Genomic DNA, 72,089 nt, shown 5'->3' with positions numbered 1-72,089 from the left:
ATCGCATGTTGTTTACTTGATGTGCTTTTGCGCCGATAGCTAAGTTAACAACACAGAGATATTTGAAGCAGTTTTACTCACCGCCTGCGGTTCCAACACACGATCGTCACCCTTTTTCGTTGGGACTGCATTATCCTTAAGCAATAAACTATGTGCAAATCCGGCGTCAAACTGGGCCTTGTTTGTACAACAAGCATCTTCGAAATGCAGGGAACAAACAAAAACACTTGCACAACTCCGTTGATGCTCTGTAAAAATAAACTACATCCACTGGTCCCTTAATGCTGTTTTTTTTTTTTTTTTTGGTAATCTGTGCAGGGTTGTCAAGCCCTGGCAACCAAAAACACACTTCTTTTGTGACATTTCGTGACGCTCTCGCTCTGATCAGTGAATGTCTGTGCTCTCAGTGCTCTGCTATACAGGAGCGCACGCTCTTCCGGCAGAAGTGTCCTTAGGACCCATATAAGGAAATTCCGCTCCATCTAATGTCACACAGAGCCATACTCGAAAAAAAAAAAAAAAAACTTTCCGAAACTTGTGACAAACCCATGCTAAACATGGACAAAGTTTCAAAAATTAAGTTGTACATTTGAAGGAGTATTTTAGCATGGGAATCCAACTCTTTAACAGTGGAAAAAACTCGGTATGCATGAAATAGCATTTCACCCCCCCTTTAAAGAATTCGCCAAAACACAAGTTTTGAGTAGTGTAGAGTAGCGTTGTAGTGTTGTTTCTCCGATAACAAATGCAGACATGGTTTTATGTTTATGATGCACAATGCAACTCAATGCATAAAAAGACAGTTTAAGTCATTATAATCTGTAATTATGTCTGGATGCCTCAAATGCCTAATTTCTAATGAGATTTAATGTTTTTGTCTTGTCGCGTCTGTTAACACACTGGATAGCTGGCCAATCAGAGCATACCTCGCTTTTCAGAATGTTAAGCTTTGTAAAACTCGACATGTTTCAGAAAGGCGGGGCATAGAGGATAAGCAAAAATGCACATTATGTAGAAAATATTTATTTATTTATTTATTTTTTAAACTGCATTAAACACATTTCATAACACAAAGTACAAAAAATAATGTTATTTTTAGCAACATCATATTACCCCTTTAAAAGCTGTGTATTATGTGTAGTTGAGTATTTTGAGAGAGACTGACGCCTGTTTCACATATAATCTGTCTGCAGTGCGTATGCAGTCCGAGTGTGTTACGTATGTGGTGCTGAAGCTGCACAGACTCATTGTGCTTTCACACAGGATGCGTTTGCAGTCCGCTAATGATCTGCGGCTGTTTAATCCACAAAACACAGCATTGTGATACTCTTTCATCACAGTACAGTAACAATCTTTCATAGACATATTTAAATTTAAATATAAACAACGTATTACTCATGCATTTGACTGCTAGGTTTTTATAATAAGTTGCTGAAACAAGCTGCAACACATTTGACACAACATCAGCCTACTTTTTAAGGTTATCACAAACATTTAAAATTTAAACTCACCACTGACAGAAACAGTAGACTCTTGTGCCTTTTACATTTAAATCTTTATTACACGGAATCAAACGGGTCTTAAATAACTTTGTTTTTCTGCCTCTATAAAAGTGCATATATAATGTTGCCTTGTTTCTCTAAAGTTGCTCTTTTTCTTGTTTTAAATCTAGCCAAAACCCATGTGTTGCGTGTGAAACACAGTAGGCTTTAATTCGTATACATTTATTGTGAAATGACTGCATTTCCGTGTCAATCCATGTTAATTTTTACCGCGAACAATACGCTGTCACTTTAATTCAGCGCATGCAGCACATGAAAAATAGACTCAGTGCGTAAACAATCGCTGCACTGCTGCAGACGCACCGCTCCTGGAATGCTCTGACGGACCGCAACCACGTGCAGTGTGAACGCTGGAATCCGTTAACATGGGTGCATAAAAAAATACGCAACGCATACACACTGCTGACGGAATGTGTGTGAAAACGGGCATGATTGAGCGAGTGTCACTTTTATTTATTTGTATAGCGCTTTAAACAAACAAACAAAACAAAAAAAAGTTTGTGTCAAAGCAACTGAACAACATTAATTAGGAAAACTGTGTGTCAATAACGCAATAATGACAGTTAAATGGCAGTTCCTCATTGAATTCAGTGATGTCATCATCTCAGTTCAGTTTAAAAAGTATCTGTGCAATCATTCAAAATCATGTCAAGTGTGAGTGTGATTACCTGCATCAAATTACAGTTACATCTGAAAAGTATTTTTTTAGATTACCGAAGTAATTACTAGGAATTTTAATGTCAGTTATTTCATTTAAACATTAATGTAAAATGCATTGGGCAATTAATGTATACAGAAATTGGAGATTCTTTGAGTCTGATTCTGCAAAAACATCCTCACAAGCTGCATACCCCTAGCAGAATATGTAAAATTATAATAATTTTAACAAAATAAGATATATATTTTTAGTACTGTCCTCAATAAGTTATTTAATATAAATATATGTTTACATTCACTCCACGAGACAAAATAACTGACTTTATGAAAATGGCATCTTATGCTTATCTGACACCTTTCCAACAATGACTTTATGATTTTGATATCCATCTTTTCACACTAAGCTTCTGAAGTGCAGTACAAACAAACAAATAATTATCTTTAAACAAAATAAGAAAACATTTACAAATCATCTTGTTCACAAATTGCACCCCATGTTTTTAATCCATTGCATTTTGTCCAATCAATTAATATAAAACTGATGGTAATAAAATGCAGAGGAAAAGAAAGTCCTATGTTTGGTGGACACCATTTTTCTCTTGAAGACCCTTTGTGTTACATACCTCAGTAGCATTCTAAAGTATTTAGATTAAGTTACAAAACTGTAATATAACAAATTACAGTATCATTTTTATTTTGTAATCTTTGAAACAGATTTTAAAAGTAACCTTTTCAGCCCTGTAGTGTTTGTTAACACTAAATCAGTAGCAGTATATTAGAAAGATGTCTAAAGGGTCATAAGACACTTAAGACTGGTGTAATCACTGCTGAAAATCCAGCTTTGCCATTATAGGAATAAATAACATTTTAAAATATAAATGAATACTGAATGCAAGTTTCAGTTGATTGCTGTAATAGTACTGTATTTAGGATCAAATCAATAATTTAGTTTTTAAACAAGCTGTACAATTTCTGTTCTAATTTTCAAAGAAATGTGAGTTTTATTTACCATAGAAATAAGTGATGATTACAGTATCTCAAGTCTTGTGTACCCTTTTTTTATTTTCCAAATGCATTTACCTGTATTGCCAGTAGATGTCATACATGATCTTTCATGTGTTTTGTATTCTAGTAGAGAAATATCCTTGAAATGATTTTATACAAAATGTTCTCTAATGACAACTAGATATCCCTCAAGGTTTGATATATTAAGATGTTTCTCATATACAGCCTAAGGTTGGACAGAGTTACAGTTTTTCAACACAATATCATCTTTGTACCCTGACATAAATTCCTGTAACCATTTTTTTATTCTGGCTTCTTACCTGTTCTAAATTCCTGCTCTAAACTCATTTTCTAATGCCCTCTGAAATATCGCTTATCGTTTTTTCAACCATTATCATTAAAATGTCAAACAAACTAATCGAACACTGTCATTAGCCAAGTACTTTACAGTAGGTCTTTGTCAGCTATTCACTCTGTCAGCTAAAACACTGTGTATTTTATGTTTGGTGTTCAGACACAAACTCTCTTTTTAAATCTAGATTTAGGCCAAATCCCAATTCTATTTTCCCTTCCCCTACCCCTCCGCCTACCCCTTCCCCTTGTCCCTTGAAACAGAGTGTCATGGGGTAGGGGAGAAAATATTCCCTTAAGGATTGGGACACCACTACTATGCCGTCACATGTCATCATTCGTTGTCTAGCTCTTACAATACACACATATACTGGTGTGCATTAGAGCCGTTAATTATCGTTCTGTATTAATGAGCTGCTTACTGGCACACACTCATATCGGAAATCGCTCAGCTCACACATCCGGGAGAAAATAAACTTGTCAACGCTGCCCCATGGCTTTTATTAAAAACAGTTTTAATACTGAATCGCTATATTATATTTTCCAGCAACTAGAGGATACAATGGCTGTTTTTAAGTAAACTCACTCTAAAAAGATAAACGCACAGACGCAAATACATGCAACTTCCATTTCTCTCTCTCTCTCTTTCTCTCTCTTTCTCTCTCTTTCTCTCTCTCGAAAAGGCAATATTTGAGAAAATGGTTTAGTGATTTCTAATTATTGGGGGGATTAGCCCCCATCAATGTGTATGGCAGTTGTCGCCCTGATCAGACATATGCTGTGGCACTATCATGCAGTCTGTAATGATATGACGTTAGCAAATATTAGTGATTTTTTGCAAACATTTCTTTGATTAACATGACCGTTAATATGAACTCACAATTGAATGGAACATAAAACAAATTATTACTTTTCATTGAAATCTTTATTTATGCCAAAAAAGCTTACATTATGTGTCTTTTTCTTCGCTGTAGCAGCCATGTTCCCATGATAATTCATACCCCTTCGTTTGAAGTGTGGTCCCAAAAAATCTTCGTTTGAAGGGCTATCTGGCCCTTCCCCTTACCCCTACCCCTCCAACAAAAAGAGAATCGATACAAGGGGAATGGCTAAGGGGTAGAATTGGGATTGGGCCTTAAGACATATCTCTTTGGCCAAGCATCTTGTATACTGCTGTTATATCTGATCAAATGCACATTACTATTCTTAAGCTTGGGTTAAACCATTTTTGCTTGGTTGGAACAGCTGCTACGCTAATTATGTCTCTATTTGTTTCTCTGTTCTGCCTGTTTCTGTAACTAGTACTTACACAAGCTTCAGTCTGGATCCAGAACACCTGAGAAGAGATGATGCCAACCCCTCAAAGTACCTCAGATGAAGCCAACCCCGAAACATCATACAAAACTACATAATTTTGCAATAAGTTTAATTGCAACATAATAATTGCTGTTAGTGTTCATGGTCTGTTTGATTACATCTTTTATTGTCTTTTCCGTACCTTACTGCCATATGTACATTTAGTGACATAGTCACCACTGGTAAGCTACTACTAAATATATTGTAGGAACATACATTGTACAGTTGCTTTGCAACGATTTGTATTGTGAAAAGCACTATACAAATGAACTTGAATTGAATTTTATGCTTTATTTGCATATATATTTAACACTTTACACATGAGTATTTTAAAGCAATCAAATCAAATGTCAAATTCAAACAAACTGTAGGCTAGTGTTATTACTTCTGCAACTCATAGGTGTTCAGTAATAATTGAAACAACAGCTGTCTTCCTAAAAGAACTGTCTTCCTAAAAGGGTCCTTATCATGCTGACAAAAATTACTGTCTTTCGTTAAAATGAGGTCCTGACTCTCTGTGGTCATTAAAAATCTCAAGGTCTACTAGTGGTGGTTGAGGACGTTCCCGTTCTATGTAAAGCACTTTGAGTGCCCAGAAAAGTGCTATATAAATCTGATGAATAATTATTATTATATTATTATGCCTCTGCTTCATAAACTCTTTACATTAGTATATCTAAAACTAATCTCTTAGTAATCAAATGGGCATTACAGAAAATAATGTTTCGCAGATTACACATTACTGGTAATTTACTCCTTTTATTAATCAGAAATACGGTACAGTATGGAGAGATTGCAGCTGGTGTGCTTGACCGAAGTGCTGTGGTTCATGACCCATTACAATATGGCTGAGAGCGGACTCCCAGTGCTATTTATCAACTTTCTTCATGCTACTCATGAGCTTTTAAATGAGCTATTAAGTCACAAAGATGGGTAAATGCACTGTCTGCTGAAGAGTGCTTATGTCTGAACTGTGTATTATACACATGAGTGTGTTGAATGATATTTATTATACAAGTGTTATGCATATACCGTATGTTTATATTTTCACGTCTAGTGTGGAGTTTGAGTGAACAGGGAACTCCGGTCCAAATATAGGTACAAAAAAGCCTATTAAAAATAAATAAATAAAATATTACAGAGTGAATTCCACATGGGGCTTTTCACCATTGAAAAACACGTAAAAAATATTTTGGGCACTGGTAATGTTTTTGGCACTAGTAGAGATAAAAAAGTTATTAGAATAAAATATAAGTCAAATATAGTTTGTAAATTCTACCTAGCCATCTAGCTAGCAAGCTGCAATACTGGAGTGATGTACATAAGGTGTCTACAGTGCCTAAGTTGTGTAGTTTTTTAAATAACAAGGCTGGTTGACTGACTTTTTCATTTCCCCTTTAAATAGTGAAATGCATAGTATATAAAGCAATTTTCAAACTTCATAAAAAATATATTTATTTGTAATAAAATTATATTTTAACAGCAATATTATGACATTTCCATTGTCGCTGCGCTCATTGTCATGGAAGCATTTTGGAAGCATCATGGAAGTAGGAAATTATACTATCTTTGCCAGCGTTATTTTGCTTCTGAGTCAGCTAAATTATGGTTAATTAATCATGGTTAATTATTTTATCTTATCAATCTAACTTAACTGGTTCGTTTGTTTTGCAGTTTATTTAGTGTATTATTTGGCAGAAAAACAGCAGCCACCATGATGAGGAACAGCTTTGTGTGTTATTATCGTAACCCTCTGGGGTTTAAGGGGGTTTGGGGGCTTGTAATATTAATAGCTCGCTCAGCACGTAGGCATGTTTGCATTAGATATAATTAAGGGAGATGTGAAAGACTGAACATTGCGTTGTTTTCATATGGATTACTTCATCACAGAATATTTGTTTTCATAGATGTCAAGCTTTCTATAGACTTATCTCTCATGTCTCTTTGTTGAGTATTTGTTGAGTTACAGTTAATTTTAATGACACGTTTCTGATTGAAGATCACACAGACCAAGGCGGCAGACAGTGCACCCTGTTTATTCTCTTCATTTTGTAAATGGAGAAAGTTTGTGTTTATTATTTGTATGTACAAATACAAGTAGACCCTTTACAGATTTTATTGATGTATGACTCTTTTCTGTACGATCAAAACTGAAAGTGTAATTTAAGTTATTTTCGTGGTTAACAGGAAAAGATGCCACAAAATGCGTATTGGCGTTGGTCAACTCCAGAGCGTTAAAATGTATATGTATGGATTTTGATGGAGTTGGGTCTTAAATTATGATATTCATCATAATTTTGCAGTGTATTTTCTTGCAGCTTATGACCCAAGGTGTGTTATAGTAGCTATAGAAGTATAAATAAGATGGATAAGAACTGTACTTAATTTAGAGTTATTGGTGGGTTAATTTAGAGTTATCTTGATGATGGTTCATTGCCCATTTGGTGCAATGAAGCACCTGACTTAACCATTTGATATATAGTACAGCACCTATTCTATATCCCTTGGACCTCCCTGAAATATAATGAGGTCGCTGACCTCCTGTTAGACTATGACTTACAGGTCTTAATGTGGCACATGAGATTCTATGAGTAATAAGGTTGCAGTGGTTCACTGCTTTATATATCACCAAGCTGGATCATATATGAGGCGAGGTGATGTGGGAGAAGTGAGCAATGCATGCTATGAAATCACGTTCGGTGTTGCCTTGTGGTGTTTTACACCGGAGTGGAAGGGGAGGTTTGTTATCGCTTCTTCTCAGTAATTAAAGTGTAATAGAGGAACGGGAATATCACACTGAGAAAGAGATACACGTCACTGAGTTTAATCTTTAATTTTGTTTCTTTGTTTAACACAAGTTTTCTCTCTTGCCACTTGCTCCCTTGCACACACATGACTTACTCCAGAAACTTGAGGTGCTACAGTCTTTTGTTCAAGAGTTTGCAAACTGTATCACACAATTTATATTCTCAATTAGTATTCATTATAAGCAAGCATGGTATAAAACCTCAATCACTGAGAATGCAAATGCACTTAGTGTCATTTTCTTTTGCCCCAGAACAAAACATTATTTAGAACTGGAAGGAAATGGGCACATGTACTCAAGCACTCAGATGTGACAGCAATGATCAATCATGAGAACACATTCAGGGCTTTTCACAATTATAACGGATAACCCTCAGTCATTCTAAACCATGGGTAAACTGAATATTGTATTATCTTGCCTCACACAATTTACTGTTGGCTAACAATTAATCCTGGGTATTTATAATCTGACATTTCCTAAATTGTTAAAAGTTAATATTCTTATTTGCATAAATTCATGTGCCAGTTTCATTAACTAGACAAAAGCTAAATGCAACCTGTTTACATTATGGCGCTAACATTGTGAATCCACATATTGCAGACTGAACTATCAAGGTTATTTTTATTTATTTATTTTAAAAGCTGACATTTCATTCTTCACTTCTTCACTCCAATTCACATGCTCTCTGATACCATTAGATATTTACAACTTAAACACTAAAATGACAACACAACACATGCTTAAGTTTTGTAGTTTCCAAGCATCTATTTGTAACATTCTAACACTGCATTGCTTCACACAAGTTTTATATTTCAATACGCATTATATTGAACACATAATTCATTATAGAAAAAACGTATAATATGTTGCATCATCTCATGAATATTCATAAGCACAGTTTTAATATATTATAATATTTACTTATTTATCGTTATAACTTTAAGGAGTATGATTTTTTTATATGACACAAACATGTTGCATCCACTTTTTACAATGGAATATATACATATATATATATATATATATATATATATATATATATATATATATATATGTATGTATTAAAAAACTCAAAACCAGTGTTAATTTTGACACAAAATTTTAATTTAGTTTTAGTTTTAGTCTTTTGACTATAATTCTTTTTAGTTTTAGTCGAGTTTTAGTCATCTGATTTGTTTTAATTTTAGTCTTATTTTAGTCGACTAAAATTGCTTGGTATTTTAGTCGACTAAAATTGCTTGGTATTTTAGTCGACTAAAATAAGACTAAAATCAATAACATAATTTTTTACAGCTGGTATAGGAAACAAACTTAACCAAAATATATAAAACACAAATTCAACTTTATTTCAACACAACTGTGTCTTTATTTCGATTCAAAAGCTTTTATGCAGCAACAAACACTGTCATGATAATGTAAACAATAACTAGCTGCCAATTGACCATCAATAAAAGAAAAATAACGTTAGGTCCAGGACCTTAAAGCTTACAGCTGAGCTGAACAATAAGTGCATACATTTAAAGTAAATATTTAATAAGTTGGCAGCTAGGTGGATAAAAAAAAGTAACAAGATTTTATAAGGTATTCATTTGTCTAGCAATATTGTATGTTTTAAATACTACAATATTGCTAGATTTGTATGTATAATGATAGGATGTGAACATTCACGTTTCACATGACTAATATAGAAATATTTGTGATATTTTCAACAAGTAGAACATTATAAAATATACTAAACATTAGTATTAATCAAATGTATGTATCATAATATTACGTATTAGAATTGTGCTCTCCTCTAACTTGAAGAAGGGGCTATTTTACAGTACTTTTCAGTTCGTAATATTTAATGCTACAACATCTACGCACTGCACTATTCCAATTTTGCTTAGCTCAATAAACAAAAGAACATCGTTGTGAAATAACATTTGAGAAAATGTCCGGGTGGATCGTCTGTAAATGTCTTTTCAAATTGGTTGTGTTCTTGCCACGAATGAGCGCTCCGCGTGCTTTACAGTTTTTGTTTTGTTCGTCGTCAAACGTGAAGTGAGCTGTGAACATTTTAGCGCTCTTTTAGACATCACCTCTTCGAATGCCGTCTTCCCGGGAGCTCATTTAAAAACTGAAAACCTTCGCTTCACGTCTCAATATGTCAGGTTCTGATTGGTTCTCTTCTCTCATGCAGTCTTGCCTGTTATGTTTTGCCGGTTCTTTTGCTCATTCCTCGCATCTCTCCCGTCTGCTGATTTGATTTTCGTCACAGTCTATTTTCGTCTCGTCCTTTATTCGTTGACGATAATGTCAATCAATTTAGTCATAGTTTTAGTCTCCATCAGTGCCTTCTATTTTAGTTTTCGTTTCATTTTCGTCCGCAAAAATATATTCGTGACGAAAATAATGACGAAAATATTTAGTCAACGAAATTAACACTGCTCAAAACATATTTCTGATGCTACTTTATTTAAAGCAGTCAAATAACACTTATAAGTAGTCATAATAATAATAATAATAATAATAATAATAATAATAATAATAATAATAATAATAATAATAAACTTCTCTCAGACAACCATAAGATCAGATATCAGATCAGAATAAACAATGTCAAGATATGATACAGTCTATTTTATTGTAAATTAAGTAGATTTAATATGGAGTTCATTGTGTGTTATACATAATCACACTCTTAAACTTATAACCACAAATACGTAAGTATTTTGATGTATTATAATTGATGTTATGATTATTTATGAGTTGATACAACATATTATAAGGTTTTTTATAAGGCATTATGCATTCATTATAATGCCTTAAGAAAACCCTTATAATGTATTATAAATACGGGCTTCATAGAAAGTGTTACCGAGCATTACTTTGCAACAAAAATAATGATCTGTTGATACTGGCATTGATGATGAAATAGCCAAGCTGATATTAATGTGTATAATTTAACACAGCTAGAATGTTGTATTGAATTTCTTAAAATCATAAAAAAAAAATGAAACTTTCACATAATAATAGGTTACTGAATGACTTCATGATGTTTCATATTATTAAGAGAAACTAAGTCATTATTACAAAAAAGTTTCTCATTATAATAATAAAAGTCATTATTATAAGAAAGCTTATCATTCTTATGAAAAGTCCAGCCATTATTACAAGAACGTTCTTCATTATAAGATGTAAAGTCAGCATTATGAAAAAGTTCTTCATTATTATATGTGACCCATAGACCTCAAAACCAGTCTTAAGTGTAAATTTTTCAAAATTGAGATTAACACAACTTCTGAAAGCTGAATTAAAAAGTTTTTGATTGATGTGTGGTTTGTTAGGATCAGACAATATTTGGCCAATATACAACTATTTGAATATCTGGAATTTGAGTGAGAGAAAATGCCCTTTGAAGTTGTCCAAATGAACTTTGTAGCCATGCATATTACTAATCAAAAATTACATTTTAATATATTTACGGTAGGAATTTTACTAAATATCTTAATGGAACATGGTCTTTAATTATTTAATTTTATTTCTTTCATAAAATGATATATATATAAAGACTGTTGGAAGACCATTTCAAATGACTACGTACCTCTTGAAGCTCATCAAGAGAATGCCAAGAGTGTGCAAAGCAGTAATCAAAGCAAAAGGTGGCTACTTTGAAGAACCTAGAATATGACATTTTCAGTTGTTTCACACTTTTTTGTTATGTATATAATTCCATGTATAATTCCACATGTTTTAATTCATAGTTTTGATGCCTTCAGTGTGAATCTACAATTTTCATAGTCATGAAAATAAAGAAAACTATTTGAATGAGAAGGTGTGTCCAAACTTTTGGTCTGTACTGTATATATATATTTTTCAGGTGTTAATAGACGGTTATGGTTACACTCATGCTAATTTGTTATCTTATTTTTCGCGGTTAAACTGAATGTACGTTAGTCCCCTAAATGAAAAGACATTGTGTAGTAAAGACTAGCATAATTATTTTAATAAGTGGTAATCGTTAAAAGTATATTTTGCATGTAATATTTCAGACTTGTCGAGCTTGTGTCTTCACTGTGTCTACACTGAGAGTTAAAGGCACAGAAGCTGTTTGTCTGAGGAGGAAGAGGTGTTCTTAGCTTCTTCTGAAGAGAGGGACATAAGGTTTAAACGTCAGAATTCCATTAAGTTATATTTATTTTTACTAAGACTAAAATAATGTTTTTTTTTTTTTTTTTTTCAAAATAATGGTTTTGTTTTTGTTTGTTTTTGTTTTTAGAAAATTATTTCTGTTGTGTCCTGCCTGTTTAATTCACATTTTGATGCAACAACAGTGTGATTATATGTTCATATTTTATGAAACCATTGATGTCCCTCTTTGCAGAACTCAAACAAACTGGAGTTAAGGGGACAGAAGTCTGCTTGTGTGAGGAGGAGGTTTTCTCAGCTTCTTTGGAAAAGAGGGAAATATAGTTTAAGGCAAGTAAACGTCATAATTTCATGTTATCAGTTATCAGTTGTAGTTGTTGTTTTATTTTATTTTTTTACTAAGAGTAAAATAATGTTTGTTTCTTTGTTTTGTAGATGTATAAAGCCAGAGACATGGGAGATTATCATTCTTTTGAGATTTTATGTAAGTTATTTTTAGCAAATAAATGTTTCTGTTGTCTCCTGCATTTTGATGCAACAACATTGTGATTACGTGCTCATTTCATTAAAACAATTGATGTCTGTGTTTTTCATTGCAGAACTCAAACCAACTTTGGAGTTGTCTGATTTGGAGAGTCATGATTCTTTTTCTTTCCTCTTAAAGGTAAAGTTCACACAAAAAATAATTTAATTGCCCTCATGTCATTCCAAACCTATAAGACTTTTGTCTGTCTTTACAACACAAATTAATATATTTTTCATGATTTTGTTAATCCATTTATAGTCTAAATAATCAGTATTTTCCACCCTCATAAATACAGAGTTATTGTAGAAGTAATTCATTCTGTTATTTATATATTAATAAATCTTAAATTATATGATAGCAAAAGTGTATGTTCAAAATAAAATACTGGTCTCCCAGAATAGCAATGGAGGGCACAAATTAAGAGAATATTAAATATATTTATTTGTTTTCCAAAAATGAGCAGAGTTTGTGTGGGTCTGTCACAACAAGCGGAGAGTAAATTGTGACAATTTTTATTATTTGGTGAATTAACCCTTAGAAGAGCAGCCCTCCACGTACATGAACATTTGTGAGGTATGTGAATGTCATGTCTATTTTAATGTTTCAGTAAAGTAGCTATCTGAAAGCAATATATTTATTCAAACAATATTACATGCCCTCACACTAGTGCTGCCATTATAGCCTTCTAGAGCGCTGTGATGGACAGAGACATTAAACAACCTCACAAAGTGTTGAAACTTTAACACAGATTATTTACCTATCCTTACAGATGTGAATACACCTCTACCAGGAAATGGATAGTTTAATTAAATGTTTTATTTTTTCAAATGTGTTTCTCTTTTTAGGACACTGATAGAGAACAGGCGGTGACTGGATGAATGCTGGTCAAAGAAGGGAATGTCCTTTCTTCTAAACTGATGCGGCAGTGATTTTAAAGGAGGACGCTGCACTGGATGATGTAGAAGATGTCACATGTGCAGATTGGGCTTCTTCATGACTATATCAATTTTGGTGAAGAGATCATGAAAGTTGAGAGTGATGCATGATCTGTGTTCATGGACTATGAAACAAACTGTAAGTGCATCACTTGTAAAAACATGTTAAATGCTTGTTCTGTGTTGTTTAGTAGAAGAGTTTACACTCTGTCATTCGTACACATGCTCACATTCTTTCACACACATGTCTGTTAAATGTTATAATATCAATGTTAATGTTGTGGTTTATTTGTCTACTGTCATGCTGTGTACTATACAGTGTACTATACTGTACATGCATATTGTACATTTATTGTATAATAGTGATTTTGTATATTTTTATAAAATATATAAAATTGAACAAAGTCCAATTTGATCTTAAGTTATATTCAACAAATGTTCAATGCTTTATGAACTCTGTAGCTGTTAATGACATACTTTTCTGCATTTCTTCTTACATGTTACTTTTTTACTTTTCTCTTGTTTTTAATAAATATTTTCCTTTTGATAATAATTATTTGTGTGTAAAAGTGATATTTAAAATGAACAAGATAGGTTTAATGCCTAGCTCAATTTGGGTTCATTTTAGAGTAGTAGTGTAGTGTTTCACACAACCTTAAACTCAATTGGTGGCGGCACTTCGCGAGTTCTTTTTCTGCCAGCAGCAGTCGCTTAGAGCGGGAGAGGTAAGGGTTTTTCCGGTAACGGCTGCAGAGCGATGTTGAGCTCACAAACGCTGCCTTTTCAAGCACATGTGGAATGAAATCGAACATTTTCTAAATACAGTAGTTTTCCTTCCGAAATACAGTGATAAAAAACACCCACTCTGGTTTTTGACACCCTGCAATATAGTAATTTTAAACCATAAAAAGCAACCTTTTAGAGTGTGTGTATAATATATATATATATATATATATATATTATAATTTATTTTAGAATTTTTTGCTATTGCTAAGAATATACCCATTTGACTAAAGACTGGTTATGTGGTCCAGGCTCACATATGTTAAGTCTTTTGGGTTACACTTTATTTTAAGGTCCTTGTTACCATGTAATTACAAATTTAAGTACTGACTAAAAATAATGAGTAATATTACTATATGGTTATGGTTAGGGTTTGGCTTAGGGTTGCTTGCATGTAATTATGTACTGTATTATTTATTGTTATCATAATATTAAGAACATGTAATGTGTAACAAGGACACCCTAAAATAAAGTGTAATCATATTGTTTTTAATAATATAACACATTGAAACACCTTACAACATCGATTAAATTTTGTTAATGCATTAACCAATATTATCTTACAAGAAACAATAGATTTGTTCCCTTTCAGTCGGTCACTCTCGATGCCACGTCGGTGACCGACGAAAGGGGGATATCGCATCGATAGACCAGATCACTTCAAGTGTCAAGTCAAGTCAAGTCACCTTTATTTATATAGCGCTTTAAACAAATACATTGCGTCAAAGCAACTGAACAATTAATTAGGAAAACAGTGTGTCAATAATGCAAAATGATAGTTAAAGGCAGTTCATCATTGAATTCAGTGATGTCATCTCGGTTCAGTTAAATAGTGTCTGTGCATTTAATTGCAATCAAGTCAACGATATCGCTGTAGATGAAGTGACCCCAACTAAGCAAGCCAGAGGCGACAGCAGCAAAGAACTGAAACTCCATTGGTGACAGAATGGAGAAAAAAACCTTGGGAGAAACCAGGCTCAGTTGGGGGGCCAGTTCTCCTCTGACCAGACGAAACCAGTAGTTCAATTCCAGGCTGCAGCAAAGTCAGATTGTGCAGAAGAATCATCTATTTCCTGTGGTCTTGTCCTGGTGGGATCTGTATCTGGGGCTCTAGTTGCCCTGGTCTCGGCTGTCTTTCAGGGCAGTAGAGGTCCTTTCTAGGTACTGATCCACCATCTGGTCTGGATACGTACTGTATCCTGGTGAATGCAGTGACCCTCTGATCTGGATATAGACTGGATCTGGTGGCTACGGTGACCTTGGAAAAAGAGAGAAACAGACACATATTAGCGTAGATGCCATTCTTCTAATGATGTAGCAAGTACATAGGGTGTTATGGGAAGTGTTTCCGGTTCCGGTTTACCTAATTAATGCAGCCTTAAAATCCTTTAACAGATTTGGATATTAAAGGCATATTAGTATGTTATGTGTAAACTAAATGAGCCAATGCACATTGGCATGTTATTATTGCATCCAGCTGCCGCTGATCACAGCCTGAGTATAAGAAGGCAGCAGTGTATACCAGCTTTTTGCTTCGGAGCCGAGCGTTAGTACCGTTCTGCTCAACCATGTCTGCTGTGAACTACGAGTTCAGCATGCTCTCGGAAGCTTCGTGTGTTGGCCAGACGACGCTTCAGCGGTGGTCAAGCAGCCAATTCCAGTTTGTACCTCAGCACTAAAATACTTATAAGGATGCTGTTTCACCCTTGCATTTCTGGTTGCAGTCATTACCTGGCAACATGTGCCCCTAGAGCAGATATCCAGGCTTGCTGTGGTTTACACTGATGCCTCCACCACCAGCTGGGGGCCACGTGCAAAGGGCATGCAGTCTCAGGGGTTTGGACGGGCCTGCAGCTGCAGTGGCACATCACCTAGAGTTGTTAGTAGTGCACCTTGCCTTGAACTTTCTCAAAGGTCACTTACGAGGCAAGCATGTGCTGGTCCGAACGGACAACACAGCGACCGTTGCATACATCAACCGACAAGGTGGTCTGCTCTCCCGTCTTGCCCGCCACCTCCTCCTTTGGAGTCGGAAAGGTTCTGAGGTCACTTCGTGCCATTCACATTCCGGGCCTGCTCAACCATACAGTTCAAAAGTCCAGGAGGACGAGGAGCAAGTCTTGCTAGTGGCACCGTATTGGCCCACTCGGACCTGGCTCCCCGAACTAGTGCTCCTCGCGACAGCCCATCCTTAGCCGAATCCTCTGAGGAAGGATCTACAGATGGGGTACTGTTTGACACCTGTGTCCAGACCTTTGGAAACTCCATGTCTGGTCCCTGGACAGGACCCAGAGATTCTAGGTGACCTTCCCCAGGAGGCAGTGAACACCATCAATTTGGCAAGAGCACAGTCTACGAGACACGATTATGCCTCGAAGTGGAACCTGTTCGTTGATTGGTGTTATTCTCGCTGAGAAGACCCCCAAAGATGCCCAATTGTAGTCATGCTTTCCTTTCTGCAGCAAGGGCTGGAGTGAAGGCTGTCTCCTTCCACCCTCAAAGTCCAGGTTGCCGCTATTGCTGTGTACCATGACCACTTGGATGGGAAGTCTTTGGGTAAGCATGACCTCCTCATCAGGTTCCTTAGAGCGACCAGGTGGTTAAACCCTTCCCAGCACCCCTCTATACCCTCTTGGGACCTGACACTAGTGCTTAAATCACTACAGCAGGGCCCATTCAAGCCTTTGCATTCAGATGAGCTAAAGTTTTTTTCATTGAAAACTCCTGCTTGCACTGGCCTCCATCAAGAGGGTAGGGGAATCTGCATGCATTTTTGGTCAACGATTCATGCCTAGAGTTTGGGCCGGCTGACTCACAGGTAATCCTGAGGCCCCGTCCCGGCTGCGTGCCCATGGTTCCCACTACACTCTTCAAAGACCAAGTGGTGAAACTGCAAGCGCTGCCCCTGGAGAAGGCATACCCATCCCTGGCTTTGCTCTGTCCTGTCTGAACATTGAAAGCTACGTAGACTAAACACAAAGCTTCTGGACCTCAGACCAGCTCTTTGTCGGTTGCAGAGGCTGGCAGAATGGGAATGATGTCTCTAAGCAGAAGATGGCCCACTGGATTGTGGATGCCATTACCCTAGCTTACCAGGCAGAGGGTGTGCCCTGCCCATTCAGGTTGCGAGCTCACTCATCTAGAAGTGTTGCATTCTCGTGGGTGCTGGCTAGTGGCACCTTGCTGACAGATATATACCCCTAACACGTTCACTAGGTTCTATAGCCTTCGTATAGAGCCAGAATCCTCCTGTGTTCTCACCTCAAATGGAAAGTGGCACAGAGAGGCCCCTTTTAGTGTCGGCTTGCTAAAAACTGCTCCAGAGTGTACATACTGTAGACCCTATTGAGATCCTTCATCAGCCTCGGCAGCTGGACATTTCCCTGGCAGACTTCTGCCTTCCCAAGATGGTTTTGATCACCTCAAATTTCAATTCAATTCAAATTACTTCATGTTATCTCAGGTCTATTAAATAATATTAACAGATACAACTTTTGATTTTAACAATGTAGTAGCAAATACTGAAATTCATTTAAATTAATTTATTATTATGAGAATATATATATATATATATATATATATATATATATATATATATATATATAAATATAAATATTTTGGTAACACTTTATAATAACTGTATGCTATTAATCAGTAGTTAAGCATTAGGAAACAGTTAATTCATCATTTATAAAGCATTAAGAGATATTTATAAGGAGTTTATAAATACAGATATAAATGCTTTATACCTGATTTAAAAGCATATCTATAATGTATTTAATAATTGTATTTTCATACTTTATTAATGATCAATTTATCATTTCTAAATTAAGTATAGCATTATTTACACACCAGTTATTAAGGAGTTGTCAGTGGTTCATAAGATCACTTAGAAATTTTAAGTAAATGATTAATAAACTATTTAAATGTGCATTCATACATCTTTTTATTCAGACATAAAGTAATAGTTACTTATAGTGTTAATAAATGGTTTATTAACATGTATTTCTACTGTAATTCAGGGTTAATTCAGGTAGTTATAAAACATATGTAGTTGTTAGTTAACTATTTTTGTGAGCTCATCTAAAGTGAGGACTATTTATGCATTTTAAAGCTTTTACAAATGAGATTTAAAGGCTGTTAATATGTCTATGTTCTGTATCACTGTGTTGTGTTTGTTTCTGTTTTTTTTTTTTTTTGTTTAGAAGATAACTGAGCCTTTAAATATCCTTTATAAATGCTTTACAAGTCATAACTAGTCCTCACTTTAGATGGGCTCACATACATAGTTAACTGACCACTACTAAATGCTTTATAACTACCTGAATTTACTACATTTCTTGTGATCTTATGAATCACTGGCAACTCCTAAATAACTGGTTTGTAAATAATGCTATACTTCATTGAGAAATGATAAATTGATCATGAATAAAGTATGAAATTACACATTATAGATATGAAATTCTGATTAGATGGTGGAGCCAGTATTTCAGTTTACAGTACTTAATCTTAAGGTAATCTTAAGGTCGATTGTCTCTTTTTTCCTTTATTATTAATCTTTATTAATTATAAAATGTATTTAGTTCTCTGAAGGCTTGCCATATTCAAACTTGGCATCACATCACATTTAATGTACAAACCCATTTCCAAAAAAGTTGGGACACTGTACAAATTGTGAGTAAAAAGGAATGGAATAATTTACAAATTCAATTCAATTCAAGTTTATTTGTATAGCGCTTTTTACAATACAAATCGTTACAAAGCAACTTTACAGAAAATTATGTTTCTACAATATTTAGTAGACGATGAACATTATCAATATTATTAATAAATTGTTAGTATACTGTATGATGCAGTCACACATGTAGCAATAATTTTTAGTTCTGCTTGATGATTCAGGGTTAGCATGATCTGAGGTCCTCTGAGGGTCAGCATCATCTCTTCTCAGGTGTTCTGGATCCAGACTGGAGCTTGGATATAAATCCCGTGGAAAAACATAGAAACAAAATAGAGACATCATTAGCATAGCTGCTGATCCAACAAAGTAAAATTAGTTTAACCCAAGCTAATGAATAAAAATGCACATTTGATCAGATGGAACTACACTCAAAATTTAAGAGCTACATTATTCGAATGCTTGGTGAAAGAGATGCGTTTTTTATCTAGATTTAAACAGAGAGAGTGAGTCTGAACCCCGAACAGGGAACTACCAAAAGTCCAGCGTTTTGTGACCTTAGGGTGCATGATGGGTTGTAGCGTGGTAGAAGGCTAGTTAGGCCATTTAGGGCTTAAAGGGTCATATCATTACTCATAGGTAAGTAATGATAATTTGTAACTGATACGGAACTTAATAGGTAGCCAGTGCAGAGACTGTAAAATTGGGGTAATGTGATCATATTTTCTTGACCTCGTAAAGACTCTAGCTGCTGCATTTTGGACTACCTGTAGCTAGTTTATTGACAAAGCAGGACAGCCACCTAGAAGTGCATTACAATAGTCCAGTCTAGAGGTCATAAATGCATGAACTAGCTTTTCTGCATCAGAAACAGATAACATGTTTCATAGCTTGGCAATGTTTCTAAGATGGAAGAATGACTTTTTTTGCAACATTGGAAATACGATTTTCAAAAGACAAATTGCTGTCTAATATAACCCCCAGATTTCTGACTGTAGAGGAAGTAACAGTACATCCGTCTAGTTGCAGATTGTAATCTACAAGATTCTGTGTAGTGTTTTTTGGTCCAATAATTAATATCTCTGTCTTATCCAAATTGAATTGGAGAAAATTATTTGTCATCCAATCTTTTACATTTTTAACACACTCTGTTAGCTTAGATAATTGAGAAGTTTCATCTGGTCTCGTTGAGATATATAGCTGAGTATCATCAGCATAACAGTGGAAGCTAATTCCGTATTTTCTAATAATATTACCAAGGGGCAACATGTATATTGAAAATAGAAGGGGACCTAGGACGGATCCTTGTGGCACTCCATATTTTACTGGTGATTTTACATCTGTCAGACAGGTTGCTGACGTCGTCAAGCTTAGTTTGAGTCTGCGCGTCAGAAACGGAAGTGCTAAAAAATGCTAAAAATGGGCTTCACTTGTCTCAATTGAGTTCCAATGGGGTCGCTGTGTCCATTTCTTTTACTGTCTATGACAACAACCGACACATGCTCAATACAGTGACGTGCACAGATCAATGCAAACAAAATAAGCGTAGAGCATAACAAAATGCTTGAATTGAATTGTATTGAAATGCGTGAATGTGTGTGTGTAAATTTAACTGCAATTTGGGATGGGAGAACACGTGTAGTTTCTTGTCCCAAATTATGTTATAAAAATGATAAACACATAACATTTTATGATTTCTTTCTATTAGCGCTATTGTGTGTATAACTGATTGTTTTTTTTTTTTTGTTTTTTTTACATATCTCACTACAAGCCTCCACTGCTAATTCCAAAATCATTTTAGTTCTGGTACATGAGCCTTGACCCACTGATACTGACTAATGTAGTTATAGTATAGATGTTTCCCAATTCCAGATCTGCATTCTTCAAAGGCTGCATTCCAAGACTGAATATGTCAGTATCACAACAAAGGCTGTCTTGTTTTGAAATCTCCTTCAAATGCGGCTTTAAAGTATACATATTTAAATGCAAGTATTTAGATTTCCTCATATCTGTAAAATAAATAAATAAATAAAAATAAAAACTAACAAGAAAAAAAAATCACCAGTTTAAATATAATTTATTCTTATCAAGATTTGATGTAATAGATTGTTTATAATTATGTCAATGTATTTTGTTTTTAAGAGGAACGTAAGCAAGGTGTCTCTTCTTGGATTATATTGAAATCCTCAGACATTTGTCTTTATAAATCCTCATTTTGTACTTCTAATTTGTGACAGTTGTTAACAGTTAGTGGAAGCTATAAAGGTTTAAATATTTATATTTCCTTAAAAAAATGCATCTATTAACTATAGGAGGCTTTTATCCCACATTAGATTTTAAACCTTGCCTGAGTTGGTATAAAATAGAATGAACTTAACAGCAGTTCTAAGAAATTCAGTGTTCATCACAATCACTCATTCTGGATTTTTTCTGCCCATCGTGAGATTTGAAAGACTCATCTCATCTGTTGTATACAAGAGCAGATGGAGGCTGGTGATGTATAGTTCTTTGTGTACCGCTCTGCTGTGCTGAGGGGAGCATCATTAGTGCCTTCTGCCTCTCCCATCCGTCATTGTGGACAGGATGTTTTGATTGACAGCTTTGTCCTCTTACTCTAGTGCTGCTGAGAGTGGGGCTGTATGAAGACATCTATCCTGAAGCAATCAAATTTCAGGACATGCAGAGCCTGGAATTAATGCACCACCAGAAGGGACCAAGATCCTCTCTTCAGAAGAGCAGAGACCTGTTTCAAATTGATGCCTTTTATTTCATTCACTTTGAAATTGTTTGAAATTGATATACCTCAGAAAAGACTGAAATTTTTCCAGAATTTATTTTTATTTTTATTTTTTTCAGTGTCCACTTTCAGACACACAGGAGCATGATAGGTCCCCATCAGGTTTTTGCTGAACATTCTTTTTGCTGGAAGGATGGACAGTGATGATGTGGAAGCAAGACAATTTCAGTAGTCATGACAGCTAAACTGCAATTTTAGTCCTACTGTAAGGTCTATGATTGCAGGGATTTTATGTCTCGGTAGAAAGTCTGGAAAATAGGGCTCTCCTAGGCATTATATATAACGAATGTCAAATAACTGAACAAATATTAGGTTAGTGAAAAAGTTCACATTTCTATGAGTCACTTTTCACCCTGATGAGGATTACACTTAAACAAAATACGCAAAATAAGCATTTTTGATTGTCCTACAATTATAATGAAGATATATCATGATATATTTCATGATAGTTGCAAAGTAGCTTTAAAGAAAATTAAGTTTTTACAATATATTTAGTAGTAGTAGCTTATTAGTCAAGTCAAGTCTGCTTTATTGGTGGTGACTATCAAATCAAATTGATGTACATATGGCAGAAATGTATGGTAAAATTAATTTAATGACTTAATCAAACAAACAATGAACACTATTAACAGAAATGATTTTATGTTGCAATCAAACTTGTAGCTAAATTCAATTTTTGTTGTTTCAAGGTTAACATCATCTGAATGTCATCTAAATGTAAAATTTCATCCTTTAAATAACTTCTTATTTGAAGATATTTCTTAATATTAAGTATTCACCTTTTTCTGCTACAACATATTAATATATAGTACTAATTGCCTCAAGTGACCCAATTTCCATACATTTTCATTTTGATCTGCTATCCACTTGCATCCAGCTCAAGATTGGCTAAATCTGGGCTGTGTAATAATAATGCTCCAAATTTGACAATGATTAACTTTTTGGTCAAAGACCCTGGCTGCATCCGAAAACTGAAAAAATGCTAGTTAGGAAGGTAGGAAGGCATCAAGGCATGTCCGAAATCAAAGTCAGCTTCATTTCCTATCTCCTGCGATGTATAAATGTATCCTTCACTGCCTTTGATATCCCACAATCCCTTGCATTCCATTCTGTGACAGTTAAGCCAAAAAAATAAAGATGGTGTCTGAAAGTTGTGGTCAGTGGTCAGTTTGTGTATAAATGTATGTTTCTGAACAATGTTTTCCACTTTTTATGTAATTTCTAGCTATAAGTTAATATAGCAGTAATGAAATATCCACTTAGTCATCACCAAAGCTCTCTATATTTTGCTGTAGATTATTAGACTACTCCACTCAGAAGCCTGTCCGATATCCGTTTCTTGAGTTGCCTTTGCCTGCAAAGTCATTGCCTGATTAGACATCAACGCAGCAACTCACCTGCCTAAGTTTTCGGATGCAGCCCCTGATTGTTTGACATGCTGCTTGCTGTGTACTGGTTTACTTCCTTATTCCTGTCATGTGGTTGATCACGTGACAGCTAGAGCCATGAACATTTAAAGACATACACACATCAAACAGCCTGATCTCACAATCAAATGTACATATTTAGACATAAATTAAAATTGTCCAATACGTATGTGCCTTTACGTATTTACAGTGTAATTTACGTATTATCTGGATGTAAATACAGGTTTGATACGTATCTAAATTTATCTAAAAACAACCTCAAATACGTACAGATAGAACGTGTTCTCTGACCAGTCAGTTATCCATAGAAAGTTGCTCATGAAGCTGCTTTTCAATGCGTATCTGACTCATTTTTATATATTTTCCCTTTTTATATATATTTTTTTTATACATTTAAGATCCCTATACCCATTTTATACAGAATGTATAGCTTACGTTAATCCTACACCTCCCCTTAAACCTACCCATAACCATTTCTTCAAACTACATAACATTACTTTTATAAATAAAATAAATAACAGACAAACAGACGTAACGTTTTTTTTTTTTTTTTCAAAAATATCAAAAGTGGTACCAAAAGTATTTCAAATGATAATGAGTTCCAGTCGCAGTCCTCTCTGGAGGTAATAGTTTTTATAGGGTACAGAGCAGAATATAATTTATTAATCCGTGAAATTTTGTATCTGTTTTCTCTCCGTGAAGGCGCACTGGCGCAGTACTAATTTCAAATGTCTATCAACTGAAAGACGACATGTCGCAATCTGTGACGAATTAGGTGAGAACCAATGAGCGTTCAATATCAGTGCCGTAAACCAAGTCGTAGAGCACTGGCACTATTTTCTAATTCGAATAATAACGAGCACAGGCTTTGACTGTGACGGTTGCTGAGAATGTGTAACGGCGGCTATGGAGGACAGGAGACAAATGCAAGTAAAAAGGAAGTTTATTGATAGGATGAGATGATGGAGGGCCGGAGAGTGACGCAGGAACCACGATGGCAGCACAGACAGGTGAGTTGAGACAGAATGAAGATGAAGATCAATTGATAAAGGGCTGAATTTGGATATGTTCCTTGCAAACATCTGGATTCTAAAGATATGGAGTGCAGCAAACAAATAAAATGGATGTGATTTGTAATTTTATGCTGTGCTTTTGTGTATCTATGGTTGTATTGTCAGTCATTGGATAGGAGAAAATCGAACAGCAAAATATTACAAAATGGTTTTAAACAATTACATAAATTGTATTCATTTAAGGTTTCAAAGTGTAGTCATGTTTAACATTATGTAATCCCCCGAAATGAGTTTGCTGCAGCATACACAGAATTGTTATTTCCTATTAAGTAGATGAGTAAACTGCTTTCAATAAATTCAATAAAAACATGTATTGATATGACAATTAAATACAACATATTTAAATCATTAAAGCCACGATTTTAATATTAATACATGGGAATTCATATACATTCACACTTTACGTTAGATTATTTAAGTTTTTTTAGCTGCTAACATGTAAATATTTGTACATTTTACTGCTATAAATACGTCAGATTTGTACGTTTTTATGTGCATGAAAATGTAAGTAAATGTACGTGTGGTAGAACCACAATTCATGTAAAAATACACACGTATTCTCATGAGATCACGTTAGAATCCAATTAAAAACCTCAACCACAATATTGAGGACAACAATTTATTAAATTCTTTGTAATATTCATCTCTAACTGGACACTTTTAAGCTTTACTTTTTTTAAAACTCTTAGTAAAACTATCTTCTGTTATTGGAGAAGTTAACACTTTATTTTATTGACTTGTAATTTTAGGAATATTCAAATAATTCAAATAATTTTTAATTAGTTTTAACTTGTATTCAAACATTCAGAATCTGGTTTATAAATAAATTGGTAATGATCTCTAAAACACAAAACTATTTCTAACTTCCCCTTTCTATCAACTAACTTTTTTATTATTATTATTATTATTTAAATACTAGCCTTCTTAGAGATTTTGCACTATTATCATAATATTTATGCTAGTATACAATAAGTTCTTCTCAATATCTGGATTTGCTATTTTATCTGATGACTTCTTTACCTTCTTTAACTCTTCATGAACCTACTTTAAGAAGTGTAACCTCTCTATTTGAACTTTTTTTTTTTTATGATGCATATGCTATTATTTCCCCTCTCATTGTGGCTTAAGCAGCCTCCAACAATATAAAAGTTGTTCCTTTTCCATTTTTATTACTTTTTATATAATTTATAAAATGTTGCATTATTTTATCTTTAAAAATATTAAGAAGAGAGTAATTAAATGTTGAAGTTCCTCGTATACTCCCAAAATCAATTTCCATTATCACTCCTGCTTGATGTATTACAGTTATTGGTAAAATTTCACAGCTCTTTACCCTAAACTCATATATATAATTTAATCTGGAAAAAGATAAAGAGTAATATGTAAACTCCTTTATCCGTGAATGCATGAAACGCCACACATCTATCAATCCCAGCTCCACACTTGATTAAAAAATGTGGCCCCTTTTACTGATTTGTGCTTTCTTTTACTCTGAGTATCTAATTCTTCATCCATGACCAAAATCCATTACTAACAACGTATATATATATATATATATATATACATATACATATACATTTTACAGTTTCCCCAGGTGGGTTGAATACATTAATTAAAGTTAATAAAAATAATTAAAGTTACTTCTTGTCCTTCTAATTCTCCTCTCACTAATACATATCTTCCCTCCTTATCCTTATCCCCCTTTCTCATTCATTTTACTAAATTCACTTTTAAAATTCAAATGTTTCTTAACCAATTTTGATACTACTTTTTTGATGATGTAAATGATGTAAATGATGATGCAAATACTTTAACTCCAGACAGCTTTTCTAATTATATATGTTCTTTATTTAAATATTTCTTGCAGAAAAAAAAATATTTCCCCTTTATCTTTTTTAAGTTTCTGGAGTACCCTCTTTCTTTTTATTGGATTGTTTATAACATTTGTATTTACAGTTATTATTTTGAGTCCTCCCATTTATTTATTTCCCTTTTTGCCCCTGCCTTTTTTATTTCCTTCCTTTTCTCCACCCTTAATAATATTTATGTTATCATGAATGTATACATTAAACTCTTTTACCCCGTTTCCTCCCTCATAATCACAATCTCAAATAAACAAAACATAAAACAAACTCCCAAATAGTGCAAAAACAAAAAAATTACATATACACTCTTAACAATATACTTCCACTGTGGCATCCTTCAAAACGTTGCCTAGTCTTGTCCAAATTTTCATTTCATTTAGGATAAAGGGCTCTCCAGATTCCCAATGCATTTGCCCCACTAAAATTTTGTGGATTTGAACTGTAAGAATAATTGCTCTTCTTGCACAAATTGGTGAGTTATAATTACTTGTATGAAGTAATTACTAAGGCACATTTATCCCTATGGATGTGTAGAAATATAACTTATTTTTGAAAGATATTAATATTTTCACTACTCTGTATTTTCTAAATTATTTATTAATATTTGTGAAATTAAAATTAAATACAAAAAAATGACATTTACAATTAAATAAAATTTTGTAAAATGACTTTGTATTGCTTATTGCTACTCTTAAATTGATTCACTGTTCAGACACTTATATCCAAAGTGACTTAAATTTTAGGAATGCAACAAGTGAGTCATCATAAAGATGACACTAAATACAGCAAGTGCTCATAAAACAGAGTTTCAGAGATTTTTTAGATTAGTGCAAATTCAAATGGGGAGGGATTAAGAAAAAAGCTTTTTTTTGGTAACACTTTAGAATACTGTTCCGTCATTAATCAATAACTACAAAGGAACAAATGAGTAACGCAATATTAACAATCTAGTAACTACTGTTAACTAACAAGAAACTCTGATTAACAAATTAGTAAGTAATAGCACACAGATGACTCTAGTAGTTTACTATTAACTAGTCAATAACTACTATTTTTTTCATTATTCCCAGAGAACTAATGAGAAAGTTTCATAATTCATGCAAAACTAAACAATAACTATGCAGGACAAATGACTAGCAGTATATTAACCTATGTCCTATTTACTGTTTAAATTTCATATGCAAACTAAATATGCAAACACGTGTATCATATGAAGACCAAATTACATATACAGTAATTTTATTATTTAACATATACTTAAAAAAAAACATAAATAATAATAAATGTGTGCATATATACATACATATATACATTTTTGTTTTTTTAATGTGTGTACCAGTTGGTGGGTCAGTGTCTTGCTCAAGGGTCTCACCTCAGTCGTTGTTTTGAGGGTGGAACAGAGCGTTGGTCATTCACTCCCCCACCTACAACCCCTGCTGGTACCGAGACTCAAACCAATATATCCACAGAGATATATTGAGACTCAAACCTGCAGCCTTTGGTTTAGAAGTCCGAATTTAACCATTAGTTCATAAGTGCCCTTATACTGTATATATATATATATATATATATGCGTGTGTGTATCTTGTGAATGGTTATATGATTCTTTTCATTAATAACTATTATAAGAATTATGTTAACCCACTAGTAATTACTCAAGTGTTACTTCATCCTTCTAAAAGAGTTAATAATTACTTGGATCAGTATTCTAAAGTGAAGATCATGGTAACCCACTAGTAATTACTCAAGTGTTACTTCATCCTTCTAAAGGAATTAATAATTACTTGGATCAGTATTCTAAAGTGAAGATCATGGTAACCCACTAGTAATTACTCAAGTGTTACTTCATCCTTCTAAAAGAATTAATAATTACTTGGATCAGTATTCTAAAGTGAAGATCATGGTAACCCACTAGTAATTACTCAAGTGTTACTTCATCCTTCTGTAGCAACAATCACTTTCTGGGGAATAATTAACTCAAATGAAGTGAATATTCATGAGTCTATGAATATAACGTGCTTATTGCTTACAAATATTAAATTACCCAAAGAGGGAATATTTAATCATTTAAAGGTAACCTTTACTAGAATTAATTTAAGTTACTCTAGACAATCTGTTCGTCCAGCGAACTGGAAGCTAGACTTCCTTATCAAAATCCAATAAAAATACCCTTCTTACAAACTCCAAGAAATATTAATCTTCTGATCAGGAAAAAACAATATTTTCTGTGTCTGTACTACTAAGATTACTGAAAATTAATTCATATAAAACAAAGCTCGTAGCGTAGATCAGACGATTCAGGGACTTCGATCTCAATGAGCAATAAAACAATTCAATTCAAGCAAATTATAGGATTTAATAAAAACAGACTAAAGAGTACATAACTACAATTCACACGGAGTAAATATGAGTATATAGCAAAACGAAAATACAATTTAAACAAGGTAAATGAACAAGAATAATAATGAGATAAATGAGAGAGAGAGATAAAGAGAGAGAGAGAGAGAGGGAGAGAAAGTGAAAGTGAAAAGCAATCTCAGCGTGGCAATTTCAAACAGTTAACTTTGCAAGAGACCCCAAGTCATTGAATGATTTCACAAACATGGAATAGCCTAGACAACCTTAAACAGCAATTTTAGTTGCGATATAAGAAAGTACTTGCTTTGATCTGGCTCTTGTGCGTAGCTGCGCTCAAATTGTCCGGTCTGTGCGGCCTCAGCGTGGTTCTTTCCCGAGCAGATGATGCGCGAGCTCGATGGTTAACGCGAAGGTAAACTTTGCCAAAAGATGACTAGACTTGAGTTCGTTTGGCTCGTGAAGGCAATTGAACGAAGTCAAATATCAGCAGACAATAAAGAAAACGTAGAATGAAACTAAAAGTAAAGAAGAATAACGGAGAACTTCTTGAAGTCCGGTTGCAAAGCTGGGAATCCTCTTTTCTCTCTGGCGGAATGCCCAGAATACAGGTTTCCCTGAGCTTTTAAGTAACTCTAGGTTTACACCTATTTTTTTAGTATGAGCCAATGAAGTGTAAACAAACTAAGGCGGGAAAAATCTTCTTTGTTTGCTGATCTCCGCCCACTGGTCTAATTTATGGCGATGTCAAAGTTACACATTTTCCTTAAGCAAGATCGTTCCTCTGAAACAATGCATCTTTTTGTAATTTACTATCAAGATTCGTTAAAGTCGTGTTTTTACGATTATCCAGACACTAAGAACTATGATTTTACCAGTCCCGTATCCAACGATACAGACTTACTATTAACTAAATGCATCTAAAGTTTGCATTAAACACACAGTAACATTCATATATTCCACTATGCCGCATACATACATTTGAGCACAAAAAGGGAGACGTTAAAATACATTTAGAGGTAGTTTAAGTAAAATAAGGTCCATGGGCCAGCCAAAAATGCTTGTGCCTGTTTTTTGAGTGTGTGTGCGTCTCATGAATGTGTGGGCGTCTGTTTCACTGGAATGTGCGATCAAGAAAAGGGGGGTGTTTGTCGTCCCTTTTGAAGTTCGATATCGCATCTCTGGATAGTCTCCAAGGTGTTATAACTCTCATCCCCGCCAGGACATTGCCGTCATGGCGGCGCCCAGGGTGGTGAGTTATGTTGTAAGAGGGTTGTAAAACGAAAGTCCTTGTTTTTTCTTTAACTCACGTTCTGGTCTTTGAGTGTAGAATGTGTCAACAGGGTCAGGATTCACTAACATGGAACAGATGGTTGAATACCATCCGCTCATTGGTGTTACACTTCTAAAGGAATTAATAATTACTTGGATCAGTATTCTAAAGTGAAGATCATGGTAACCCACTAGTAATTACTCAAGTGTTACTTCATCCTTCTAAAGGAATTAATAATTACTTGGATCAGTATTCTAAAGTGAAGATCATTGTAACCCACTAGTAATTACTCAAGTGTTACTTCATCCTTCTAAAGGAATTAATAATTACTTGGATCAGTATTCTAAAGTGAAGATCATGGTAACCCACTAGTAATTACTCAAGTGTTACTTCATCCTTCTAAAAGAATTAATAATTACTTGGATCAGTATTCTAAAGTGAAGATCATGGTAACCCACTAGTAATTACTCAAGTGTTACTTCATCCTTCTAAAAGAGTTAATAATTACTTGGATCAGTATTCTAAAGTGAAGATCATGGTAACCCACTAGTAATTACTCAAGTGTTACTTCATCCTTCTAAAAGAATTAATAATTACTTGGATCAGTATTCTAAAGTGAAGATCATGGTAACCCACTAGTAATTACTCAAGTGTTACTTCATCCTTCTAAAGGAATTAATAATTACTTGGATCAGTATTCTAAAGTGAAGATCATGGTAACCCACTAGTAATTACTCGAGTGTTACTTCATCCTTCTAGAGATATTATCTAAAAGTATACTATTTTAAAATTCACCAAAAACCTCAAAAGCGTGAAACGACTTTAGTGTTTGGTTGCACATGATATATATTTTTTTTATCATGACTAAAATAGCTGTAAACATTAGGCTGTAACAAACAACTATACAAACATCTATTATAAACAGATATACACTTTATAATTATGTATTATGTGTCTGGTACCATTTTTATTTATTTTATCAGCTGCACATAAACATCAAACCATTTCATGTCTGAACTGGGAGTAGAAGAAAAGAAAAATGTTTGGGTTATAGCATATTTAATCTCTGTAATGCCTTTTAAGTGTCTTTCAGAAGACGACCTAGAGGACCATCTTTGTGCTTGTATCCCAGCCAGTAAGTCCACTCAATAAAACACAAATGTTCTTTAAGAAGCTTCTCTGTCCTATTTCCTCTCAGTCGCCAAATTTGGCTTTTGTAGGTTAACCAGGCTCTTTCAATATTTTGTGTATGTCCTCCATGGTTTGGATCAACAAAGTATCTGCTGTGGTTTACTGAGTAGTGACTGTAACCAAGATTTGATAAAGCTCTGTAGGATCTCCACTCGTCGCTTAATATGGTTGACCCTTGGCGAACATGTCGTCTAATTATGGGAAGCAGGTGATTTCTGGAGCGCCTTTCTACAAGCCGCAAAACTGGTCGTCTTCTTTGTCCCTTTATGGCCAGCATGCCAAAAACCCACTTCTTTCTCTTCCACGTCTGTCCAGCTCTTCCTTGTCCATACTACAATTACAAAAACAATTTCAATTACTTGCCTTCCAATGTACACTTACTGAAAGAAGTATTAGTCTATGTAAAAACAATGTAGTTAACTAATGTTAACAAATGAAACAATATTGTAAAGTGTTGTCGTAATGCCTTTATTCTGTATTGGTGGCACTAAAGTTCAGAGGTTTGTTTCCCACAAGCATCACTAGCGAACTATGGTTGTATGTTTCATTACCAACAGTTGAAAGATTTGGTGTTTCCCAAAAACACAGTTCCCGAAGAATTTGTGTGGTTGAAATAACACCTTTAAACCTGTGCTTAGAATTTATGGTAACACTTTCTATTTTATTCTAAAGGTATTATAATGAATTAATTATGCACTATAAAAAACCTTATAACATGTTGTATCATCTCATAAATAATCATAAGAACAATTTTAATATATTATAATACTTACTTATTTGTGGTTATAGATTTTAAGAATATGATGATTTATAACACACTATGAACATGTTGCATCCTCTTAAAGGGTTAGTTCACCCAAAAATGAAAATTAGCCAATTATATAGTCAATAGACTAAGGGGACCATCAATATAAAATGTAATCTAATGTAAAAAAGGCTCAGAAAAAATGTACATTATCCCCACAGGAAAAAAGAAAAGAAAAAAATACACACTTAGACACTCCTAACCACTGTAGTGAACAATGTCATGATATGAAATAATCAATTATAAATTAAGTGAATTTAATATTCATTATGTGTTATAAATGATTATACTCTTAAAAGCTATAACCACAAATGTGTAAATATTATAATGTATTATAATTGTTGTTACGATTATTTATGAGATGATACAACATTTTCCAAGGTTTTTTATAATGCATAGTCGGGCTTGGCGATATGGAGCTCGATATATTTTGCTATATCTCGATATACGATATATATCTCGATATCTTTACAGGAAAAATTACCCTCAAAAACTACTGCAAAAACAAATATGCCAAATATTACATGTTTAGGGCCCTATGAAATGTTTTATTTTTTTTCTTCACCATATGTTTTATTGTTACCTAATTCTTTGTTTTAGCATGTGTAATTATTTAAATGCATAAAAAAACTTAATTAGTTAAAAAAATTCTTAACATAGCCTTATGTGAAATGTTTTTTCCCTTCAGAAATTCTGTGTATTTACATTTTTCTGGTTATCAAATGAAGGCATAAAACATTCATTTAATTTATCTTTTAATTATTTAAAATTAAGCAAACTTTATTTTTTGGTTTACTATTTACTATTAAATTTACTATTAAAAATAAAACATGGAAGAAATGTTGTGTGATTATTCCTTAAATTATGTTTGTTTCATTTTAACAGCGTGTCAACGTTAATGAATGAAGCCACGCTTCTGTGCCATTCATTAACACAGACATGCAGAATATGCAGGTTTTATATTAAAATAGATTTTTCCGGCTTAATATTTGCAAATATCAGTCCATATCGCGATTTGATTTAAGTGCAATGACCTACTTTTGATTAATTCATTCAAAATTTGACAAATTCTGTGTCATTCCATGTTAAACTGTAAATTACGTTTTTATGACTGGATTCCACGATTCCGTGCGCGTTTAGTGCATCACGGAAATCATAGGGCCCTACAGTAGACATCTGCCTGCTGTTCACCTGACGCCTTAAAACCGAACTATCTCCATATAATGGAGCCAGTTGTCCTTTTTTAGACGCTTTTTTTTTTTTTTACTAGTTCTGTACATGTGAGGGGAGGGGGGACAAAAGCAAGGAGGTGGGGGCGAGCGAGCGGGGGCGAGCGAGCACAGCAAAGAGAAGGCAAACAAGGAAAGTGGCGGAATCAGAATTAAATATAAACAATATATCGATATATACGATATGTCAAAATCCATATCGTGTTTAAAAAATATCCCGATATATTTTAAATATCGAGATATCGCCCACCCCTAATGCAAAATGCATAAAAATAAAATGCCTTAAGATTATCTGAATAATGTATTACAAATACAGGCTTCATAAAAAGAGTTGCCATTGTTAATATGTGACCCTGAACCACAAAATCAGTCATAAGGGTACATTTCTCGAAATTGAAATGTACAAACCAATCTTAATAAATAAGCTTTCCAATGATGTATGGTTTGTTAGGAGGATATGACAATATTTGGCTGAGATACAGCTATTTGAAAATCTGGAATCTAAGGGTGCAAAAAATCTAAATACTGAGAAAATCGCCTTCAAAGTTGTCCAAATTAAGTTCTTAGCAATCCATATTGCTAATCAATTACGTTTTATATATTTACAGTAGGAAATTTACAAAATATCTTCATGGGACATGATCTTTACTTAATATCCTAATGATTTTTGGCATAAAAGAAAAATCTATAATTTTGATGAATACAATGTATTTTTGGCTATTGGTACAAATATACTATGTTACTTAAAAATAAAAGACAGCCTAAATGTATTCTGATATTAAGTATTAACTGTTGGAGTAACTGAAGTCCTGCTAGAAGGGATCAAGTAGCAGTGTTACATTAAAGTTTTACAATTTATAAGATTTGCAGTAAAATATCCAAAAACCACTAGGCTAGCGTTATATATTTTGTCCAGCTGATAACTAACAATATCTCTAATGTATTCAACTACTTGCAAATCATGAGAAAATTCCCATTCTAAACAGTGACACAGGGCAGTGCAGTCGCCTATCAATGACGTTAGTTACCCTTGGTTACCGCCTTTACTGACGTAGAAACCACATGACAATAGTGTCGTGGACAAATGTGGAAGTAGTGTCTAGCATCCAGCAAACCACTAGCTTGCTTCAAGCAGTTCCTTATTTACTTCTTCTTACACTTTTTATGGTGGTTACTCTGTTACTTATTTATGGAACATAATTACTGTTTAATTTACTCCCGTAAGTGTACGGGCCAACCAAACGACCCAAGAAGAGTTTGGGACAAGAGAAGAGAAAGAGCGAGGATCGATATCGGTGTTGCATTTTCTAGATGGAGAGAACTAGAAAGAGATGCTGATCTCGCTTGTGTTTTACTCGACAGGTGAGTTGTTTTGATTCGTATCTTTACAGAAAACGTATGCTATTATAAAGATCAACAAGATTAGTATTATGGGGCATACACGCCAAACGCGGGGCATCACATCTCTAGACCCGCTCGAGGACGTGTCTGATCCATAGTCTGATCATGTCTTTGCATTGACTTTGTATGTAATCTACTTACGCAAATCATTGAACTCGCATTTGCTATGTATGCCTGTGTTTGAATGGCCGTCAGCGGTTGGGTAGAAGACAACAAATCCCATCATTCTACGCTCCTTCTTAGCATCATCAAACCATGCGATTGTTATTGTTTTGGTAGTGCGCCCCTAAGTGGCAGGTCCTCCAACCTGTACCTTTAAATGACATGGAATCACAACCTATGAGACAACTAATAAATTGGAGTGACTGTCAGACACGTTGCAAAAAGTGAGCTTTGGTGGAATAGTTTTTGGATCAGTGCTGACACGAGATGCAAACTGTTTCAGATGATACAGTTGATGATACAGTTTAGTTCAGAATGGGTTCATCTGGTTCAATAAAAATAACCAATTTAAAGAAATGATTAATTGATGCATCAAATATCACTATTGAAATTTGATATAGATATTGTATTTCAGTTGTTCCACCTTACATGTTTTCACTTTTTAAAAAAATAGTTACAAAAAGGATATCCCACCTTCCTTTTATGACGGATGTTGCTTTCATCTATCACAATAAATTCCCTTCTTCCACCCATGCGTTGTCCTGTCTTCCTTTTGAACATCTTCAAGGCTTTCCTGCAGACTAATCTCAGTTTACGGGTCATTTTAGTAAGGGTGGCGGAGCTTCCAGCAATGCCATCCTGGACCATGTCGACTTGGCGTAAACGTAAACCTTGACTGAATCTGCATTATTGAAATATTTATGTGAAAAAAAATGACAAGTAATGTTTCTTAATGTTAAAAGACAAAAACAGGTTATTTAATATGTTATTACACCTACCTGTATATAAAAGTCATCCAATTTTGTAAACTTGTCTTGGTCTTGTCGAATATTGATCCTGACCTGCATGATTTTGTCACTTTTTCATTGTGTGCTCTTCGTTGACATATCCTGATACCACAGTAACAAAAAATACAAATAAATAAATAAATAAAAGTAACATATAGAATAAGTACAGTAACATAATATAATTTTGATTTGAATCAGGCTTCCAATCTGACTAAAAATGTCTTAAGGGTGTGTATATTTACCATTGGTATCCATCTTTGTTTTGCGTCTTCCTTAATTTCATTTTTTTTTTTACATATTTTGCATTTCTTCGTTGAAGACATTAGCCTGTTTTTTTTTTAAGCCATTCAGTTATTTTTCGATTTCCTTTTACGCCCTTACGCTCACTGAGCGTTAAAATCTTTCTTGCAAGTCCCATTGTTGGACTGTAGATTCTCCTAACGACATACGAACCGGAAGAGAGGCTGAACCTAAGAAGGCGCCTTTTCCCCCCACATGATTTAGAACTGGTTGCAAGTAATTTGTTATAAAATGTAAAAAAAAATTTTTTTTATCCAAAAAATCTATAAACGTCAAGTTTAGGAAGCATCTAAAAATAAATAATAGAAAATTAATTAATTCAGTAGTAATACGTAATAAAACATTTACCGGACGTGCCTAGCCTACTAAGGAACCACAAACAAGTGTTCTCTCAAAAAGATGGATTTCATAACTGGTAATAAAAACAAAGGAAAATCTAAAAACATAATTAAAATGTTAAATGATTTGAGAATGACTGGTGTAAGGCCAGTGATTAATTATATAACATATTGGGACAACGTAAATGAAGGGGAGGAATCATTCACGGCGGTAGAGTTCATCTGTGTGGACGGAAGTTGCTTTTACAAGACGTTGGAACAACGGCGACCTGATTCTGAATCTGCAGACAGTTCGGGAGAAAGCATGGCTGATCGAAGGATTCCGCGTAAAAGGGTACCACCCAATCGCCTTGTTGAGGAAAATGAGGAAAATGATGGTAATGATGCTGGTAAATTATCTATTTTAAGTTCTAGCCAGGCATATTATAATGCGATTAGCAGCATGTGTGTGTACGTTAGTGTGTGTACGTTAGTAAGTTAGGCCTAGCACCACTTAAAAGTATCGGTCAATTAGTGATTTGCGAGGCAATAATGTTCATTAACAAAACTGGTTAAATATTTTAATTACAAAATCATAATTTAAGCAATGAAGGTAATTAATTGTTCGGGCTGAATTGACGGGGGGTGCGGGTAAATTATCCTCCTTGTCGAGGAAAAAAAAAACCACCTCTGTAAAACCACCATCCCTCTTACCACCCCCCTTCACATTAATGTTACATTAATGTTGTTTATCGGGTAAAACCTATCGTGCAGATTAAATATTAATGTTCTCTACATATAATAATTTTAAAACTAAATAACGACGATTGGCCAATCAGAGCTCAGTATTAACGAGCTGCGCACCAGCTCACGTCGGCATTTGTTCTTTTTCGCGCAAAATGTTTCAAGTGTAACTTCTGACGTTCTTTAAAAAGAAGGGAACTTAATAAGGTGTGATATTTATTTGATTCGAGTTTAAAGCCTTCTCCTTACATAGTTATTGTGCAGTACTCTTGTGTGACTGTGGGACGATATTGAGAAAGAGAGATAGACAAGGGTTGCGTTCATTTAGAAACGATCGCCCTCTTGTTATTCACGCTTGCTGACATTGTCAGGTAGGCCCATGTCAGTGACCTATTAGAATAAAATGCTTGACTATATAATTTAAATAACGAAAGAAAAAAAATCCCTGTGTGAGTTTTTATGTATTTAAGTAATTTCACACAAGAATCAGCACGTGACTGTGATCGCAAATTTTAAAATAATTTTATACAGCAGTTGAACAGAAAATAAGTTAATTGAGTGAGTTACATTTAGACACATTTTTTCTTTATTTCTGGTTTACAAATGGAATGGTTCCAAAGCCCGAGCAGAGCTGATGTGCATCTCAAAAGCAACAATGCAGTGTTTCGTTTCTGTATTAATCTGTTTTGAACGAATTGAGTGAGCCAATTATGATTCATTCCTAAAAACAGAAACTTGATTTGATCCTAATTGAATCAGCCATTTTTAAATAATCTTTTGATCGAAGGATTCAATGAATCATTTATTACTCATTTGTTCCTCTGTAGTTATTGGGTGAGCTTGGTTTGCTTAGGCTAATGAAAAAAATTAACAATAAATTTGTAAATGTATGTATATACTGTATATGTATATATAGATGGATGGAGGGTTACAGTGCAACAGTGTTTTTTATTTTTTTATATATATATTCCATCAGGAGCATCAGCAACAGCACCAACTCAACAGGTGTCCCTTCAAAAAATGAAGGAGGAAAATGCTTTTTTAAAAGCTAAAATTAAATTCTTAGAGGACAAATGCAAGGACATCGAAAGTGAGAGAGATTTCCTGCGTAGCAGTCTGACCAATGGTAAATTGTTTTATCTCTAAAATCAATTAAACTTTACAACCAGTTATTTGTTTTACTTGGTAATGTGTACTATACATAGATATGAATTCACTTTTTACTGTGGAAAATGTACATAGTCCACATAATAACATATCCTGGCATAAGATGGAGCAGGTTAGTCTGAGGCCTATTTGTTGTTATTGTTGTTTTAAAATATATTTTGTGGTGTTCTTTAACAAAGGTAGCAGAATATCAACATTTAACAATAGCATTAGACTGGAAGTTGGCAAATATGGAAGAAATTAAATGTGAATGTAAATATGATTTGGTTTGTATTCCTTATCAGCCTTGTCAGCAAAGGAAGACATGATGGGAGCTTCCTGCAAACCCAAATATGATGATCCTGTGTCACAGTCTTCCAGTACAGAAGATGACCTTCATACAGAACGGAAAAAGAAGACAAAGAGTAGAGGAAAAGTTGAGAGAAAAAAAAGACATCACAAAGTTGACTCATCGTCCTCCTCTGAATCAACCTCATTCTCATCTCAATCCTCTTCATCCCCTGCACCCCGAAAATCCAGCAAAAACAAGGATAAAGCCAAGAAAAGGAATGGGGAAAAAAAGCAGAAATGCACAAGAGGTATGTATTTTAAATGTCCTTACAGTAATCTTTGTGTACAGTTCCCCATACATCTATGTTTCATTTTATTTATTTGTTTATTTAGCAATACATTGCAGTGAAATGGGACAGGCTGATACTTTTTTGAATGAAACTTTTAAAATAAACAGGAAAAGAAAAAATAAAGAAAGAAAAATTAAATGGAAACATTTTGGTGTTTGACTAAAACTTTTTTTTGTTTAAAAAAGCTAATTGTCACAAATGGGTGGCTTTAGTGATGAAGTGTATGACAAATTAACAAAACAGTCTTAATTAAATCCACCAATAGAAAACAAAAGAGATCACAGTAGAAAACTGTAACAACCACTTTACTTAGACAATACCAGACAAATGAAAGTCTAAAAAAATTATGATTTAAAAAATGTAAGGCCATAAAAAGTCAGAAAAGTCTTATCTTTGATTATGAGAGTTCTTGGACACACATATCTAAATTAAATCATATTAAAACTATCTAATTTGCGTTATAAGATTTCATTATTCATTCTTTGTGAAATTTTTTGTTTACGTGACAATTCACAGAATTTACATACTCCTGCATGGGAAAGGAAGAAAGGACTGGGTGGGTCTGGGACTGGGGGGATTAGGGGGTGTGCCCGAAGCATGAATCTGTATTCAGAAAGGCATGGAAAACAAATTACTATTGCTAATGATTGCCTGTTACATTACAGTACATAAAATGTCACTTACCACATAAACAGAGTAAAGAAGGGTGACTGATGACTGATTTGCAGGTCATGAGCACCACTGAAAAAACATCTTGTAAGTATGGAAGCATATGGGCAGCAATATTCAATTTGGCATGTAATATGCAAAATGACAATGCAATATGTAAAATGACAATGCATTTCTGTATTTACATTTACATTTTCCAATACATTTGTGCAACGTTTGGTGCAAAATGAAATTGAAAATTAAATTACATAATTTTCATTTGCCATTTCATACACCAGTTTTAATATGTAAAATGAATACTAATTTTAATGTTTTATAAGTTGCAAAATTAAAATGAAAATATATTACAGAAATGATTAGATATGTATAACATGTTCAAGCAAAAACTGTGGCAAAATGATCATTTAAATGCTATTTTTCTTAAATGCATTAACACTCACAGTCAAGACACTTACGATTGCATTTTCATTCAATGTCCCGCAATGAATGTAGCAAAATTCAATGTGCACATTGAAAATGCATTCTGAGCCGATCACGTGTCCGCCCCCTCGCGCCATGTCAATCACTGCGTGAACAAGGCGGGGCTTGCAGAGGTCAAGAGACTCAAATCTCAAGAAGAGGATTCAAGTGAGAGAACATGGACAAGACAGTTGGCCAGTGTACGTTTTGATCATTTCGGTTTATAGCTTCAATATTTCATTCGCACTTGTGGGCGGAGCTTTCATCTGATTGGTCGAATCGCTCCACCTTCAGCTCGGTCTTTTCATTCTTTCAGGCAGAATAAGAGTCAGTGCGAGTGAAGCACTGTAATGTCTGAAACCACCGCTCACTGTTAATTAGCATAATATTTGAATCAGATGTAGCTGGGCACATAATTCGTGCTGCTGCGACTTGCAAGAGACCCCATTAAATTATTTCTAGGTTGTATATACTGTATTGTAGGCCTATAAATATTTTCCCACTGATAAAAACAGTGCAAATAGTTCTGTCTCCTTGGATAACAGTGAAGTGGAAATAAATATAGTTAAATTTATGAAATAAAATTAAATAGGATTTTTTGGGAAGGTAAGTCTGGCCAGTTATACGAGTCTGAAGATCTGAGCTGAATTTGGTGAAACATTAAAGTTCTAGTCTTTGTCAATTACTCTCATAATAAATAATAATAATAATGTTACCCGTATTTTTCGGTATAAGTCGCATCAGTCCAAAAATACATCATGATGAGGAAAAAAACATATATAAGTCGCACTGGACTATAAGTCACATTCATTTAGAACCAAGAGAAAACATTACCGTCTACAGCCGCGAGAGGGCGCTCTGGGGTAGGCTACAGGAGCACTGAGCCGCACAGAGCTAATTTGACTATTTTTATTTAGAAATGTAACTATATTAATTTTTACAATTATTTATTAATGTCACACACACATACCCAGTGCCTTATGACTTAAAATATGAGAGTGGTAAATGTTACAGACATTGAACTGTTCAGTCTATTATTGATTTTTATTTCCACTTCACTTTTATCCAAAGAGAGAGAACTATTTTCACTGTATTTATCAGTGGGACAATATTCATACAATACTACAACCTAGAAATAATTTGCAGGTCTCAGCAGCACGAATTATGTGCCCAGCTACATCTGATTCAAATATTATTCTAATTAACAGTGAGCGGTGGTTTCAGACATTATAGTACTGACTCTTATTCTGCCTGAAAGAATGAAAAGACAGAGCTGAAGGTGGCGTTTTCACCAATCAGATGAAAGCAGTGTTTCAGCTCCGCCCACAAGTGCGAATGAAATATTGAAGCCATAAACCGAAATGATCAAAACGTACACGGGCCAACTGTCTTGCCCATGTTCTCTCACTTGAATCCTCTTCTTGAGATTTGAGTCTCTTGACCTCTGCAAGCCCCGCCTTGTTCACGCAGTGATTGACATGGCGCGAGGGGGCGGACACGTGATCGGCTCAGAATGCATTTTCAATGTGCACATTGAATTTTGCTACATTCATTGCGGGACATTGAATGAAAATGCAATCATAAGTGTATTGACTGTGAGTGTTAATGCATTTAAGAAAAATAGCATTTAAATGATCATTTTGCCACAGTTTTTGCTTGAACATGTTATACATATCTAATCATTTCTGTAATACATTTTCATTTTAATTTTGCAACTTATAAAGCGTTAAAATTAGTATTCATTTTACATATTAAAACTGGTGTATGAAATGGCAAATTAAAATTATGTAATTTAATTTTCATTTTCATTTTGCTCCAAACGTTGCACAAATGTATTGGAAAATGTAAAAGTAAATATAGAAATGCATTGCCATTTTACATATTGCATTGTCATTTTGCATATTACATCCCAAATTGAATACTGCTACCCATATGCTTCCATATGTAAGTCTTGTGAACTTGTGCCCAACCCTAGTTTAAATATACAACCACATTGAGTTTCAGACCCTAAAAATGCAAGCACTGTTAAAGCAATGGATTTTATTTATAATTAGTGCAATTCAGATGTTTTTTTTATTATTATTTTTCAAATATATATATGTCATTAATTTACTTCCATACCCTAAAGCCTTAGATTTGGTAATGGGATTTCATTTCTGATATGTGTTGTTGACCTACCACTACAAACTGGGTAATCTGACCAATCAGAGCTGGGTTAGCTGTCGGAAAGGAGGAGTTAAGAGGGTTAAGAGAAGAGAGATTATACTGCAATGAACATTTAATGAAAATAGTTTTTTGACCTTTAATGCATTTAAACCTAACCTCAAAAACAAATTAATAGCTATTTAAATAGCATAATAGAGGCACTTTTATATTATTATTATGGTTCTCCTACTTCTTAGACCCTAATTTTCCAAGATAAACTTCTCCTAGCTTTCCACCTACAACCACCAAATTCAGCAAAGACTTTAACGCTGTAATTCCTTGTTGCAGATTTCCAAATTCCATTCATTTATAAAACAGAAATGCTATTAGCATAACACACAAATGGTTTATTCTCTGTTCTTTGTCAGTCTTTCTTCCAGAGCAAGCCATTAAGAGATACAAGAAGGTCTTCGGCCATTTGAAAAGTGGAACAACAAAAACACAGGCGTACTTCAAATGTGGCGTGGATAGAAAGACAATTGTGGATACTGCTGCAATTGCAGAGCTCGAAGCATGTGACATCGAGGCCTACAAAAATTTGCGTGGCACCTTCCAAAGAGGACAGAAACTGTCTGATTTTGCAGAGCGGTGCAGAGAATTATGCAGACAGGAGCCATTGCAAAGCACCATTGAAGAAAAAAAGAAAGCTGGCATGCTTATTGACTTTTGTGAGAGACAAAAATAACCAACCTATGTTTATGCATGTGTATGTGTGTTTCTTTGTATGATAAATACCATTCCATGCATGTTCTAGCTCAATGACTACACACACAGCCACTTTAACTTTAATATTTTTTAGGGGTGCACCGATCGAGATCGGCCGATCTTTATGTGCATCTCGTCAGTAAAGCCGGTTCTCTAATCAGCGGTAAATTCCATCAGGTGCGTGATTTCAAATAGAGATTTACTACACACAGCCGTTGTTAACTGAGAAGATGCACAAATAAACACTGAAAATGAACGTGGATTTGCGCATCTTCTCAGTTAACAACGGCTCTGTGTAGTAACAGCTGCTCTATGTGAAATCACTCACCTGATGGAATTTACCACTGATTAGAGAACCGGCTTTACTGACGAGATGCGCATAACGATCGGCCGATCTCGATGGGTGCACCCCTAATATTTTTCCATACCTCTTGTTTAAATTCAGCCATCGGAAATATGGCCATGTGTCTATACACACTGTTATTTTAGCTGTTGCTTGTTCCATGTTTCTGGTTAAGTATTTTTCTTGGTTTGTAGTCATGATGAGTAAATATCATGTGCAACCAAACCCTAAAGTCATTTAACGCTTTTGAGGATTTGGAGTTTTTTTTTTTTTTTTTATAGTATACTTTTAGATAATATCTCTAGACGGATGAAGTAACACTTGAGTAATTACTAGTGGGTTACCATGATCTTCACTTTAGAATACTGATCCAAGTAATTATTAATTCCTTTAGAAGGATGAAGTAACACTTGAGTAATTACTAGTGGGTTACCATGATCTTCACTTTAGAATACTGATCCAAGTAATTATTAATTCTTTTAGAAGGATGAAGTAACACTTGAGTAATTACTAGTGGGTTACCATGATCTTCACTTTAGAATACTGATCCAAGTAATTATTAATTCCTTTAGAAGGATAAAGTAACACTTGAGTAATTACTAGTGGGTTACCATGATCTTTACTTTAGAATACTGATCCAAGTAATTATTAATTCTTTTAGAAGGATGAAGTAACACTTGAGTAATTACTAGTGGGTTACCATGATCTTCACTTTAGAATACTGATCCAAGTAATTATTAATTCCTTTAGAAGGATGAAGTAACACTTGAGTAATTACTCGTGGGTTACCATGATCTTCACTTTAGAATACTGATCCAAGTAATTATTAATTCTTTTAGAAGGATGAAGTAACACTTGAGTAATTACTAGTGGGTTACCATGATCTTCACTTTAGAATACTGATCCAAGTAATTATTAACTCTTTTAGAAGGATGAAGTAACACTTGAGTAATTACTAGTGGGTTAACATAATTCTTATAATAGTTATTAATGAAAAGGATCATATAACCATTCACAAGATACACACACGCATATATATATATATATATATATATATATATATATATATATATATATATATATATATATATATATATATATATATATATATATATATATACAGTATAAGGGCACTTATGAACTAATGGTTAAATTCGGACTTCTAAACCAAAGGCTGCAGGTTTGAGTCTCAATATATCTCTGTGGATATATTGGTTTGAGTCTCGGTACCAGCAGGGGTTGTAGGTGGGGGAGTGAATGACCAACGCTCTGTTCCACCCTCAAAACAACGACTGAGGTGAGACCCTTGAGCAAGACACTGACCCACCAACTGGTACACACATTAAAAAAACAAAAATGTATATATGTATGTATATATGCACACATTTATTATTATTTATGTTTTTTTTAAGTATATGTTAAATAATAAAATTACTGTATATGTAATTTGGTCTTCGTATGATACACGTGTTTGCATATTATACACATTTTGGTGTGCGTATGATATGTGCACATTGCTTGTCATATGCATACGAAACTTATTACATATAGTGCGTGAAATTTAAACAGTAAATAGGACATAGGTTAATGTACTGCTAGTCATTTGTCCTTCATAGATATTGTTTAGTTTTGCATGAATTATGAAACTTTCTCATTAGTTCTCTGGGAATAATGAAAAAAAATAGTAGTTATTGACTAGTTAATAGTAAACTACTAGAGTCATCTGTGTGCTATTACTTACTAATTTGTTAATCAGAGTTTCTTGTTAGTTAACAGTAGTTACTAGATTGTTAATATTGCGTTACTCATTTGTTCCTTTGTAGTTATTGATTAATGACGGAACAGTATTCTAAAGTGTTACCCTTTTTTTTTTTAAAAACTGTAATTTTTCTGAACTGAAGCTGTAGAGGTCCTTTGTAGGTGTTGACCCACCATCTGGGCTGGATACGTACTGGATCCTGGTGACTGCAATGACCATTTGATCTGGTTACAGACCAGATCTGGTGGTTATGGTTACCTCGCAATAAGAGAGAAACTGACTAATATCAGCATAGATGCCATTCTTCAAACGATGTAGCAAGTACATTGCGTGTTATGGTAAGTGTTCCCACTCCCTGTTTTGGAATTAATGCAGACTAGATAGTTTTAAATATTAGAAATGTGTTAGTGTCTTATGTACAAGACAGGTTAAAGAGATGGGTTTTTAATTCAGATTTAAACTGGCAGAGTGTGTCTGCCTCCCAAACAAAGTAAGGTAGGTTATTCCAAAGCTTGGGCACTAAATAGGAAAAGGATCTGCCGCCCGCAGTTGATTTTGATATTCTAGGTATTATCAAATTGCCAGAGTTTTGAGAATGAAGCAGATGTGGATGACTAAAGTGCAATAAGAACTAGCTCAAATACTCAGGTGCTAAACCATTCAGGGCTTTATTAGTAATAAGCAAGATTTTTAAAAAAAAATCTATATGATATTAATAGGGAGCCAGTCCAGTGTTGACAGAACTGGGCTAATATCGTCATACTTCCTGGTTCTAGTAAGAACTATAGCTGCTGCATTTTGTTTAAGCATGCAGAACAACCACCCAATAAAGCATTACAAATCTAGGGTTGAGGTCATAAACACATGAATTAACGTTTCTGAATTCAGTGCTGGAAATGTAGCTTTCAAAGGAAAGATTGCTATCAAATATCACACCTAGGTTGATGATGAAAGTATTAACAGAGCAGCCACTAAGTCTTAGACAGTGTTCTAGGTTATTATAGTTTTAAGGTTTTATAATTAACACCTCTGTTTAGCCTGTTGTTTTGAACAGAAAAGTAAGATTCGAGATCAGTCTGTAATTAACTAGATCTTTGGGGTCTAGTTGTGTTTTTTTGATGAGTCTTAATAACAGGCAGTTTGAAGGTTTGGGGAACATATCCTAATGACACCGACAAATTAATAATAGTCAGAAGAGAATCTATGACTTCTAGAGGCACCCCTTTTAGGACTTTAGATGGCATAGGGTCATACATGTCGTTGGTTTACATGATTTAACAAGTTTATACAATTCTTCATGTCCTAAAGTAGAGAATGAGTGGAACTGTTCCTCGGGGGATCTGTAGCACATTATCTAATGCAATACTTTATCTGATGGCTGTGTGGTTACAATTTTATCTCTGATAATATCGATCTTGGAAGTAAAGTAGTTCATAAAGTAATTACTGCTGTGCTGTTGGGAAATGTCATAACCTGTTGATGCTTTGTTTTTTGTTAATTTAGCCACTGTATTGAATAAATAGCTGGGGCTATGTTTATTTTCTTTTAAAAGAGAAGAGTAGTAATCAGATCTACTGTAGCAGTTTTTAATGCTTCTCTGTAGAATACTGCAAAATTTGGTATCGATCCGATACCAAATACATAGGGTCAGTATTGCCGATACAATACTTTTTACTAAAAAAAAAAAAAAAAAAAAAAAAATACTTTTGTGTGCTTTTCGTGCAGTAGGTCTATGTCATTATTTCTGAGGTGAATGAATGATCAATTATTTAGGAAATATTTTTTATTAATGTATTGAAGTCCACAAAATTATTAGTTATTAGGCATTGTAGAATTAATTCTTTACAACCTTTTTTAAAAAAAAAAAGAATAAAAAAAGTATCTCCCTTTTTTCTGGGTATAAAAGTAATTTAAATAAAGTGCACACAATTATTACTAAAGAACAAACAAAGAACAAATATATCTGTGCAATTACATTCCTGAGCCCCCCTTCTGGACTTCAATGTGCTATCAGCTTCGCTCACTCTGTTCACTGCTCCTTGGCGCGTTGTGTCATGTGACGTCACAACAACGAATCACAGCAGAGCAGCAGGAGGGGGAGGAGTAGCAAAGTGGGCCAGGATGTGAAAGCAGCGTTTAGTCAGGATTGTAGAAGACACAAGCAGAGTATAATGAATTTAGATGAGAGATATTTAAATTAAAATATCGATTCAAGTACAATTGTATCGATCCGATACCAATACCAGTGTTCAGTGGTGTCAAAAGTATTGACATTCATTACTCAAGTAGAACTATAGATACTAGGGTTTAAAAATACTTTTGTAGAAGTTGAAGTATCAACTCAAGGTTTTTACTCAAGTAAAAGTGTAAAAGTACTGGTTTAAAAACTACTTAAAGTATAAAAGTAAAAGTAATGTAAGCGGAAAAAAATGCCATTAAGAACAAAAGCTTAGTTTGCACCACAGGGGCCTATTGTGCACTACCCCACCACCTCAAAAAAAAAAAAAAAAAAAAAAAAAAAAAAACATTTCTAAAGGCCATAATGACTATAATGTTATATTAAAATGTTCATGTTGAAAAATATGGGATGCACAAGGCTACCTGTTTCAGCCGCATACAGTCAGGTCCATAAATATTGGGACATCGACACAATTCTAATCTTTTTCACTCTATACACCACCACAATGGATTTGAAATGAAACGAACAAGATGTGCTTTAACTGCAGACTTTCAGCTTTAATTTGAGGGTATTTACATCCAAATCAGGTGAACGGCGTAGGAATTACAACAGTTTGTATATGTACATCCCACTTTTTAAGGGACTAAAAGTAATGGGACAGATTAACAATCATAAATCAAACTTTCATTTTTTAATACTTGGTTGCAAATCCTTTGCAGTCAATTACAGCCTGAAGTCTGGAGATCAATTAGACATCAGCGTACGCTGGGTTTCATCCCTGGTGATGCTCTGCCAGGCCTCTACTGCAACTGTCTTCAGTTCCTGCTTGTTCTTGGGGCATTTTCCCTTCAGTTTTGTCTTCAGCAAGTTAAATGCATGCTCAATCGGATTTAGGTCAGGTGATTGACTTGGCCATTGCATAACATTCCACTTCTTTCCCTTAAAAATCTCTTTGGTTGCTTTCGCAGTATGCTTCGGGTCATTGTCCATCTGCACTGTGAATCGCTGACCAATGATTTCTGAAGCATTTGGCTGAATATGAGCAGATAATATTCACTCCATGCGGATGGCGCAATTTATCTGGATAGTTTTTTTTTTTTTTTTTTTTTTTTATGATGATGATGACAAGCCGGAATGAAAACAAGCCGAAATGACATAGCAGTAACAAAGCTATTTTTAAAATGCAAGGAGTAGAAAGTACAGATACTTTGCTTGAAAATGTAAGGAGTAGAAGTAAAAAGTCGGCTGAAAAATAATTACTCAACTCGGTATTTGTACTTCGTTACTTGACACCTCTGCCAGTGTTGGCATCGATACTATCGATATTTAGATCGATCCGCCCACCCCTAGAACAGGGTACTTTCTGGCCAAGCAATATGAAAAACCTCAAGTTTTTTTTTTTCCTCCAGCTGTGCTCCATTTTCCAGGCTGCTCTCTTTAGGGTGTGAATGTGCTCATTATACTATGGTGTCAGACTGTTTTGTTTAATCTTCCTTAAGCGTGAAGGAGCAACTGTATCTTAAATGCTAGAAAAGAGAGTCCATAATTGCTGTTACATCATCAAGTTGCTTTTTGAGTTTTTGAATGTGCTAAGGAATTGATTAAATCAGGAAGATTACATACAAAGCAGTCTTTTGTAGAAGAAGTGATGGTTCTACTGTACTTGTAACAAGGAATATAATTTACAGTTTTAGCTATATGAAGTTAACACAAGACTAGATAATGATCTGTGATATCATTGCTTGGCTGACTGAGGCAGAGGCGGAGATCTAGCTGCGGAGAACTATAACTGAGGACCAAGATGGAGCTGGTGGGAGGAAGGAGCCCAATGAGGAGGAGCAGAGTCCAAAGTAGATGGTGGGTCAACGCCTGACCAAGGCAGAGCCAGAGGGATGATAGAGCTGGTGGATCTACGGGGTGACGGTGGAAGCGAGGAAGCTAGGATCCAAGCTGGAGCCGCTGGGTCTAGAGGCCGAGGTGGAGTCCAGGCGTCAAAGGCTGGAGGAGGAGATGAGGGATTCTACAGCCATGGCGACGCTGGAGGATGGCAGACCTGAGGAGCTTGCACCTTATTGATGGTGGGCTGAGGGCAAGCAGAAGAGCTGCCAGATGACAGTGATGGAGGAAGCAGGAGCGAGCAGATGGCTGGGTATTCGTGAGCCTCCAGGCTCACAGGGCTGCCTTCAGGGCTCAAAGGCCACTCCTTGTTGGGCTTGGGGACCGAGTCCCTCATGGGTGGACTGGAAAACGGGAGCCCATTCTCACTGTTCATGGATTGCTCCCTTGCAGTTGGCACTGTTGCCAGCTCTTGCAACTGGTCTGACAGGTTAAGCTCTATGTCTGGGGTGATCCTCTGCTCAGTTTCTCGACTTTGCCTTGGTTCGTGGATCATGGAGGGAAATGGCTCCCCATCAAAAGTGGGCTTAGGCTGATGCTCCGCATTGTGGGGAGATGGTGTGCTGGGCTCTGGGTCAGGAGTGGTATCCACCCCACAAAGGTGGTGAAATACGGTCAAGGGCCATATCCGGACGACAGTGCTCTGCACGTGATATTTAAACTGGCATCGTAAAACGTGGTGGTGTATGCTAAGAGCTGGTACAGTCCCGTATGGTCCTCTAGGTATCTCTCTCCCTGCTCCAGCAGGGTGAGATATTCCAGGTGAAGGGGAAATTGGGAAACAAAACGGAAGGTAGACACATGGAGGTTACTGTTTAGGTCTGGTCTTCTGTCATGTTATGCTGTTCAGGAAGAACACTGGAGGCACGAAAGGAACGTATAGCAGTTTTTATTTAGGGAAACAATAGGAATCATGACACCAACACACGTAGTACACTAATAGACCTGACAAACACAAACGGAACAGACAGCTGCATGGAATCAAGTATTAATCAAATTAAACAAGAGCAGGAAGCAGACCAAATAAGGCAAAATAGGAACTGAAACATATGACAAAACAGGTCCAATCCTGACATAAGCAAAACAAATAGTTTGTGATTTCCCCCCTGCTATTTAATATATTTCTTTGCTTGGTGAATGTATTTGTGAGTTTTGGTTATTCCACTGTCTGTAATGACCTTTGAAATAACTTAAATAATTTGGTCACATTGAACTGTAATGTGGTCAAGACTTGCCTGGAACTACTTTAGCTGTGCACTTCCATGAAAACAAATGCACACAGGTTTGTCAACCAATCAGAATCAAGCATTCAATTAAAAATAATAACAGTATATCTTTCTAAACAAGAGCAGCTGAGGAGCTGCATAGAGGTATGTTCACACTATGGCAGAAAGTGTATTGTGGTAATTTTACTCTGCCTGAAATGTATCAGGGCATCTGCTCAACAAGTCATTTCCCCCCTATGTGCATACTAGTTATAAAAAGTTTAAAAGCAATACAAAAGCTATGGAAAATGACTACAAAACACAGCATTGCTGAGGCAACACACACAAAAATACCACCACCACAAGCACTGTGGTGAAGGCAGACTTTGTGAACCAGCATGAGCAGGAAATGCACTTGAATACTGGAAACACTAGAATGATGACATGAAATAGTCAACAAACAACATCATTTGACTGAAACAACCATCTCAAATATTCAGCGATAGATGCTTACTGTATTTGTAACCATGCGATTTTGGCTAACACTGTTAGCTAACACCCTAAAAATTCTGTCATCATGTACTCATCCTCAAGCCATTTTGAAGCACATAGTGTTGTGTATTAATCATTGTATTTGAATACTTTTAACTTTTCATTTGAGTTGACTTTTGTTCTTTTTTTGTAATTGGCTGGGAGAGCAACAGTGTTTGTGATTGGTTGTGAGAGCAACAGAAAAAGGAGCGTGCCTTGAAGTGCGCGCGCAGTATACCAGAGAATTGAAGTTGAATTGTACTAATTCCTAACTGATCAATCTTTTTTGTTTTATTCAGCAAATAAACTCATTAATCCAAGACTATTCGTCATTGTATTTGTTTCGCTAGTACAGTACAGTAGTGTTCAAAATTATTCAACCCCCAAGAGAATGCATTACTTTACAAATACAAGCTTTTCTGAAGATCCAGGATTTAATAAAACTTGCATCTATAACAGTTCACTGGCATATTAAAAGTGATATTGTCAATATATAATGTAATATATTTGAGTTATAAGATTTTTTAATAATACTGCTATGTCATAATTATTCAACCCCTATTCAACATTGCTGTTTTTAAATCACTTATTTGCATGGTGGGGAATAAAACACAATTAAGCTTTTAGAAACTCTATTAAAAACAGAATTAGTTTGAGCTGTTACACATACAGTTTGGCAAAAATGTCAACAGAGATCTCACAAAAGCAAAAGAGAAGAAATATTGTATTAATTTAGAAAGGCTAAGGCTATATGATGATTCCCAATACATTGAAAGTTCCTAGAGACACAGCTCTCAGCCTTATTTCTTAGCTTAAAGTGTGTTCTACCAGAAAACCTTTGAGGGTGTGGAAGAAAAAGCACAATATCATAAAATGTTTAATCTGAGCAACTGAGAAAAACCTGCAATGTACAGCCAAAGACTTGCAAGATGACCTGATGAAAGGAGGAAAACCATTTCAATGCAATGTGTAAGAAGAACACTAGACAAGTATGGCCTTCATGTTGAGACATCTTGATAAATACCACTCTTGATCAAGAAGAACAAAAAGCCAACTTGAACTTGATAAAATTAATTTGTGTGGACCTGCAGAGCTCTGGAGGAATGTTTTATGGAGTGATGTGACCAAACTGGAACTTTTTGGACCCATGGATCAGCGGTATGTCTGCTGCAAAAAATGGCAAAGCTCATAAGCAGAAGAACACCATCTCCATCCTCAAACTTGGAGGTGGATCAGTCCTATTATGGGGTTCCTTTACTGCAGAAGGAAGTGGAAATCATGACTGTATGAAGGACATCAAGGATTCTTTAAAGTGACAGGCCATTTTGACAAGAATTGTGATGCCTATGGTGCAAAAACTGAAGCTGATTATCAATGGACGTTCCTGCAGGACAATCATCCCAGAGTACACACCCAAATCTACTTCTCCTTGGTTCAGGGATCAGTCATATAATGTTCTTGAGTGACCTGTTCAGTCTCCAGGCTAAAATCTCATTGCAAATATCTGGTTGAATTCAAAGAAAGCAGTGGCAATGTGAAAACCAAAGATTATCAGTGATCTGAAAGCTTTTTCAGGTGTGGAATGGGCCAAAACTGTAGTAGAGAGGTGACAGAAGCTTCTAAACACTTACAGACAGCGTTTATAGGTGATTTTAAAGAATAAAAGATTCTGCACAAAGGGGGTTGAATAATTTTGAACATGAATGTTTAGAGCCAATTCGAATTTTATCATGATTCGTCAATGTTCCATTCTCAGAACCATTCATAAGTTTATTAACAAACTTTCTCTAATACTTTACTGATGCCTTTGTTAAATTGATTTCATAAAATGTTATCCTCCACAGAAAATTGTCTTGCAAGTCAAGGGGGTTGAATAATTTTGAACACAAATGTAAATACATGACACATAGTTTTCTAGAACACAAAGTAATATTTTAGCTGTTTTATCTATAAAGTGTCAAAACATTAAGTCATGTGACACAAGAACTGAAGATGTTTTATCTAATGTGTCACAGTGTTGGATTTGGGCTCTGTATACAATGATATTGAATAATTGCACACATTTGGTTCAGTTCATAATACAAATTAAACACACATTGTCTTGAATTAAAATGCTGAAGATATATGGAATATTTTTATGCTACCTTGGGATCAATTTCGGAGCTTGAAATCTTTGGACTTTATTGACGTTCACTGTGTGGGGAATAAATAAATAATTTAAATAATTAGTTTTTTGCACAAGAAGTTTAGAACCACATGGGAGTGAAGGCAGAATTTTCGGCAAGATGAAACAGGTTATAAAAACACACCTCAAATGTTGTCTTGGCCAATTAGATATTGTCTTTGCTCGGGGTATCACAAATCATATGTTATCTTATCAAGCATGTGGTCCAAATTTCCCACTCTTGCAGGGTATAATTTTGGATTGACTCTTTAATTTGTCTGGTTCGGTTCTCATACGCTACAATAACTAGGCCACAAAGAACTAGTTAATTGGAGACCGATCTCAAATCTTCCTTATCGGTCCAAGATACTAGAAAAGGAAGTATCCTCACATTCATAATCCTTCTTAAAGAAAAATGGTATGTGATGATTTCAAGTCAGGATTTAGACCGTAATCATAGTACTAAGACTCCTCTCCTTAGAGTTACAAATGACCTGCTCTTATCATCCGATCATGGTTGTATGGCTCTATTTGTCATGATTCTGCCCTCGTGTCCTTGATTTTTCTCTAGTCTTGAGGCAGGATCATGACAGGCCCGTGTTTTGTGTGCAAGCACATGGCCTTGTCTTTGGGTCATGTGTTTGTGTTGTCTCGTTTCCTTGCCCCGCCCCCTTGTTATCATTGTTCTGTCATTATTGCTTTACCTGTGTCACCTGTTATGTTATCATTAGTCTCCCTATTTCATTCCCCTTGTGTTTGCTGTCTAGTGCGGTTCATTGTTACACTTTGACAAAACGTTGTGAGACCTGTGGATTGTTTTTCTGTAGTGTGAGTTCCAGAGTGAAGAGTCTTTTGTTTTTTTGTTTGTCTTGTTAAGTTATTTGTCTGTTCCCTAGTCATTGTTTTCCCCGTCGTGGGTTTTGTTTTCCCTTTTTGTCACTAATAAACCCTTTGTGTAGTGCATTCTGTCTGCGCCTGAGTTCATCCCCGCACCCCCACGTGACACTGTTGACCACAACATTCTCTTGAATAGACTAAAAAACCTTGTTGGCATTAATGGAATTGCATTAGCATGGTTCAAACCATACTTATCTGACCACAATCAATTCATTGCTATGAATGAAGAGGTATCATATCGATCACAAGTGCAGTATGGAGTACCTCAAGGCTCAGTACTAGGGCCATTGGTACTAGGTGTTAATTATAGGACCTACAAACTCTGCATGTAATAAGACTTGATAGCTGCTCTGTCAATTCTTCATCATCAGTTAGGAACCTAGGTGTGTTATTTGATAGCAATCTTTTCTTTGAAAGCCACATTTCTAGCATTTATAAAACTGCATTTTTCCATCTTAAAAATATAACCAAATTACGACCTACAGTATGCTCTCAAATGTTAAATGCAGAAATGTTAATTCATGCATTTATGACTTCAGTGTTAGATTATTGTAATGCTTTATTGGGTGGTTGTTCTGCACACTTAATAAACAAACTCCAGGTAGTCCAAAATGCAGCTACTAGACTTCTTACCAGCACCAGGAAGTAGGACCATATTAGGCCAGTGGCAACTGGGAACACTCCCCATAACACACAATTGATTTGCTACATCGTTAGAAGAATGGCATCTACACTAATATTAGTCTGTTTCGCTCCTATTCCGAGGTCAATGTTCCGAGGTCAAGCTGCTCCCCGCCCCTTGACGAATGTGATTCGCGGATTAATTGCACAGATCCAGTTTGCATCCAGTTCAGATGGTCACTGTAGTCACCCGGATCCAGTATGCATCCAGCCCAAATGGTCGATCAGCACCTAGAGAACACCTCTATAGTCCTGAAAGGCAGCGGAGACCAGGACAACTAGATGAGCCCCAGAGAGAGATCCAAGACCTTGCCTCCTAGACAGCCATCGTGACAGGACCTCAGGAAACAGATAATTCTTGTGCATCTGATTTAGCTGCAGCCTGGAATTGAACTGCTGGTATCGTGTTGTCTGAGGAGATCTGGACCCCCGACTGAGCCTGGTTTCTCCAAAGGTTATTTCTCCATTCTGTCACAGATAGAGTTTTGGTTCCTTGCCGCGGTCACCTCTGGCTTGCTTAGTTGGGGACACTTAATTAATTACCAGCGTTTTTTCGTTGAATTGATTGAACTGAACTGCGTTGCGTTTCCCCAAACCATAGTTGCTAACCTGTTAGGAACTTACTTGGTTGGAAATGGGAAATTGAATTGCAACCAACTTAGTTTGGAACTATGGTTTTGGGAAATGCACCCCTGAGCTGGATGATGACATCATTGAATTCAATGATGAACTGCCTTTTTGTTTTATTGACGCAATATTTTCCTATTTAATGCTGTTCAGTTGCTTTGTTACAATCTATGTTGAAAAAAAGAGGTATATAAATGAGGGTGAATTGACTTGACTACTCTTGTGTGTGTGTGTGTGTGTGTGTGTGACAAGGCCAATGCAATAAAACCGTTCAGTATAATCACAGTTCTATATCGATGCGCTGTTGTAATTGATTCAATCACACACACACACACACACCACTTGCACACAGAGATCTGAGATTGTGATGTACAAAAAGTAACATTCAGAAGCTTAGATACTTGTCAGTGCTGCCAAAATACTTTTAATCGATACTGAATCGTTACATTATGTTTCTCAGCAACTAGGGGAGTAAAATCGCTGTTTTTAAATTAAACTCCGCTTCATTGTTTGTAAGGAGAGACACAGAAGCTGACAATTTACACATCTCTCACTCGAAATGGCCATAATTGAGAGAAATAAATTTGAGTAGTTTGCATCACTGGATATAGCGGTTGGTCATTTAATTTTTCTATCATAAAACAAATTGTTAAAAGTTGGCTAATATTAAATGATTTGCAGCTTCATCTTGCATTACCTCACTCGCTTTAATGTTAAACTGACATTTCGCACTCTGCTTCTGTGAACAGTAAACCTTAGCTATTTTGATTTGATTGGCCATCTCAGTCATTTTGAAATTGATGAGCGCTGTTAGACTGCTGAGGCTTTGATCTGAAGTGCCTAGCATGTGCAACGGTCATGCTCGCATCTGAAGACTAGGGCAATTCATTCTCACAATTTAATAGTATTTATAGCTCCTAACAGACTGTGTGACTATAAGAAGTTATTACCTCAAAATATACGTGTGAGTATGCAGTTTTCCCTATTGCTCCCATGCCAGTGGTTATCTCTCTGCCAAAACCCTGCCCTACACCAAACCCAACCCTAAATGGGGTTTTATTAACAAAGTTCGGGAGGAGCATGATCAGATAATCATCCAGTTTGGCACAAGTGCATCTCGTTGATCACAACCTTGCCATTTGAACTTCTTTAAATGTTTTGTGGTACCGTTTCATTGGATTCGTACTTCACCTTTCAAGTTGAACTCCATACTGCGTGAGCTACCGAACAAATCTACTGAATATAAAAACCATAGACTGTATAAAAACATGGCTGTAGTGTCCATGATGTCAACCATAGGCTTCCGAGGAGTGTTTCTGAAGCTCAAAGTGGGTGGAGGCGGCGGTCGCCATCTCCCGGATAATTGAAAATGGGCTGAGAGCTGGTGGGTAAAACCATGCCCACCTAACACCACGGTGCTGACTGCAGCGGCAATCCACCTGTCACTCAAGTGGCCGTGCCCTTCATTATACAGAACTTTAAGGGATAATATTATTTAAATGGATGCGTTATAAAAACAAAATAATAATATAAAAAATACCCCCCTCACAGTTGTCATGATGGGCAAAATTAACTATAAAGACCAAAATAATGGTTTTAACCAGACTGTAAATGTTTTTTTTTTTTTTTTTTTTTTTTTTTTTGGGGGGGGGTATTTAAACATGGGATTGGCTCCCTTTTGCAGCCAGCCTCCAGTGGCCAGTTGACGGATTAAAGTTTAAGTCACTTCTGTGTTAGCCTCAGAGAGAGGGCGTAAGGTTGCTGCTTGATAAAAACCCATACATATGACGTTGTCTATGTGACACTAACATTCGAAAGTACCAGTTTTCAAATGTCACAGCATTTACTTTTTTGTTTTTTAATTCATTACATGATATTCCTCCAGTAAAATTAGGCTTTATCGAAATTGGACCTGCAAATCATACTTTGTGTGAAAAGGAATAAAAGTTGTTTGAATGCCTCTGGTGTTTATTTCAACTGGAAGCGGCAGTGATTCATATGTATTGGTAAGTTTTTTTCCAGTTTTGCAGGAATGTATTTAGAGGTACTGTATGTATTTCCAATGTGCCTATGTTGAATTAAATTGAATGTTTGGGTTTTAGTTTCTTTAATTTCTGGAGTTTCTTCTTGAGCGCTAAGCTGAAATTAAAGTTAAAGATATTACTAATATGTTGGACCTTTTACTGAAATTATTCTACTTTTTCCTGATGAGATGTGTCAATTTTAATAGAACTGTGAGATCTGTGTTTGCAATGCTTGAGGGATCTGCTAAATTCCACTAGTACCGCAGGAACTACCTACTCTAATTTTAAAGGTGCATTAAGGAATTTCTGAGAAAAACTGTTGAAATCTGAAATCACCAAAACAAACAGAGCATTACGTAAAAGGATCACCCCAATATTTTGATAGCCTCAGCCCCAAATTTCACAAACATGCTATAACCTATTCTAAACTGCTTTAGTAAGCAACCCTTAAAATGATTTTATTTTTTAAGATTTCTTAATCAATCCTTATAATTCAAGAGGACAATCTGTGTTTTCCAGTCCCTCTGCTTTATATAATTCTAAACAGTCTAGCTACCATTCAAACATACATATAAATTTAATTTTCTTTCAATATATCTTCTTTTATTCATGCTCATCCTGAGAAGCATATGGTGTTGTTTTGTGCATATGGCCCTGTATCTCTACTGACAGCAGCTACATTGCTTCGCCACAAATCCTGACAGCTGCCGAATCCCAGTAAATCAGGGATGCACAAAAGACTATAAAAAGGAAATGTGTAAGCATTTTTCTCTTCTCTCCATTGTTGTCGAGAAGGAGCATGAATAAAATTAGCAATAGGGCCTGATAACCCCCCCCCCCCACCACCACCACCACACACACCTCCCAATGTGTGAGGTGATGGCTGACTATATCCCCTTATTGGTATAGTATTTAACTGTTTTGGAATCATGTTATTAGTAAAAAAAAAACAATCCAAATAATATTTTAGAAATATGCATAATTTGTAGTTTGAGCTCTGTTCAGGTACTTAGTTGTGTCTTCTTTGTGTCATCTTGGGAAGAAGTTAGTTTGTTTATAGTCTACATTTAGCTTTTTATTCTGGTGTTTTTATTTAGTCTTTGTGTTCATTTGTGGAGGTTAAAAAATAAATAAATAATAATAATAAATATACTGCATTTTTTATATATAGTTGTTTCTCTATGTGAACATGTTCTAGATGTCAATGTACATTTTGTTGCTTTTTACCATATTCATGTTTTAGTGTTTTGGGTTTCATGTCTAGAGACCCCTTTGTTTTGTTCAGGTTCTGAAAAATGTTAAGCCTTATAGAATTGTGTAATAGTTACTGTACATGGACACTAGACTTACTCAAGCCAAAAAACAAAACAACAACAACAAAAAACTTCTCTAAGAGCTAAAGAAGTATAATACTGAATTTAGTCAAGCTTCGGTGACGTTTTGCTGTTAATTATAACTTCTTTCAGTTGTTTTACCATTCATCAGTAAAGCAGTTAGTCAAGTCAAGTCACCTTTATTTATATAGCACTTTAAACAAAAAATATTGTCAAAGCAACAAAACAACATCAGTTAGGAAAACAGTGTTTCAATAATGCAAAATGACAGTTAAAGGCAGTTCATCATTCAATTCATTGATGTCATCATTCAGCTGAGTTCAGTTTAAATAGTCAAGTCAACAATATTGCTGTAAATGAAGTGTCCCCAACTAAGCAAGCCAGAGGCGACAACGGCAAGAAACCAAAACTCCATTGGTGACAGAATATAGAAAACACCATGGGAGAAACCAGGCTCAGTCGGTGGGCCAGATCTACTCTGACCAGACAAAACAAGCAGTTCAATTCCAGGCTGCTGCAAAGTCAGAATGTGCAGAAGAATCATCTGTTTCCTGTGGTCTTGTCCTGGTAGTTGTCTGAGATAAGGTCTTTACAGGGGATCTATATCTGGGGCTCATCTAGTTGTCCTGGTCTCCACTGTCTTTCAAGGCTGTAGAGGTCCTCTCTAGGTGCAGATCCACCATCTGGGCTGGATATGTACTGGATCCAGGTGTAGCAGAAATGAGTCAAATCAGACAAATCAAAGAGTCTATCAGAGCTGTGTGCATTGAAACATGAGCTGAATTCCTCAGGAAGTCATAAATCAGTTCTAGTGCCACAGGAACCAAACAAGATAACCAACCAACCAACTTGTTCACACAACAGCTTTCAACATTAACACCAATAGAACAATTATTGACAATTTTAATTCAAAGAAGAGATTGTCAAATTTATTGTTCGTGATTGGAATGCAACGCTGGACATCACATGTAAACCCAGGAGATCAAGTTAAATACTTGCATTGACTTCCCCCCCCCAGCCAGTGAAACCAGACTGAAATTCCTAAGGGGGAAGGGCTTTAAACCTTTGTCTTCACAGAAAAGTCCCTTTGCCAGAGAATGGCAAAGAAACCCTTTTTATACATTATATATGGACCAGAATGAACTCAAAAAAGACTCATGAATGAATCATTCCATTGCTTAACTCCATATTCATTTACGTGTAACCCACACATTTGACTATCATGTATAATCACTTATTGTGTATGTCTTTTGATAACTATAGGATACATAGTCATGACTAGTATTGACATAATCGCATTTTCTTGCTTGATATTGTCCTGACAATCATTTATTTGTAAAATATATCATAATCATGTTATAGGAATCATGTCCAAAATTAGACCCTGTGAGGCAAGAACCACATGCTTGGTAAGATAAACAAATGATTTATGATACCCAAGACTCAAGAACATATCTGATTGGTCAAGGCAACATTTGAGGGGTGGCCAACAGGAAGTTTTAAATACTTTGGACACGATGTAATTTCGCTTTTAGTCTGCTTTTAGTTCTAGTCTAGCTGCTGCTATTAGCCATGTCAGCTTTTAGTTCTAGCATTGCTCGTGCTATCAGTCATGCCTGCTCTTAGCTTTTAGCTTTGCTACCTAGCTTTAGCTTGTAGCATCTAGCCATGCGGTAGTCATCATTGTTCTTTGAGCGCGGTTCCAGCGTGCCTGCCTGCTGCTACTATGAGAAGGAACACAACCTAGTCTCGTCGAACTTTATTTCTTTTCTTTTCCGTTTGAGAGTTTCGTGTTCTGAGTTAAGTTTTGTAACGTCCATACAACTTCAACCAGCGAACACGACTCTGCACTTTCAGCCAACGCCCAACAACCACGGGCTTCCCAAGACGTCACTTCAGAGACTGAACTTCCAGCCAATCAACGACCTCGGGATAGCCCTTTCACCGAGGCTCCTTCTTCACAGGAGATGCAAGTAACTTTACCTCCAGACTGTGACCTTTACTGGTGTATCTAATATAATTTTAACCTCATTGAGGAACTCAATGCGAGCGCTAATTACGTGATTGATGGTTGTTCATGTTTATGCAATTTAACGTATTGCTGTTAACTTGGGATTCCATATTTCCATTCTCTTAAACTCATCTTTCCCTAACTTTTGACCTTCCTGCAACTTGTGTGAATGTATGTGTGCGTGCGTTTATGTTAGATTAGTTTATATGTCTTAGATTTATCTAATAAAGCCTTATTCATATTGAAAAGAGAAGTATCTTGTGTTTTGTGCTTACAAGTTAATGTCTTAAACTGCCGATCTTGTTACTGTGCTAATTGATAGTGTTTTCACTATAGTTTGGATATTAGTATCCAGCGCAGATTTGATGTTAAACGGCTCGTTCACTGAACCGCAGGCGCGTCTCCGTGAACAGCCGTGAAACAGTGATTCTGTTCAAATTCCCTTTAAAATCTTAAATGATTCCCTTTGAGCTAAATTGACCTGTTTCCCTTTACATTTATAATGGTGGAGAATGCGGGCAGTTTAACCTAAATTGTGAGCATAAACCAAGTTATTTAATCTTTGATTTTGCTAAAGGAATGACGGATGAAAAGCTTCCGAGACCTGAGTATGTGTGTGTGTTTGCGTGACGTAAGCAGCGCGCGCCCTCCCGCTTGAATGAAAGGAGCTAGAGGAGACTTTAACTCGAGTCCGTCTCCCCTTTGTTAACAGCAGTAAGTGAACTTAAAAGTAAACATCTGAGATCGTACAATAAGGTAGAAATTGAGCGTGTTCCTCATTTGTGTAATGCCTTGTTTTATAGCTGATTTGATTTCACTGCGTGTTCCAGTGTCTCAAACGCTATCTCAGTCACTGTTTGCTGAACGGAGCTAAACTGTTAGTGTTTCAAAAGGGATATAAATCGGTGAATAAAGAATAGTTTTGAGCGGGTTCCTCAATCTATTTATCAAAGTCCCCGTATTCATATTTCATATAGTTTGATTGCCAGTGCGTGTTCCACTGCCGAATCAAATTTGATATTCGACTCCCCTAAGTTAACGTTAAACATTAGAGAACAATGTTTGCCCATTTGTATCCGTTCACAAAGTGAATGCAATCTCGCGTAACACGGCGTGTGTCCGAGAGTAATTTGAATGGGAGTGTTTTAAAAGCTTGATCAAGTAAATTTTAACTGTGTACCAACAGCGAAGGAAAACTTTTATGTTTGTGTCCAGAAAAACTGGCACGGAGAATCAAATTGCTGAGATTGATATAATAACTACAGCAGGAAGCTGCTATTTGAATTAAGATAAATTTAACTCTATACAAACTGAGAGTTTAAGTGCCACATCGCAAAACCAACTGAAAGGCGGTGTTGTTATTTGTACAGTGTTGAAATGAGCCGACATTTCATGTAACATGCTTAACTGTATTTGCAACAATGCAACGATTCATGTGCTAATCCACTAGAATGTGTTTTGGTTGCCATAGTGACGACCGTGACCCGGAAGCCTAACGTACTTCCGGAGCAACTCTGAACTGTGCACGCGCAGCGCACAAACTCCGCGGTTTCGCTAAGCTAACGAAACCATTGCATTTACATTGAAGTCTATACTAAAGCCACTAGCCTCAAAGGTTAGCCGTTAGCATTACCATCCAGTGGTAGAATAATGTGTGTTTGGGCAACGCTGACGTGATTTAACCATTTTAAACATCTTAACTAACACTTGTTAGTCCCTTTCTTTTTATCGCTCTCTTTTCTCACTAGACCACTTATTTTCATTTTACTAGAAAGGGAAATACTGACTCACAATTATTAATTGTCAAATTGAAATTTAATTGAAACATTAAATTTATTTGGAAGCATTTAAAATTTCCCTCTCAGATCATTTCATATGATCTTTTATTTCTAGTATTCTCTTTTGGGTCTAATCATTTTAGGAATGAATAAGCCTTGAACTTTTGGAACTTATTCTTCCTAATTTATTTATTACCCATCTGAATATATGCTATTCAGACCTTTACTTATTTGAATGCGTTTTACCCCTCTTCCTGTTTTGGGTATACACTTAACCACTATTGTTTTACGTATTGATTTCCTCTTTTTAATTTCATTTTTGCATATTTTGCCCATTTATTAATTTTTTTTTAATTTTCCTATTTCTTACCATTTCTTTTGTGTATCCTAGCCTGGGAACGACAAACCTGAGCCCTAAAAGGAGACATTGTTATCCCTCACTACGAGTTCAAATAAATTAGAAAGACAACTCTCTTTCACTTAAAGTTTATTTTGTTTGATTAGTTGTGCAGCAACTAACACAACGCTCTCCTTGTAGTTGAGATAACCGCTACTGAGACTTACCATCTCCTTCCTCTCTCTCCTTTACTTTCCTCTTCTCTTTTTACATTTGTAGGACATGTAAGAACCATCAATCAATTCTAAGTGAAGTAAATACGCAATCGTGCCAAAGACGACGAATCATCCTTATGAATTTGATTGTAATCATCCTCTCATTTGTTCTTCCTAACCTCCCTACATTTGGAAACGCAATCCAAGTTTTAGCATCTCATCCAACGTTGAGATCAATTTAATAGAGATACGTGTTGAACAACTGTCGCCTTCGCAGCCTCCCTGGTGAGCGGTCCAACTAAAAAGCTGTATGGTGTCAATCCTGTCAGACTAAGAAAAGAGATATCAGAATTATTATTGTATTCTTTTCTCCAAAGAAAGAAATATAATAATATTGCTTACGTTTTTGATAACATTTAATTGGAAAAAATAATTTTCCTCATTTGAAAAACAGAAATTTTGCTTGTCATTTGAATTTGTTTTTCACCTCTGTCTCTCTTTTCCTCTTCCTCATTAGAGTGACAAAGTCTTCGCATCTCTAGTCTACTTAGACACCCTGAGACCAACACAGTCATCACCACATTTCACTAGTGGTTCACAATCACTGATACAACACTTAGTTGTCCCACCACACATAGGCTTTTACTCCACACAGATCTGTGTCAGTCTCTCTTCTCCCCAGCGTGCCAACATGCCGCAGACTGCAGACCCCATTGCCCATGGGGAAGATGTGAACATTTGGCTGAGAGGCATAACAGACAGCCTCACTCCAAAGACATTTGAACTGTTATTATTTTTAATAATAATCCTAATCCTGAGAAGATTCCTGACACAAGATTCAAGCCAGAACAACAACCACGAGGAGCTAGTCAAGATCACGAGCTCACTAAGCTATGCCTTCACAACCCAGCTGAAACTGAGCGACAAGCACATCACCCACCTTCAAGAGGAGCTGACAGGTGCTCAACGTCGCATAGACAAGCTGGAAGTGAAAGTTCAAAATCAACTCAAAGCACCCAGCGAGAGGGAGCAGGATACAACAGAACAAGTTATGAAGCTCCTAGCAGCCCTGGCAGCAGCTCAGCTCGACCAGCGACATGCAACGGCTGCTCAGAAAGACCTGGTAAACAGACTCCAGTATGCCGAACAGCTACTAGAGAAAGCCAAGCTAGACATCAGAAACAAGAACTCTGAAATCAGTGCTTTGAAAGACCACCTTGAAAGGTACAGAACTGAAATGGACAATCTGACCCAACAACTAGATAATACCAACGATGAGCTCTACATGGTCAGAAAAGAACTCCAAAATGCTTACAAGCACAAACAAGAGCCAAGGAAAGAGAAACCTCTCTTAGCCTCATCACTGCTGAGCAGAGCAGAGTCCCACGTCCAAGAACTGGCATGTGACGAAAGGAGCGAAGGGCCACAACCCAAAACCTCACCTGCCTTCGCCACACAACCCTTTCCTGCCAACGAAAGAAAACCTCCCGTCCAAGGCCTTGAAGCTGCACACGGGATGACCATCAAAGACCTCAACAAGCTGTCTAAAAACATCAGCAGGTTCAACCCGAACTCCACAGAGAGCCCCGACATCCAAGCTTATCTGCGAGATATCGAATTTCACCTGGAAGTGAGACCTCATGTGACTGACAGAGACTGGTTATACCTCCTTAGAGCCACGTCCAGTTCCGAGGTACGAAACTTTCTAGATCGACAGCCCAGTCAAACCAAGTCAGACTACCAGCGACTTTGTGAGGTCCTGATTAAAGAGTTTACAGACCCAGAGTCTGAACATGGACTGTTAACTGCCTTGGAAACCAAACAAGGTCGTCAAGAGACTCCACAAGCTTATTACAACCGACTCCGACAAGCCTACTTTGGTGCACACAACAGCCCTGACCTTGAAGAGGATGTGAACTTCAAAACCCTCTTCCTAAAGAATCTGCACCCCGGAGTAAGTCACCATCTAGGTGTCATGGCCTGTCCGAACTCCATGACCATCCAACAGTTGCGTGACCTAACACAGAAGGCCTATAACAAGCAGAAGTTGGCCTCAAAGAAAGGTAACAAAACATCCACACTCTTGAACTCTGTCAACAAAGACTCAAGCCTTGCACTGGACGACACCCAGCGGCATCACAACACCAGAGTCTTCCATCAAGAGCACAGAGAACGTGACGCCCATATCCACGACCGCTTTCAGCCCAACTGCTGGAAAAATCCATGGGACCAGCCACGCTTCTCAAGAAACCAAAAGGATAACATCTGGAAACCTAACCAGATATCCAAAGGTAATCACCTGACTCATCCAAGAGCAACTCGTGTGGGTAAGCGACAACAAAACCCACCTCAGCACCACTCAGACATGCACAGTGCTGAGTACTCACAAGAACATAACCGCTTACCATTAGAAGACACGGAACAAGTCATGGAACAACTAAGAGAGTTCCTTCAAGACAATTTACATGCAGGTGACCACAAAGTTGAGTCATGCTCGCTGTGACCAGCGACAGAACGGAAGGCCGGTGATCACCTGGTGCACCGCATCAGAGATGACAAGCACCTGTTCAACAACAACCCAGAATGAACAAGTCTTTCACGGCCAACTGTTGATGAAAAATCTGAGGTACTAAAGGACATCACCTCAGTCACTAACAAACTGTCAAATGAACTCCAACTCCAAGTACCACATTCCCTGTCTGTGCAACAGCAACCACCAGAGCACAGAAGGTCAGAAAGTCTGCTACAGCCAGAAGGCATCACAAGAAGAATGCAACATAGGAGACAAGTTTTTCAACTCAGCTTCACACAGCCATGCCAAACTGCCTCCGACGGCGTGCTAAAGAACTTCCTGCCTTGCTGGACTGACCCCTCATTAGACCATGGACACGCCCTCATCCAAGCCAAAGATGCAGAGAGCCAGTCTTCAGTGACATGCTAGAAAAAGGGGGAGACAACACAGACTTGAACAGATCTGACCACACATGCACTACACCAGTAATACACAACATTACCTACACCCAGAGGTAAACACATCTACTGATAACACAGTCAACAAACATATTCTTCCCACAGGTAGAATATCCAACTTTTAGCGTAACAAAGTTACACATACCCACCATGAAGAAACGTGCAGCCATCCTCACAATAGGTAGAACACCTGACACTAAGTTAAGGTTCACGACACACTAGCTGCACCTGACATCCTAGCTCAATAGTAGTTGTAACACATGCTAGGAAAACCCACAGCAGCCTTGTTTTGTTTTGTTCTTCTTTTACCTATCCTTCTCCTTCCCCTCTTTCCTGAGTAGGTGAAATGCCTAGACACCCTGCGAGGGTTGAAGGTCTGATATTAGGATTGACTCGCAACACCTAATATCCGCCAGCCACTCTAAACTGAATGGAAGCCAGAGAGCTCCATGCATGATAGGTCAATCCATTGAATTGAAAATGAAATTACTAGAAAACTAATGGTAAACATGTAAAGTAAGACAACCTAGAAGAACCAAACAAAGTTAACCACAAATTTGATTGATGAATCAAAATAAAAACAATTTCCAAGACCATCTAAACTATCCTCAATGTGCTAAACTACATTGACTAATTGAACTTAACCACGTGTACCTAAATAACCTGATGCCTGCACCAGTACAGTAACTGTCATGGAGGTGTTGTCTTGCTGTTTGCTGTGTTTGTCTGCTTCTTCTGCCTTTGTTTCTCCAGCGATCGACGATGTCTTCACCTAAACACCTCGCCGATCGAAAGGGGGATATATGTAGCAGAAATGAGTCAAATCAGACAAATCAAAGAGTCTATCAGAGCTGTGTGCATTGAAACATGAGCTGAATTCCTCAGGAAGTCATAAATCAGTTCTAGTGCCACAGGAACCAAACAAGATAACCAACCAACCAACTTGTTCACACAACAGCTTTCAACATTAACACCAATAGAACAATTATTGACAATTTTAATTCAAAGAAGAGATTGTCAAATTTATTGTTCGTGATTGGAATGCAATGCTGGACATCACATGTAAACCCAGGAGATCAAGTTAAATACTTGCATTGACTCCCCCCCCCCAGCCAGTGAAACCAGACTGAAATTCCTAAGGGGGAAGGGCTTTAAACCTTTGTCTTCACAGAAAAGTCCCTTTGCCAGAGAATGGCAAAGAAACCCTTTTTATACATTATATATGGACCAGAATGAACTCAAAAAAGACTCATGAATGAATCATTCCATTGCTTAACTCCATATTCATTTACGTGTAACCCACACATTTGACTATCATGTATAATCACTTATTGTGTATGTCTTTTGATAACTATAGGATACATAGTCATGACTAGTATTGACATAATCGCATTTTCTTGCTTGATATTGTCCTGACAATCATTTATTTGTAAAATATATCATAATCATGTTATAGGAATCATGTCCAAAATTAGACCCTGTGAGGCAAGAACCACATGCTTGGTAAGATAAACAAATGATTTATGATACCCAAGACTCAAGAACATATCTGATTGGTCAAGGCAACATTTGAGGGGTGGCCAACAGGAAGTTTTAAATACTTTGGACACGATGTAATTTCGCTTTTAGTCTGCTTTTAGTTCTAGTCTAGCTGCTGCTATTAGCCATGTCGGCTTTTAGTTCTAGCATTGCTCGTGCTATCAGTCATGCCTGCTCTTAGCTTTTAGCTTTGCTACCTAGCTTTAGCTTGTAGCATCTAGCCATGCGGTAGTCATCATTGTTCTTTGAGCGCGGTTCCAGCGTGCCTGCCTGCTGCTACTATGAGAAGGAACACAACCTAGTCTCGTCGAACTTTATTTCTTTTCTTTTCCGTTTGAGAGTTTCGTGTTCTGAGTTAAGTTTTGTAACGTCCATACAACTTCAACCAGCGAACACGACTCTGCACTTTCAGCCAACGCCCAACAACCACGGGCTTCCCAAGACGTCACTTCAGAGACTGAACTTCCAGCCAATCAACGACCTCGGGATAGCCCTTTCACCGAGGCTCCTTCTTCACAGGAGATGCAAGTAACTTTACCTCCAGACTGTGACCTTTACTGGTGTATCTAATAAAATTTTAACCTCATTGAGGAACTCAATGCGAGCGCTAATTACGTGATTGATGGTTGTTCATGTTTATGCAATTTAACGTATTGCTGTTAACTTGGGATTCCATATTTCCATTCTCTTAAACTCATCTTTCCCTAACTTTTGACCTTCCTGCAACTTGTGTGAATGTATGTGTGCGTGCGTTTATGTTAGATTAGTTTATATGTCTTAGATTTATCTAATAAAGCCTTATTCATATTGAAAAGAGAAGTATCTTGTGTTTTGTGCTTACAAGTTAATGTCTTAAACTGCCGATCTTGTTACTGTGCTAATTGATAGTGTTTTCACTATAGTTTGGATATTAGTATCCAGCGCAGATTTGATGTTAAACGGCTCGTTCACTGAACCGCAGGCGCGTCTCCGTGAACAGCCGTGAAACAGTGATTCTGTTCAAATTCCCTTTAAAATCTTAAATGATTCCCTTTGAGCTAAATTGACCTGTTTCCCTTTACACAGGTGACTGCAGTGACTCTCTGATTTGGATTCAGACTGGATCTGGTGGCTACGTTGACCTCTGAATAATTGAGAAACCATTCCAAATGCCATTATTCTAACGATGTTGTGTTCCCGGTTCTGGTTTACCTAATTAATGCAGCCTGAATATCCTTCAACGGATTTGGATATTAGAAGCATATTAGTGTGTTATGTGTAAGCCAGTTTAAAGAGATAGGTCTTTAATCTAGATGTAAACTGCAAGAGTGTGTCTACCTCCCGAACAATGTTAGGTTAATTATTCCAGTGTTTAGGCACTAAACAGGAAAAGGATCTGCCGCCCGCAGTTGATTTTGATATTCTAGGTATTATCAAATCAAATTGAGTTTTGAGAATGCAGTGGATGTGGAGGACTATAATGTAACAAGAGCTCGTTCAAATACTGAGGTGCTAAACCATTCAGGGCTTTATAAGTAATAAGCAAGATTTTAAAAATCTATACGATGTTTGATAGGGAGCCAGTGCAGTGTTGACATAACTGGGCTAATATGGTTATACTTCCTGGTTCTAGTAAGGATACTACCCTAGGATACCTAGTATCTTAGAGAGAAATGGGAGATTCAAGATCGGTCTATACTTAACTATAATTGATTAGTTTGGTTTCTTATGTAAATCACTTTTTTTGTTGTTTTTTTTTTTTTTTTGACAGAATAGTCCATGAGACAGTGGTTCAACAGTAATTTTGTGAAGCTATAGTCCCTTTCACACTCCACATTGGGATTGATTCCAGTATTGATACCGGGTTGGGGACCTAGTAACATTGCCGGGTTCAGTCCCGGAACAAGCTCTGTGTGAACAAAAGCAAGAACCAAAGGGTCTTCAAAAAGGTGTTTTGAAGGCAGATCAATGTTCGTGACAAAAGTATTTGTGCAAACTGTAATTAAGGGTTCAGTTAGTTTCCTCACTTTCCGCGCTGAAGCTGAGATCGTTCATCAGCTCACAAGTGAAAGTGAAAGTGCTGCAGTAGCGCTGCAGAATATTTAAATTAAGTCACTGTCATTATTTTCAGTGCAATCACACCTCCTTTCAGTGCAAATTTACATTTACATTTATTCATTTAGCAAATTAGACTCATTATACAGAAGATTGTGATTTATTCATAAAACTAAGTGCTATGTACCTGGCTCAACTGACGTCATACTATTACTGCATGTACAGCAAGTGGTAAATGGAACATCATATACAGTATGTGTTTATTAGCATTTATGGCTGATATTGGCAATAGCAATTAATTTTTGAACTATTCTACTAACTCCTGATGCTGGCATCGTCTACAGGTGCTTGTTGATTATTGACTTCCAGTTACCTTAATGTTAAAGCTTGCCGTTGCTCATTTCAAATAACATACATAATTTCTCTCAAGTTGACAGAGAATGACTGTCTAACCTTCCCAACACTGTCACTTATTTCGTTTTCAAAGCAATTCTGTCTTTATGCAGGCTAAGACCTTGCTGCAGTTTAACAGCACACCTGTGTCCTCTAATTCTTAGTCAACATCTAATTATGAACTACTCAACCCTGGGTCTACAATTGATGTGCGCTATAAAGAGACAGGAGTACAACACACACAATGAGCCTGTGTCACCCTGGAAACTAATAAAAGCTGGTGGTTCAGCTGAAACAAGACCTCTGAAAGTAGTTTTAATGTTAGAAGTGCAAGACTTTGCACTTTTTAACTCTAAGCAGTTAAAGAGCTGCTTTTCATTGCATTTCAGTGTAGCTCAGCACTCCAAGTGTATAATACGTATTAGCTTGGGGGTTACAGGACATGACATTTCACAAAATGTCATGTCCTGCTTACCCAGGCATTCAGAATGTTGCAACGGTAGGTTAAAATGTTGCTCTTACTACATTGAAGCTTTTTGTATATGGTGAGTTGGATATATTAACAACTAATTCAGTAGTCTGAAAAAAAAAATCAATCAATATAAACTAACCAGTCAATCTTATAGGGGCAGTTAACCCCAAATTAAATTCTGTAATTATTTACTCACTTTCCTTATCATTTACATTCCAAACCTATAAATGTATTGTTTTATTTGAATGTTTTTCTTCTCCTACTCCTCCTTCTTCTTCTTCTTCTTTTGGTCAATACAATTAAAGTTTTGTGGTTCAAATGTTGTTTGCATTCTTCAAAATATTTTATTTTATGTTCCACAGAAAAGGTTGTGCAGGTTAGATATTTATTTATTTTATTTTTTGGTGAACTAATCCATTAAGTTGTTAGTTAACCAGCTGTCAACCATTCTTACCATCTTTAACTGAGTGTTAATGACATCATTGCATCTATCGTCCAAATGTGACTTTAATGAAAATTAGTTGGACAGCAGATGTTAGAACAGAAAACTGGCTTTCAGAGGATTAGAGAATGTGGGCTTCAGTCAGGTCTGCCCCAAAGAACAAATTTACTGAATTTACGCTTCAACTGTGCCTTTAGAACAAACACATTTTTCATAATTAAAACCAAATTCATGTTAAAAATACTCATTAAAAATGAATTAAAAACCAATTATATGTTTGTTAAAAAAATATTTGAGAACTTCTGCAGGCACCTAGTGACATTAGACACATCTCTCTCAATTAATTAATGCCTTCAGTGTGATCAAATTATAACTACTTTTATAATAGCTAAGTTAAGTTTCCTCTTCAGGCCTTCAGCGTGACCACGCTCTAAATCACATGCATAATCAGTCCAATGGATGGGAAAGACGTCATGGGCAGGGTGACGTAGTGATCAAGAAGCTTAAAAGCACATCATTTGAAACTGGAGTTAGCTTTCTGTCATTCAGCAAGCGCTCTGTGTGTGTGTAAGCTCTGCTCCTGGGAGTTCTGGAACGAGTACGTCTGGAACGGGGCCTGTCTGTTGTAAGTAGCCCTGTTCTGGCCTGGCCGAGTATGTTTCTCGGACCTGATTTCCATAGTAGATTCCCATCAGGAGGGACCTCCTCTCACAGGTGGAGGGCAAAATATTCCATCCCCACCCGGAGCTGTGGAAGTTGGTGTGGCCTCCGAGGGGGAACTACTTGTAGCTTGCGGTCTCTCAACCGAGGTGCTGGCCATTGCAGCCTACCATATTCCTCTCAGTTGGCCAGTCAGTCACTTTAATTGTATGTGTTGTAGCGAATCAGCTCAAATGGGGAAATATGAATAATCAAATATTATAATCAAATAATTATAAATATTTAGGTCCACTGTAAGTATTTACTAGACCTCTCAGTGTCAAATGTCTGTCATTCTAAGAACGTTACTTTCCTGTTTACAGAAAATAACTTTCTTACTGATCAATAATAGTCAGATCATGTAACTTAAATCTGCATGATTAGGGTCTTCAGTTATGAGCATACAATGAACAACCTCAAGTATGATACAAGTAAAACGCCTCAAGGTTACGTATGTAACCCTAGTTCCTTGAAGGAACGAGACGCTGCGTCGAGCGCTTTGGGGAATGTCCATGACGAGACCGACTCAGAATATCGTGTGCAAGCTGTCCATCGGAAGGGCGTGACGTCACGGGCAGGGTGACGTAGCGACCAGGAAGCTATAAAAGCACGTACCGTGCAGCTGGCTTCAGCTTCGAGTAGGGAAGCAAGCGCCGGCAGGGGTGCTGGGAGTATGGCTCTGCGACGCAGTGTCTCGTTCCTTCAAGGAACTAGGGTTACATACGTAACCTTGAGGCGTTCCTTTTCAGGAAATTGAGCTGCGTCGAGCGCTTTGGGGAATGATGTGCCCACGCTGCCAGACTTCCAAATCCCTGCCTAGTGTGTATCCGAACAGCACAGCTAAGGCGAGAGAACAGGAGAGCCCGGAGTGGTTGCAGACGTCCACGAGGGACACACCTGCTGAGAAGGCCTTAGAGGCCGCCATACCCCAAGTAGAGTGAGCCTTGGCCCCCAAAGGAGGGGGAAGACCAGAGGACTCATAGGAGACGTTGATAGCCTCGACTATCCAACGACTAAGGGTCTGCTTAGAGGCAGGAAAACCCTTTTTAGGAAGACCGTAGAAAACAAGCAAGGGGTCAGATTTTCTCCACAGGGCTTCTCTGTGGACGTATGCGTCCAGTCCAGTCCAGTCCAGTCCAGAGTTTAGCTTCTCCTGGTCTGGCTCCCTGAAAGGGAGGAGGGCAGAATGCCTGCAGTACTATGGGTTGTGGAGTAACAGA

The 72,089-nt window shown here is 36.2% G+C and overlaps 1 protein-coding gene across 1 annotated transcript; it reads right to left on the bottom strand.

The window, feature by feature from the left end:
- Positions 1–30,600: 30,600 nt before the first annotated feature.
- On the bottom strand, positions 30,601–35,243 carry LOC113118828 (uncharacterized). Its single transcript, XM_026288239.1, has 3 exons — positions 35,145–35,243; positions 34,840–35,047; positions 30,601–31,099 (listed from the first exon to the last, which is right to left on the bottom strand). Exons 1-3 carry the CDS (start codon positions 35,159–35,161, stop codon positions 30,656–30,658), a joined length of 669 nt encoding a protein of 222 aa, XP_026144024.1. The 5' UTR covers positions 35,162–35,243; the 3' UTR covers positions 30,601–30,655.
- Positions 35,244–72,089: the final 36,846 nt, after the last annotated feature.

This window comes from Carassius auratus, chromosome 18 (genome assembly GCF_003368295.1).
Source record: "Carassius auratus strain Wakin chromosome 18, ASM336829v1, whole genome shotgun sequence".
NCBI lineage: Eukaryota > Metazoa > Chordata > Actinopteri > Cypriniformes > Cyprinidae > Carassius > Carassius auratus.
The sequence above is the reverse complement of the archived record's forward strand: the minus strand, read 5'-3'. Positions and strand labels throughout refer to the sequence as shown.

Coding starts and splice junctions, on each gene's coding strand:
- LOC113118828 (XM_026288239.1), bottom strand. Junction 31,100..34,839: donor ACATCCGTCATAAAAGGAAG/GTGGGATATCCT, acceptor TTGTAATTGTAG/TATGGACAAGGAAGAGCTGG.